The sequence below is a fragment of the Cyprinodon tularosa genome, unplaced genomic scaffold (genome assembly GCF_016077235.1).
Source record: "Cyprinodon tularosa strain WSP-4 unplaced genomic scaffold, ASM1607723v1 ctg203, whole genome shotgun sequence".
NCBI lineage: Eukaryota > Metazoa > Chordata > Actinopteri > Cyprinodontiformes > Cyprinodontidae > Cyprinodon > Cyprinodon tularosa.
In genome coordinates, this window is record NW_024038748.1 from 739,774 (window position 1) to 811,862 (window position 72,089).

The window sequence follows — 72,089 nt, forward strand, 5'->3', positions numbered from 1 at the left end:
TCTCACTTTCAAGCATTTTTAAAAATTCTTTCCTTCCATGGAGGTCAGCTGTAAAAAGAAATTCATTATATATGGTTTAATCTTGGTAATTTAACCTCCGACAAAGTTAGAGGTAGTTAAACAATGTTGAAATAAACACAGGTAGAGAGGTTAGGATCATTCCCTGTTTTCTTAAGTTGAAGGCACACCGCGGACGTTTTGACCTAAATAGTTGATGCATATGAGTTATTTTAAATGATTTCTCAGGCCAATATACAGTGCTAGACGATATCAATGCTAAATGTGGCTCCCCCCTCTTGAAATACCGCCTATGTATGCTAGGAGAAGACGCAGCGTTGCTGGCCAGGTCATGTGACCTGGATGAACATATTGCTTTACAGCCATGGGCTGTTATTAGAGTCACAGAGCTAAGGCTTTTGCTCTACTATTTTTCTGCCTGCTTGACTACTGGTCACGGCTGAGGCAAGGAAAAAGTTTAAACCTTCTGAGGAGGCTAAAAAAAGAAAATGTGAAAGGCATTGTGCCTGAGCAAAAACAAGAATCGATCTTGGAAAATACTTTATTTGTTTATTCGTAAACTGAAACTTTACTATTAGATTGGTAGGTTTACATTTTGCTCCTGGTATACAGTCATATCTATTTATTATTTTTGATGTTTAGTAGAAGCCAAATACAGGCAGAGAAAGCTACCAGGCCACGTCTGACTGCTTGTTGACATTCGCGACAGTGCTGCGGCGCTTGTGGCCACTAGGGATGCTAGACATGAAAGTTACAGGTCTAGCATCCCTAGTGGCCAAAAGTTACACTGTATGCCTTTAAGAAAAAAGGATATGGTAAGATCTGAAAAAAATATGTCCACAAGAAAAACAAAACAAAAAAAACCTTAGGAGTTTGACCTAAGCAACGCTGGTGTCATTCGATCGATGTCTTCTCAAGTGAATATTTTGGAGCACCTTATCTAGGTTCCAACGAGTCCCTAAAAAGTAAAGTTTAAATTATTTATTAGTATACTTTAAAGAAGAGCGAACAGCAGTAAAGGTAAACTTAATGTTTCCATACTAGGTTTGTTCTTGTGCCTCTCTATGTCTCCAGGGTCTTCATCTCGCTCAATGCCAAGATTGGATCGCCATTTTTTCAAGTTTATTTCAGTCACTCTAAAGGAGACAAACAGTTAGTGCAACGCATCACCATCTACAAAATGTTACTGCTATTAAATCAGCATCCATAATCAGACAAAACACATTTAATTTTTAATATTGTATTTAAATGTCATTGTTATCAGAACATGAGAACTAGAAGTGAAATTATGGCTAAACTCTGTATTTACTTTCTGTCTTGGATGCTACTTTTTACTCTCACTTGGGCAGAGGTACCGCATGTTGGAGAGTGGTATTCTTACCTGATTGCAGTCTTAGGTGACTCTAACCTCTGTTGATATCATAAATTCATAACTAATTTAGAAAACAAGTTTACAAATGTTCAACTTCAGAGTCCAGTTCTCTCTTTGTAAATATGTTAAATCTACAATTACTTCATTTGCTTCTGCCATTAATTAGTTAATTAATTGATTTATCTATTTAGTGCAGCTTAGAAAAATCAATAACCTTCATTAAAACCAATGGCATTATTTAGTCTTGTTTAATTCTTGGCAATGCGTCCTGGACGTCTCCCTGGTGAGATGTTCCAGGCACGTCCCACCGTTAGGAGGCCCAGGGGGAGGCCCAGGGCACGATGGAGGGACTCTGTTTCTCGGCTGGCTTGGGAGCGCCTTGGGATTCCTCTGGAGGAGCTAGCCTAATTGGCTGGGGAGAGGGACGTCTGAGCCTCCCTACTGAAGCTGCTACCCCGCGACCCGACCCCAGATAAGCAGAAGACGATGGATGGATGGATGGATGGATTGATAATTCTTGTCGTTCTACTCCAATGATGTTGATTATCCGCCCCTCATCTGGCTGCCTTAACTCCTTCTTCCCCAGCTGTTTCATGAGCTCCTGAGTAGCTCACCTACATTTATTAATTGGCATTGCCAAAGAAAATGGGGTTCTGAAATAAATTTAATCAAATCAAATCAGATCCTCCACCTTTTCCTCAACTTGCATGTTCTATACTGGTTGCTTTTGTTATACGACGAAATCCTCTGTTCCTGCATCAGTTTGCCCTGTTTTCTGTCCATCTTGAATTTCCTGTTCTCCTAGTAAATTTTGATATTTTGTTCATTAATTTTATTTATTGTTATTTATTAATTTTATTTATTGTTTTGGCCTTACCTTCTAAATATTAAGAAATAAAAGAAAAAGACGCATGGCTGATTAAAGAAAAAGTGTAAATTAGCCATTTCCATTTAAGAATTTGGAAATCTGTCAGGATAATATTCTTTGAAAAAAAACATAAAAGGTGTAGTATTACTGTCATTCTTGGTTGACAAAGAATAAATTGATTAGTTTGGGGCCAATAAGAATCATCCTGTGGTAGGAGCTGATCTTTATGCCTCAGAAAGTCCAGTATGGAAGTGACCAAAACTAAACTACAGTACTTACCAGCCCAAATACATCCAGCAGCTCTTACCTGACAAAATTACGAGCCTTGTCCTGCTCGTTTTCGAAGGGCAACGTCTCTGTTGCTCCGGAGTACAGTTTACTTCTCAAGCACTGCGGCAAAGTGCGCTCCATGTCCAAAATTGTGGAAGCTCTCTGATAAAGGAAAAAATAGTTTTCGTAACTTCTTCAAACTAGAGAAGTGTTTTCTTTAACCCAATTTCCTATTATGTAAATATACATGTTTGAAATGGTTTCTTTTCATTGAACCGGGTTGCACATACTCAACATAAAGTAAATCTTGTCATTAGATAAATCTTCTCACCTGTAGGTTCCAAATAGTTTCACTTTGCCCTGAGAGTCTTTCCACTGTGAAGCCCATCAGAGCGATGAGCATGTTGAGCATCAGGATGTAAGTGAGGACGATGTAGCCGATGAGCAGGATTTGGAAAACTGCCATGTATTCAACATTGTCGGCGAACTGCAGGTCTCCCATTCCGATCGTGAACTTGAACATTTCCAGTATGGTGAAGCGGATGTCATTATAACTCGGCTTGCTGCATTCGGTCGCTTTGACATCTATGCTGCTTCCTAGTCCCAAATTCTTATTTCTTTCATCTTCTGGTGAGTCTTTCATTAGGGCACAAACAGCTACAGATGGAAAAAAAATAAGCCATGTTTGATAGAAGCCATAACCTGCATGAAACACAGTCACTGTAAGTTTGCAAATATTTGTACTTAGTAGTATTACCAGCGGAAAATCCAAAAAGCAGGATCATGTAGACGCTTAAAAAGCGTAGAAGGTCACCCAGGATCATCTAAAAAGGAACAAAATGTCAACTAGATGTCTCACCAAACAACTCAGTTACTGTATCTCCTTCTGATTTCTTACCCTTTGCATCATGACATTGTAGATCCCCAGCTCCTTCGAACCTCTTGTGTAATACAAAACATTCATCCAGGCAAGAGCTAAAGACAGAACAAGGAGCCCGACGTATTCCCTCCGTCCGCAGAAGTACAAGATTACACAGACCAGAAGAAGGATTGCCTGCAGGAAACTGCAAACATGAAGATGTTTTATAGGTGTCTTTTAAGGTCTAATAGTCATCAATATATGAAAGCGCTGCACCAAAGCTGATGAATAATAACAATGTTGGGAACATTACGTACGATTCAAAGCTAGCAACTTCATTTTACGCTAAAAATGCCAAAGAATTTGATAACCTTCATGTTAACTGAACTTTAAATACAAATGGAAGTTTAAGTTTCAGAAAACATTGCATACTAATTTGATCGTTTTTGGTGTATATGAGTTGAATAATTATGTTATGTATTTTTGTATTATGTTTTTTTTATAATAAAAGAACAAAAAAAGTGAATTAGATGTTTTTTAATTTTTACACATTGACAGCCTTCACTGGTTATGAAAAGGGCATGAAGTAAAAGATGATGCATTTAAGGCACCTTAAGAAAGATAAAATATACCAAACTATAGAATTTAACAGGGGTGACACAATTCCAGATTAAAACCGTCAGAAGGACCATTTATTATCAGTATATGTTCAGTATAAAAAACATAATTTTAAGTATAAATTCGATCATAAAATAGTCACATACTACAATCGATTTTCCAATTTCTGTTCTTTTTGTTGGAAGCTGCTGTAGATAAAATTATTATCATGTACATCTGGTGAATATTAAGGGACTGGATTATGTTGAAATCAATCCCCCTTCTTTTATTATTTAATCTTCTCTTGTTTTTATTTAAACACAATTTAATCTGCTTATTTTCAGCATGAGAATAACTGTTGTTAGTAATCTGACCATAAAACAGTTAGAAAAAGCAAGCAGCATCAATATTTTATATCTTCGAATGCATTAACACTATGTTTTTACATGGGTAAAGACATAGATTTATTACATAGATATATAGCTGAAAACTATTTTTGCTAAAAAGATTAATACATACACATGAGGAGTAATTCATACACTGTTTTAGTAATTTCTCTGTTAAAAATTTTAGAAAAAAACCAGAAGCCAATGCAACCTCACAAATGAGCAGAACCATGGTGACAGACAAGGTTTTATGGCTAAGAGGCAGTTTTGTTTTGACAGCCAGCTTACATTTAGTCGTAGTCTTTAGGACGAAAACTATTATTAGTCTTACCCAGACTTTAGTCATATGTGATAGTTTTAGTCGGTTTTAGTCGACTAAAATTCAAAAAGGTTTTAATCTAGTTTTAATCAGTTTTATATTGCAATTCATAAAAAGTTAACCTTTACAATTTTGAATAACACCAGATTCTTTACCAGACTTGCAGCTCTTCCCTAGATACTACAATTGTTGCTGTTGGACAGAAAACTGATTTCTAGAATGAAAATAAACTTTTTTATGACTTAATGCCCTACTTTATGAAAACGTGTCACACAAAAGTTGTGAAAAAGGCAGATGTAGTTCAACGCTTGGCAGAGGACAATCAGCCACATATTGTTTATTAAGTAGCGAGGGCGAGTGAATCACCATTGTGGAGCGTAAAGCAAAGAGTCATGGCTAAATAAGCAAAGGAAAAGACGCATTCTGGAAGAGCAGAGTTTGTCAGTGTTGAGCACACAGTACCAGACCATTCAGGATTTATTTCACCCTTGCCGCTGCTGCCACGGTTTATCTGTGGTCCTGCAGAATGTGCACTGCTGCACACCAGGTGGCTAGCCTGCCTAGCCTGTCTATGGCTGCCATGGTGGTATAGCGGTGAGCATAACTGACTTCCAAACAGTCGATTTGAGTTCTATTCCCAGCCATCACATTATCTTATAGCTTGAGTAAGCCCAAAAGAAAAATCTTTAAAAGAAAAAGTCTTTACTGATTTCCAATTCTTAACTAAGTATTTACATTGTGATCTTGCCTGTTCATTGTTATGGTCAGTAAATATTGGGGAGTGGCAGCCTAGTGGATAGGGGTTCTGAGTTCAAGCCCCACTCCAACTGAATCCCCCTCTGGGTCTCTGAGCAAGACCCTTAACCCCACACTGCTCCTCAGGCGCCGCACAATGGCACCCCCCTGCTCCCCAAGGAGATGGTTTAAATGCAAAGAGTGGATTTTGTTGCTTTTTATTTGTGACTATGTAATGACAATAAAAGTTGAATTGTATTCTAACAGATCACAGTCATCCAGGTCATAGTCATTCCGTAAAAGTTCAAAAAATCCACTGGACTTGGTTTCCAAAGTTTGAGGCTGTTTCGCCACGTCTCCAGGAAGCTTTCTTTCGCATTTGAATTGAGAAAGCTTCCTGGAGACGTGGCGAAACAGCCTCAAACTTTGGAAACCAAGTCCAGTGGATTTTTTGAACTTTTACGGAATAACAGCATAATGACAGACCTCCCACTAATGTTTTTATTTAGTCTCGTCTTGTTAACAACGCCCACACCCATAACTCTTCAATGAAATAATTTAGTCATCTTTGATAAACACAACACTGCTAAGAGGGGTCATGGGCTTCTTCATGAGTTCAGAACCAGGAATCTGGAATTTTGATGCCGTAACCTACTACCCCCCCCCCCCCCACGTCTGGTGTTTCTGTTACCTATTTTTAGTTATGATTTTCACTTTTATTATTTCTTTATCATATAATAGTGTACTTTTTTCTTTGTTTTACTTTTGAAAGCATTTAAAAAAACAATCCACTGGACTTTCCTTTCCTTTAAAGATTAATTTCTTGATATATGTTCATTTCTGTATCTGTTTAAATAGACATTCTTATGTTAACATATAAGAACTACGCTCCAGCATCACTTTATATGGTAATGCTGTATGCTGTGTGAGAAGGGCTGGATGCTGACTGGGGGCTTTGGGAGAGGAAACCCCTGGCTAACCTTTGGATACATTGAAAAGCATGTAGAAGCTCTCCGCCGCTCTGTTGGCTCCTCAGCTTAATGGTCAAAATAGAACCCAGTCTCTGTGTTTTTCAACAGATGTTTCATCAGCTGTTTTTTGACTGTCTTTTCAAAGCAGAATAATATAATAGTTTATGTGTTTAACCTCCCTGTTAAGGTGAGATCAGTAATAGTACGGTATTTAAGAGTTTAATCTATGAAAATTTCAATGCAGTTCAAGTCAATACAGTAAGTATAGAAATAAAACTTGATAATTTTCAGATCAGACAATGTGTTTAGCTTAATCAGATTGCTATGGTATATAAAATTAATAATCTCTGCATTTTTTCCAGAGTTTACTGCACTATAACACTGATAGCACATTCCTTTCAACAACAGAAAATCATGTGAAGTGGCAAATATATATTTTTTACATCTTTTAATCAGAGGTCTTGTGCCACCCCAGAAAGATTGAAGCCCTGGGAATGAGCCATAAAACATATCCCCCCCCCCTCTTTAATATTGTATGTAACGTTGAAATGAAGAAGTTATTATACTCACAACAGAATTTCACTGAATCCATCAGTAAATAGATTACTTAGATTTGGGGGGTTCTTCTTGAAAGTAGTTATCTAAAGATTTTAAAAAAAGGAGATGTCATTGCTGGTAATGCGTACTGTTTTATATGATACAGTATGTTAGAAAACTTTCTATTTCCTTACATTTTTATAGAGAAACCACACAGCTCCAAGGACACTGATAATTTCACCCATACAGCGGAGGTGATCTTCTGGGGTGTTCTCCACTGCAAAGGGTGGCTGTAGGTGAACCAGAATATTAGCATCATAGAAATGGCAAAAGAGTTTGTCACCTAAAATTCATCACTACATTACCAGCGTTAATTTTTTTTGCGTACCTTTCCATCTTTTCTGTAGAAGGTCACAATGGTGAAGATGGCCAGATACATTAGATAAAATATGAACCTCACCAAGAAAAACCTGGAACCAAATCCATTCCATTTATCCTGAAGAAGGCTGTGTAGAGGTTCGATCTTCAGCATCTCTGGGCGATTCTGCAACAGAAGTTCAGTCAGATTTATGTTTACCCAAACAGCTGTCCCTCTTCAAGTGCTTTTGACTTCCAACGTGTAGGATTTGTGTTTTTACAATTAGACATTAAATATTAACACCAACAGGCATGACTTTGTATGATACAATAATCCGCTCCTCTCTGAATGAGGGGAAGCTCAGTAGTGTCAATTAAATCCTGGGTTTTTCTATTAAATGTGTTCCAATATCCCTAAAGTTGTAGCTCAAACCTTTAGCGGATTTAAAGGACCTTAAGTTGCATACATTTTTTTTTTTTTTGTAACTTATTATAATATATTTCTTACCCAGTTTTTAATAACTATGTGGCAATCACCATGCCTTCTCTGCCTCAGTTACATGTAGAAATTATTCACATGTTTGAAACTTGTTTTTCCTGATTGTGCTGAAAGTAACCTGCCACGGTTATTAGTTTAAGAACGCCGCACCTTTGTGAATCATCAAAACATCCCTGCCATGCCAATTGTGGTTTGAGTGATAGTGGGCATTTGCTGTATAAGTTGTCCTACTCCAGACTAGTGAAAAGAATATAAACAAAATGCCTGTTTGTAGATTTTGGGAGAGGTTTATCCACCCAGCAGAGACACAAAGGGCTTTTTTTAATGCATTGTTTTCCAACCATGAATAAACATTCTAAAACTGTAATCATATTTTTATCAATAATAAATAAGTCTACACAATTTCTGATTGGTTTTCTTATCATGCAGGGTTTAGAAATCCAACATACAAACAGGCTCAACTTGCTAATATTTGGTTGAATCAATATTTCAATTTGTGTGGGACTCGGTGAATGACTAAATGTAGAGTAAATCACTTTGCACTTTTCTGACTTGAGTTAACCACTATCTAAGCACAGGCCACTAATATTTGTTTGAATAAGCATCTTGTAGTTGTTGTTGCATTTATGGCTGCAAATAAACAGACTTAAGGAAATTTTGCCCTTGTAACCATAGCAGTAACCTAATGTTAGACTTTGTGGGGAGGATTAAGATGTGAATGTAGTCTTTTTCCTTCATTAATTTCCTCCTCCCTCTAGTTCACCAGTGCTGAAGCAAAACATTCCCATGATGCTAGCATTACTCGTCTTTACAAAAAATGTTTTTACTTACTCTGTGTCACTTTTTAATAATCATTTGCACGGCATTCTCTAAAAAAACATGGTTGCTCTGTTACCTTTTGTTTGCAGAACTGATCTGTGGTTGTGAAGAAGTCACAACTTCCTAGAATATTACTTTACTTCTTCTTTAAAATTGTCTACTAATAATTATTTGCATGACATGGATGGGTATTTATTTGTCAGTCCTATATAAACTACCTTGTAGTTTTGTCTTTTCTTTGTCTTTTTAAATTCCGTCAGCTCACACAACTTTAGGGTTCCTCTATCCCAGTCCTTGAGATCCAGTGTCTGGCATCCCTCAGGTGTGTTACTGCTCTAACACATCTGAGTTAGATAATTAGTTAATTAGCAAAACTTAGGAGAACTTGACTGCATACTAGGAAACCAGCCATTTTATTATGGTGTGTGGAAACAGAAACACATCTAAACAGGATGCTGCACAACCTAGACTGATCTATATTTGGAGAACTGCTTTTTTAAGCAGCAAAGAGACCATCTTCCTAAGAATATTCATAACTCAGATGGAAATAAAAAATCCATCCATCATTCTACCTGGATTGTTAGAGTCCTTCGCTTATTATGGGTTTTGTGTTTGGCTGTTTGAATCATGAAGATTGTGGTAGTATAACCTAATTGGAATGAATTTCCAGGACCAAATTATAGAAGCTTGGAAGATTAAACTGCATGCATACCCCTCTGTTCAGTAATGGCTTTTCTCATTTAGCAAAGATGGCTTCCGTCACCTCTCTCTCCCACCATCTGTCCTCTCTGTCTTTCTGTTCTAAAGCGTGTGTCCTTTGTTCTTAAAGTACAAGTATCCAGCTGGATCTTGCCCAGAGCTACTGGCTATCTTGTGCTGTGCCACGCAGTTTGGAGATTGTTGTTTGGTTTCTCAAATGTATGAATCCGAACAGTCTTCATCGCAGTTGACTGGATAAACAAAGCTGCTCAGCTTAGGTGCTCTGTCTCTGGGATGAAGCAATTTTTGTTTGAGTGTGTTGTTCAGTCTGAAACTCACCGGTATGTGATAAGCATATGTTTAGAGGGATTTCTCTGCCTGTTTCTTTTAATTTCTCCTCTGCAATTGAGATTTTTAATCCTATAACCCAGAGTTCTGATAACAGGAAGGTGAGGATTGTGGAAGTACAGTAAGGGTCCCTAGTTCCAGATAGGAACATCAGGAGGTCCCTACACTATATGAACCATTGATAGGAAGCATCCTTCCTCCATCGTTCATGTCAGCACTATTCAGACAGCACATATAGCAATGCAGTTCTGCTAATCCTTAACAATTACAGTTAGCTTTGAAGGCCAGGGTGTCAGAATTGCAGGCCAAGCTCCATTCTGTGAAAGTACTGCAGACAACTAAGGCCCCTTAGCTAGTGTGGAGCCAACATGGGTAACTCCCTTTAGCAGTTCTTCACAGGGCCCTCTCAACACACCAGCTGACTTAGAGATGGTATAGATTTAGATCCCTGCCTTTGGATTACTACCAACCAATTTGCATTTCTGATAGGCTTTCCCTGCTCACCATCCCATCTGCTCTGAAGGTAACTCTGCTATTTGGCAGCTCATACACGAAACATGTGATTAGAGTAATCAGCAACCATAGAGAAATGCTTAAGGGCCGTGAATGGACAACATCAAATCCTACCAAAACAAATGGGTAAGGCTATGTGTAAATGTGACAACCACAAAAGTGTCACATTTTGTGTTTTTGAAAAAGAAAGAGAAAATTGTATTTTATTTTGAATACAAACTGTTATGTTTTATTTTGGTTTGCATTTCTTTACATGGTGATTTGATTTCACATTCAATGTGTGTGTTGCAATGTTTACTCCCTGCCAGCAGGGGGGGGGGGGGGGAGGGCAGGGTCCCGTTATAGTGTCTCGCATCGCGGTTTCCTGCATTACTGCTTGATATTCTAAACTGACAAGCCGTCTCCTCATCTCTCTCCTGTTTGTCAGGTGGGTAAATGTACATATATGATTTGAAGTTAGGGATGACCCATGATGAAATGTGTCAGGGATGCTGGTTGACCAGTCTATGTTGTGGTTTTAGACGGGGAGTTTGTGTGATTTGGTTTGAAGTGGGTTTAGAGTGTCGAGGATGGGTCTGGCCGTTGGGCGGTACAGCGGTCGCGCGCGGTCGCGCGCGGCCGCGGTGCGGCGGTTGCGCGCGCGGTCGCGGTGCGGCAGTTGCGCGTGCGACCTGCCCGTTGGTAGAGACCAGCTTGGGGTAATGAGCGCGCCTCCCCTACGTGAATGTGCGCCTCGGTGATGTTAAAGAAACTCACAACCAGGGGCGCAGATAGGTTTTTGAAACTGTGGGGGACAGTTACTATAGGGCTTGGTCATCGTGACGTAAGCACTTCGCGTCGCCGCCATGTTGAATGCGTCTTTTACAGCAGCTCAGACTACTGCCTATGACTACCGCGTACTGTACTCCCTCTCAGCCGTGTTTTAATTTGATTAATTTCACCTTAACTTGATTTCAACCATGGTAAACCGTTGCTGTATTGTGGGCTGTAACAGCTCAACACATGATCGCCATGGAAACATAGAAAATGGGTTAACTTTCCACCGCTTTCCTGACTGGAGGCGTAACCATGGAGACCAAGCGTCAGAGATAAAGAGTCGTCGGCTAGCTTGGATCGCGGCTGTAAGACGACCGAACATAACTTTCCAAAGTATTCCGATGTCAATGAGAGTGTGTTCCCTGCATTTTCATTCTGGTAAGTTAAAGATGCACGGTTTTATTTTATAGCCTACAGTGTTTCTTTCCTTCAAAGTTGGGATCTTTTACGGGAAAATAATAAAAACGGCAGCGGGAAAAGGCTCAAATACGCGAGAAACCCGGAGGGTTGGCAGTTAACGTTACTAAATACACCTTTGAAACACATAGCAGCTAGTTAAAAGTACATTACATGCGTGAGTGGTTGTTAGCCTTAGCGGTTAGCAGTTGCTAAACTAGCAGGTTCCAGAGCCCCTCTGATCACAGCTTACCTTCTTACGGATTACTGTGTTCCCACTGTTTGCTGGCTTTATGATCTGCAGCTCCTGAACCCATCCATTCATGAACTGCACATGAGACTCCAGGGACTTGTAGCTTGGGAACTGTTTTGAAGTATAGGCGCTCACTCATTGGTGCTCCACTCATTGTTTGGAACTTTATATGGATCCAAATGATTAACAATGCTGATTTTGTCACCATACCGGTCCCTGGCTTCTCTATTTAATGTGTCCCGGTAAATTCCAGATCCTTTTCGGGATTTTAACATCTTTTTTCTCTCTACTTCTGTCTCTTCTTTCAACAACAACGTTGTGTCAGAGCTATGCTTACGTTTGCGTAGCAGTCAATATGGCTGCGACGTCCCACAATGCAACGTGGATCCTGAGCCCTATTACTGGCTATTACTCAGCTATGACAACCCATCAATCTTAATTGCCCATCATTGCAAGAAAATAACATGTATTGGTACCAAGTACTCACCAAACATGCCACATGACGTGTGAAAAAAAAAAGGTTTTATTTAAACATGGACTGACTTTAAGTGCAGGCTGTAAACACACAGAAACACGAACAGCAAAGCCTACATATATACAAAAACAAATTTGTAAATAAGTACTTTACATGGCTTTTCAATAAATGGCCTCAAATGAAGAAAGTTGTGTGTCTACTTTGTCAAGAACTCTGTAGAACTCCACTTTGTGGTACTCCACAGCAGATTCTGGCCTGTGTGCAGGTGCTGGCCCAGAATATCTCTTTGGGGGCCTATGTGTTAGAGACAGCTTCTCAGCCATATCCACTGCTTCCTTAAAGACTGCCTCAAAGTGGGCTGGCTTTCTTTTGTCCCGTAATCTCTCTTGGACAACTGAGACTGCAGAGACCATGCCCTCCAATGTCTGGGTGCTTTTTTGGAGCGATGTATTCAGCACTTCCAGTTCGCTCATTACATCTAAGGCCAGTGAGCCCCAGTAGCCCCAATTTCAGTAAAATCTCAGGCTTTTAAATGTTGTAAAATCACCCATAAGTTTTAGGTGTTTTAGTCCTTTATAATTAAATTTATACATTCAAAAAACATAAGGAAGTTATTATCAACGTCTCACTCTACTTTACAGCTTTGTATTAACATTGCTTTAATGTGTGTTATTGTGTACAGCTGGGGATGTTAAGGGCCATGTTAATTATAGATTAAATAATTTACTGTTCTGTAGTTTAAGCAATTGTCATATTTGTAACATCACTAGTCTTTCCTGTGACATGCACCTTTTATTTATTTATATATACACACACACACATTATATATATATATATATATATATATATATATATATATATATACATTAGGGCTGCAACAACGAATCGATAAAATCGATAAAAATCGACTTTTAAAAGCGTTGGCAACGAATTTAATCATCGATTAGTTGTGTCGCGCGATTAATGCGTCATCCGCCGCCGCCGTCATCCCGGGGAAGAAAAAAAAATATGGCGGAGCGAGTCAGCGCCGCAGTTGCAGTGTTGCCAACTCAGCGACTTTTCAGACCCCTCCAGCGACTATTTTTTTAAAAAGCGACTAGCGACAAATCTGGCGACTTTTTACGGTGTCACTGGCGGCTTTTGGAGACTCTTACGTGAAAGCATGTATCGTTCCTACTCTTGTCCTCCAGCGGCAGCTGCTGCCGTGGGGCGCCTCCCCCATCCCAACGCCTTTCTCCCTCTCCCACAAGAATCCCTCTCAGCGCTGCAGTCCGAGCCGCAGGATTTTAGTGAGGAGTTTACCCTCAGCGTCCAGACTGCAAATGAAGCGCGCATGCCCCGGGATTGACGGCGCAAATTGATCACAATAATTAAAATAGCCTTTGTAAAGTGAAAAAAGTCGTAACATGCAACTTTTGTAAAGACAAATAAACATGGCACGGAAGCACCACTGTTATGACGCAGCACCTGAAAAGAAAACATGTTGGAGCCTTCGATGGCAGTGAAGAGAGCTGATCAGCAGGATGAGTAACCATGTTTGTTTCATTTTAAAGTGGGGAAACGTAAGTTAGTTTCTCAGGTAGCTCATCTGATGCTTTCCTTAGCTTGTTAGTAGGTTACAGACAGTGATAAGGTTGGCTACTTATTTTACTTTTAATTTCATTTGAATTAGCTTAAGCAGCGTTTATATTTTCTTTATAAATAAATTAACTTGCAAATTATGAGGGCAAGGCTTTTAAAGTTTAAATCTTCTGGCAAAGATAAAGTAAAGAAGATCCTGCAATTTATGGAAGTAAAGCAGAATAAAATCCAGCAAGATCAGTAATATGTCAATTAATTATCTGCCACATTCCCATGTAAATATCTGTCTTTGGAGGATGTGTTTTTTAGCACCCCTACTTCTCTCATTTTTATTCCAAATACAATTTATAATTTGAATCACAGGGCTATTTTTATCTCTATGGTTCAGTATTTTCTCAAGTAGTAACTTTAACTGCTATACTTTCCTGTCTTAAAAGGCAGAACTCTTCTAGTCTAAAAAAACCTAATTTGTTGAAATGGGGGGGGCCTATTGTTTGAACCCCTTAGGGGCTTTAAAAAACAAAAATGTCTCTTTTTGCGCTTTATGAAACAAAGTACCCTATATTTTGTGGATGTACAGCTACATTTCTCATGTAAGTTTGCGTAGTTTTAACGCAAACATTTAATTTTTCATATAGCACCAGTACAGTTAATGAGCAACCTGTACTTGTGTGCTTGTTTGTTCTGTCTAAAATGTTTATTTTGGAATAAAGAGGTTAATATAAAAAAAATATTTTGTGTCCGATTAATCGATTAATCGAAAAAATAATCGGCCGATTCATCGATTTTCAAAATAATCGTTAGTTGCAGCCCTAATATACATATATATATATATATATATATATATATATATATATATATATATATATATATATATGAGAGAGATATTATTTCCTCCGAGTTACAGTGACATAGACAAACTTGAAGATACATGACATCCTCAAATTTCTATTCTATTAAAATTTCTGTATCTGTATAATGGGTCTGTTCTATATGTTGTCTTCTCAATTCAGAAGGCCCCATGCCTGTCTTTGCCTAGGGCCCAAAATTTCCAAAATCCGCCCCTGTGTAGTGGAATTTGTCTAGCTTTGAAGTTCGTTTTTCTCATGATTCAACCTGTAACAACCTAAACCATTTGGCTTGGCATAAATACGGATTCAAGTAGCCTACTGTAGCCTACATATTTCTGAAAGACCCCCAACAACTACAGAAAAAGTCGGAACAGTCGATTTAATTATAAATAAATAAATGCCAGTCGATTCCCCCTGCCTCCCGCCTTATGACATTGGCACCTCTCTTCACGCTATTCTCACTGACCGTCTCCACTCTTTTTTCCACGGCGACATCGAACAGACAACCAAAAAAATGCAAGGTGATATGATACCGCAATGAACAGTTTACTTACAGTTGGTGCTTTTCGAAAAAAGGATGCAATTGTTTTCTGTTTTTTCGGTTTGGCTGGCCTCATGTTGATGTCCGGACTCCGGAATTGGGAACTGTCCCGCCACTACTGTCTGTCTGAGTAACCATGGAAACCAGGCTCGAGACTTAAATGCCAGAGACAGGATAACTTTTAGATTTGAATCTCTACGACGCAGGCAGCCTGCAGTTAAACAAAACGATTGCCCGTCTATGATCTGACTGTTTTATGTTGTTGTTGCAAAGCAGTAAATTAGAAAAAGCTTTTTGATTTTCTGTGAGTTTCGCCATATGTTTTTTTTTTTTTTTTATAAAAGTGGGGGGGACGGATTGAGGGTCATTCGAATCTGTGTACGTCAGAACACCCCTGACGTACACGCTATCTGCGCCCTTGCTCACAACGTCCATGTCTATTGTTTATTTTGCCGGCTGTAAGGTCCCAACCATTAGTTTTGTTAAATGAGTTCATGAAGGGAAAAGGGTGACTGTTTAAAATGAGTTTTGTTTATATTAAGCACTGAAGGTTTATGAGGTTAAAATGCAGTAATGTCTTGATTCAAAACTAAGTAAAATAGATATATGAGGAGTTAAAAATTAACGTTAACATTAAGCTGGTTATTATACCATTGTCTATGTATTTAATTTGTGGTAAATAGGTTAAAATACTAAACTGAAAAGTAAGTGAATATGTATTTTTGGAAGAGATGTATTTTGTTATGTGTTGAGATGAATACTGAAATTCAGTGAGAATGTTTAGAGGACATTGAACTTTGAATATGTTGAACATAAACAAAGAAATTTAACACATGAGTGTATTTAAAAATGAAACTTGAATAAATTACTGCTTGATATTCTAAACTGACAAGCCGTCTCCTCATCTCTCTCCTGTTTATCAGGAGTACATCTGTCAGCCAAGGTGCCGTTGCTACGGTACCCGTTACATAAATATAATAAGACTGTCATCACAGGAGATCAAAATTAGTTTTACTTGATATGAAATTATGCCAAAACAATGTTGAGTTTTATTTTTTTTTGAACATCTGTATAATTTGACAAGGGACCATATATGTAGCCACATGTGGTCTTTCAAACACTTTTATGGTGGTATCCTGACAATTTTGTGGTCTGTACTGATAACTTGAGGAAAGTTTGTTTAAAACCTGGTCCGATCAACAGAGACTTCACTTATTCTACTTTGTATATAGCAGCTGTGCTCTCTCGAAACCTGGTAGGATTTATTTGTTTTCAAAGCGCCAGACCATAGTTTAACAACCTCTCAGCAGGTTTTCTGCTGTTACCAACCCATTAACCGATTCAGACTGTGTCTCAATCACTGTCAAAATCGGTGAGACACTAAAACTAATTTAACATAAGATCATATAAAAACCTGTTACACACTTGAATAAACAGCTTCAAATAATTTAATTTAATTCATGGGACATCAGATACCCCCTATAAAATACTTTGTTAATTAATTATTTAACTCATTACAATGGCATTCATTTATGCACGAGGAGAACTTCTCGTAATTTCAATTATTTAATGAGTCACCTGTTCTTTAACAATTAGAAAGGAGGAATTAAAGATCAATTTTTAGGTATAGATTATGTGTGACAAACACCAGATTTCAGCATTGGGACAGCCAATACCGCACGGTGACGTCACAAACCGGTAGGTGGCAGTAGTGTTCTTTGACAAACATGGATGCCTCCAGTAAAGCTCATTCAAATAAAAATTACTCTTAATTAAAAACACTTATAATTTATATACAAACTGTCAGCACTGAACGGTAACACAATGTGCACTTAAGTGAGTTCAGTGGGATGAATAAGGATAGGGAGACATTGTGAAATCTGCTAAGCCTGAGCCTCCTATAAATTCCAGAGCAGTTGGTGTGCTGTGTCACACCACGTTTTTTTAACATATTTGCTAACAACCGCTTTAACCTTCACTGACTGGTGAATGATGGATGGATGAATCAAGTTATCTACTGCAGAATATATAATGGCAGCTAATAACTTCCACAGGTTTATAATATTTATCCATTTACGTCCTTGATAGTCAAAGTTCTTGACACAAAAAAATCAATTCAGTGACTAACTTCATTAATAGGAAATAAGAAAAACAATTGACAAAACAGATGAAAGTAAATATGACATACTGACCGGAACTTCTTTCCCATAGATGATAATCTCCAGCACAGAGTTGTCTTCATTGGTGTCAATGAAAGTTGTGTCATAAAGAGAAGAGTGAACGGGTCCATAGACCCATTCAATGAACTTTCTTGATAGTCGCCATGTCTCCTTGTCCGTAAATTCTCTGTTCAATATGTGCCTGAAAAGCTGGCCAAAGCAATATGAAAAAGGAGATTAATACACTTGCACTAACATTGCAAAAATTAACAAAGGTACTTATTTACCCCCTTTTCCACTGGTGCTAACTCAAAATGGTTCATTCCATGGCTCTACTTACTTTTTAGGTTTATACTCCAATATTATTAACAAAAAACATTAGTACTTTGGAGTTTAAGTCAACCTTGCGATTTATTCTCCTATCCACATTTTGAGGGTACAAAGTTATTTCAGTAAAATTAACAAAAAAGTAGAAAAGAGCCAATTTGAGTCAAGCATAATTGAATAAGCACTAATGAAAAAAGGAGAACATGCGGCAGAAAAAAGACTCACCCCGATCTTGCCGAGTTTGGCAGCTAACTTCAGCGGGGTCAGACCGTTATTGTTCTCAATCGATTCCAGCTGTATGTTGCTGTCTTTGTTGAGCTTGTAGTGCTGAACAAGGATTTTGTCATACATACTTGCAACAATTTCTGTGTTTTCTTGTGTGTTGTCTGCTATCACCACCAGAGTGTGCAAAACTGTGTTCCCTTGGGCGTCTTTGTCAGTAGGATCGGCTTTGCTATAAGGGTTCTCCATGAGAAATGAAACTATTTCTGGCTGATTGGTGCAGGCAGCCAGGGACAGAGGCAGCTCACCTGTTGGAAAACAAAGTCTTAATATTAGATAGAGAACTGGACCAAAAACTTGAAGTTGCTCATGATAAACCTCTGAGGAAAATTACCCACCAAAATAGAAGCCGAGCTTTAAGTTACGCTGGAAAAATGTCCCACTGGCCTTTGCTTGGACATCAGCCCCTTTTTCCACCAGCAGCTTTACGTAGTCAAACGCCCTTCTTTCAATGGCGACATGTAAGGCCGTCTGGCCTGTAGATGGAGATTTGAAAAAACAGCTTTTGATGTAATAGAAGCCAACTGTCTAGTGTTAAAATAACTATAAAATAATGTATAAACGTTTTCTGACCTTTATAACAGTCATCTGTGTAAGCTGCATTGATAAAACTGTCTACGTCTTCGGTCTTCTCTGCTATGTCAATCAATACTTCAATGGTGTCGTTTTTGCCATCTTTCAGTTTCAGCAAAGCTTTTATGAGAGCTGTTTTCCCATTAGATTCATCTGAAAGAAAAATGAAACAAATCTTATCTGTTAGATAACACAACATGATATTCTCCTATGGATCGTCCATATGCTCACTCCGGCAAACTTCAGGCAGCCAGGATATGAACAGGCTTTATCAGTGATGCACACCTGTATCTGCAAGATTTAATCCCTCACTGCATGAAAAGTGGGATTTTCGTCAATATGCGGCACTGTAGATTGTCGTGGAACTTCAGGTTAGCGGCAGTTTACGACAATTTGCAGGCTTTGCCGAAAACTCCCGTAAATTGTCAGAAATTGACGTGGAATTTCTTAGGCAGTGTTCCCCCCATGCCTCCCCCTCATGGAATTCTAGGGGAGGCTTTAACATGTAAATGAACATGCTGTGAGCTATACAAATGCAAATCAGGGTTGCAGGGGGGTTTTACTCCAAGTGACATCTTTCTGGGTAAGAAATTCTCTGATACAAAGAGATCAGGCTTAGTATAGCCTCTTACATTTTAGCTTGAATTGATTTATTTAATTAAAGCATAGAGACCAAAACAGATCTTTAGCTGACAAAGCAATACATTTAGAGCAGTAATTATAAAAAAAAAAATTGCATTTAAGATAAAAAATAAAATGTTGTCTGTCAATATGCTCAATTCACAATTACTTAAGTGGAAAAGTTTCAAGAAATGAGTCTGAGATAGGGATGGGAATCGAAAACCGGTTCCTGTTAAGAACCGGTTCCGTATTTTCCGATTCCATGGCATCGTTTGGCAGCTCGCTGAACGATTCTTTTTTCGATTCCCGCAGCACCAGAGCCTAGTGCGCCGGCTCTAGGGAGCACGACTTACGTCACGTTTTTTTACGTAAGTTACGCAACTTACGCAAGTTACGCAAGTTAGAAGAACTATTCGAGGAGGAAGACAACGAGCTGCGGTCACTTTGTGAATCAAAGCCCCGTCTTTCCTTAGCCCAGAGGGTAGATCAGGAAATCCAGCTCTATAAAAGCTTGCCCTCCATCCCCTGCAGGGATAGCGCCACACTGTGGTGGTGGTGGAACAAGCAAGATGTGCTGCCCTTGCTATCTGGACAGGCTGAAAACTACCTCTGTGTGCAGGCTTCCTCCACCCCATCTGAGAGGGTGTTCTCCACGGCTGGAGACACCATAAGCCCTGAAAGATCCCGTATCCTTCCAGAAAAAGCAGATATGCTCATCTTTCTGCAAAATAACTTAATTTTCCCTACTACTGTTTTATAATTAGTATTTTTTGTTATTTAAAATAGGTTATTATCCCATCATTTGTTATTAGACATTGTTGGTTATTAAGTTTGTTCTTGTATTCATTTTTCATTTAAACACAGATGTTACTCCAGTTTCACATTTCCTGTGGACATCTTGATCTTGTTGAGTTTGTAAGATTGTGCAATAGTTAAGTAAACAAAGTTGATTCTGATAATCAAACTGTTTGTTCTCCTTTTTCCCCCAAATTGGAATCGAAAAAAGAATCGATAAAGAATCGAATCGTTTCATAGAATCGAAAAGGGAATCGGAATCGTGAAAATCTTTTCAATTCCCAACCCTAGTCTGAGATGATTTACTTTATAACATGGCGCATTATCCTGTTGGAAGTAGCCATGAGAAGATTGGTACACTGTGGTCATAAGGTCCGGCCAGGTCAAGATCCGCAATTGCAATCGCACCAAACAGGAAAAAGAACATCGACAAATTCCGGTTCGTCAAATTAAAATATAGCAGCAACAGATCGGTGACTAGAAATTATAGCACAATTCTTATATATATATATAAAAAAAAAAAACTAACACCGTTTATTTAAATGATTGGATCCAAACTATTGGTTATTCACCAACAAGGAAGCAGATTTCTCATCTCCATCAAAATATTTATTTTATACCGAGGGACCAAAACTTTAATCAAATCCATTCGAAAGAAACTTCTTATTACAGGAATGAAAAGAGATGCTGAGTTTGGAAGTAGTGAACAAGTTCATTAAAAAAAAAGCAGTTTTGAATTATCCTTATCCCCGTTACAAAAATCTACAAAAATATATATATATATATTTGGGCAGAAACTGAACATGTGCTGGATGATGGTGGGATTTTTTTAATATGTCATATTAAATTAAGCGCTCACAGGGTTCATACAGGAATGAGTGACTCTAATTTAATGCTATTTTAATGCTATTTGAAATGATTTTAATGCCATCATCAAGAACCATGTACACAAGTTATTAGTGTACATGAAATATGAAGGAGCTGCAAGCAGAGTTCCATGACTCCTGTATGTATGTAAACACACACACATACACACACACACACACACACACACACACACATATATACGTACATATATATCCTCTAGCTTTTTCTCCGCCTGGAGCGATATAATATATCTGACGAAATTGTTTTTATAAGCATTTTTTATTAAAGAATTATAAATACTTCGATAAACATATTTAAATAATTTTAGTGCAAATTAAGGCCTTGATTTAAAAAAAAAAAAAGAATGATTTTTTAATTATTTTTATTGATCCGCGGAAACCCTGGTTCATCTCGCGCATGCGCTCTACGATCTCCAAGAAACTCAGAGTGGCGGGGTGTGCAGCCACAGTGGAGGATGTATGCTTTGCTTTGTGCAGGCGGTCTGGAGCGTCTGGATTTCGGGGTAAAACTCCTCTTGGACGCGATGGCGACTCTGCATCGAACAAGACGAACTCAAAGAAGAGATGCTAGCGGTAAATATATGTTCGATTACTGCCTGCTAAGCTAAAAGCGGCCTAGCCTGAGCTACGGCTAATAGCGGCTAATAGTAGCCTTGCTAGAACAAGCTTTATTAAAGTGTATTTTTTGTGATTTACAGGTAGCAGTACGCCGTCTTAACAACTCGGAGACTAATTGCAGGCGCTATGAACCGGAGCAAGGGTAAGATTTAAAGAATATGCTTTCATTCTGCGCTAAAAGAAAATGGATACGGATGGATACCGATCATAGCTCTACATTTTGTTTTCACAGACCTCCCATCTCGGCAAGTCCAGATTTGCACGATGTTGATAAAGACGACATTGTGTGTAAGTGACTTGTTTTAATGTTTTCTCCTTCCTTGTTACTGTGACTTGCGTTTGATTTTTTATTCATACCACTCTCATTTAATTGTTTTCCAGCTGCCTGTAAGACGTATTTTCAGACGGTACGCAGGAGCTTCAGATATACGCTGCCAGCCAACACGCTGCGTGCGGAGGCAATCTGCTCGGAGTCGGGCCAGAAGAAAGAGGGTAAGACTTTATTTGGTGACTATTTTTCAGGTGCATTGATAGATGTGTTGTGTCCATACGCAGTGCGCTGATTCATTTTTTTTTTTCAGCTGCTGAAAGCGAGGCAGAGTGTGCTAGCAGATGAGGAAGTGGAACTCTGGAAGTCCGCCGTCGTCGCGGTGTCTCTGGATGGATTGTACGGTCGCAGCCATTTCGTAGGCCGGATCTCACTGAACTCTGTGTTAAGCTGCAGTCCCGGTTAGAAGCGATGCCGAAGTACAGAGCCACGCACAGTAGGCGTCTGCACATCGGACCTGCCTCGGAGGGAATGCTGCCAGTTACCTCCAACCCCGAGGAAGCAAACGGACCGTTCACGGAGTTTTAATTTTTAGAAACGCATGTGTTTGGATACGCGTTGTATATAGTTGTGTGTGTTTTAATAAAGCTCTTTCTTTGCATAATCAGCTTCCCGGCAAATCTTCATTTCCTGTATAAATTCATTCATGTCCTTGATGGTAGCATAATAATTGTGTAGTAGTGTAGGATAACATAAATACACACCATATGAATGAATAAATATATGAATGAATAAATATATGAATGAATAAATAAATATATATATATATATGAATAAATATATATATGTAAATATATATATATGCCAACCAATCACGAGCGACTTTACTTGTTTAAAAAGAAGTGGTTCCGTCCAATACTCAGTAAGAAAATTAAAGCCTGGCGTGGCCACGTGTGGTTTTGCTGCCAATCACGAGCGATTTTACTTGTTTGAGAATAGTGGTTTCAGCCAATACTGAGAAGGTTATTCAAGCCAGACCTGGCCAGCCGCGCGGGTTTGCTGCATTCATATGCTAATTAGGGCCATTAGTACAGCTGATCGCTCTCCACATACGTCACGGTACGTTTTCGACAATTTGTGGCACGACAAACGCGGACAAGCACGGGTTGCAAATTGTCGGAAACTGACGAAAATCAGGCAGATCTGCGGGAGTTTACGGGGGTTTACGGGGACGAAAATCTCACTTTTCATGCAGTGCCTCTCAGTGTGGTTTGTTACTGATGGTAGCTTTTGTTACTTTGTTCGCAACTGTCTGCAACTCATTCCCTCCTTAAAGTTCTGAGATTTTGACCCATGGGATAAATCTCGCATGGGGCCCCAGATGGAGAGAAATTATCAATAGTTTTGTATGACTTCTGCTTTCTTACATTTGCTTCCACGGATCATTTATTCCTCCAACCTGCTCACCTATTCTAGATTCACTCTCCCCAGCCTCTTCCCAGTATAACATTTTCTTCCTGGTGTTCTTCGAAAACTCTTTGGTCTTGGCCATGCTAAGTTTGGATTTTCACTGTTTGAGGTAATGGACAAGTATCTTTTCTTGAGCAATAAAGCTTGATATTAATTTAGCACATGCTGAAATTGACATAATTATTGGGGTAGGAGGATGCAGGTTTGCCACCTTAGTTTTGCAACCCTCCCTTCTCCCGCACGATTTCTATGACACATCCACAGGGCATGAAACCCTGCTCCCCATGGTGTTTGAGGAGAGAACCTGCAAATCACAGGAATTTGCTATATGTCCAACTCAACAACTTCCGTAACTTCAGCCAGCTCCTTTGTTTTCTGTCTTTTATAATGGCAAAACTGATTATTCAGGTGTGTATCACCTCAGTAGCCATGATGAGAATGGCCAGACACACCTGGATTAATCAGGTGGGGTGCATTTAGTATATCTTATTTGTACAACAACAGTTATTGAGTTCAAACATGTGACATTAATTCAGATAATGAGTGGAGGACAGAGGAGCTTCTCAAAGTAACAAGTCTGTGAAGGACAGAAATTATGTCGTGTTCATTCTTGGGTGACAGATACTTATTTTCCACCATATTTACAAATAAATTCTTTAAAAATATTTCAGTGGGATTTCCTGGATTTTCCCCTCGTTTAGCTTCTCATATTGTACCTGTGATGAAATTTACAGACCTCTCTCATATTTCTAAGTAGGAGACCTCTGACAATCAGTGATTGACCAACTTTATTTCCCACTGTAAAATGCAAATAAATCATTTTGGTAAGAATGGCACAATGCAGTTGCTTCCCGTCGTCTTACCTATAAAATCTGGGCTCGTAAGTCGCTTCTTATTGACTTGCAGGTATTGAAGCAGGCCGTCAAGTTGTGCAGCATCCCCCTCAGATGCTGCTCTGAAAACTTTGTACCTTGTAAACACCGTATTGTCGGTGTTATCAGTAAAGGGAACTGGCAGACTGAAGTGTGAAGATGAAACATATAGGTGATGAAAAAGGGTCCTATATACACTTCACTTATAAATCATGACAGAAGGATATTTAGCATTTTAAGACAGCCATCTAAAAGTCTGACAAATGCAAACATTCAATGATCTAACTTTGGTTTACATTAAATATAACAGCATTAGCTACACCTGATATATACATGCGAGCTATGACATAAACCTAGAAACAACATTTATTTGTTGGTAGGGCTACTTAACTGTAAGAAGTTATTGTCCATTTGCATCGGCACTGAGTCAGCATAAAGCAAAGGATAGCTCCCTTCCTTGTCTTCTGGCTCCATTTTTGGCTCTTCCTGGACCTTTCCTACCTTACTTGTTGTGACTGTAAAAACTAAGGGTATTTATATGTGATAGTTTCTTATTAGACAGCAGGTAAAAGAAGATATACCTCTAAGGTGAGTTACTAAATCAATTGTGAAGCACTCATGAGGTAGTGGAGTTTTTCAGTGGGTGTGCTCCACTTTACATGACGGCACACCTTCGTTTGACAAGTTTTTTTTTTGTCTAACTTGTCAGATAGGAAAGCAACAGGGAATGGAATTTTTTAACCAGCAACAGATGTGAAATTAGTTTTTTAAGAAGAGATGTTGAAAGCCAAAACATTTAAGAAAATTGCTGTCTTCAGAGTGCAATACTGTTCATGTCACTAATGACACCTCTCTAAAACACAATGGTTTCAGCAACACTGGTTAGAGTAATGATTAACCTTCTCCTTTACACCCAAAATATTCTTTTATTATTTATTAAAGGCCAAACTGAATGTTTTACTACTATTACTCTCCAATATGATTATTTTCAAACAAGGTTTATTTTTGCAAAAAGTAACGAAAGTTATTATTTTCTCTGAAATGTCATCTTTGTATCAGCAAGTGTGACCTGCAGGTGGAGCCAGTGCAAATGGCCTAGCCCTCCCTACAGGTGCCAAACATTGCTAGATCTTCAACACTTTGCTGGTTTCCAGCACTGGAGTCAGTGCTGGTTTAATTGTGTTTCCACTGAGCAGAGTGGAAACACAATTGAACCAATCAGAGCTGCTCTTCTTTGTAGTGTTATGATCTAACTGTGGCTGTCTAACCAATGAGAAAGCTGTTTACATCTGAAGAGCAGCCATGATTGGTCTGAATGTGTTTCCAGTGTGCTGAGCGAGAACAGTCATGGTAAAGGTACATGGAGTGGGTAAAGCAAAAAAGAAAATGTAATTTCAAAAGGATTTGAAAATGCAAGTTGAAAAAGGAAACAGAATAAGGAATAACAATTGAAATGTGTGATTTGGAAAGATATTTTTATTCAGTGCTGTGAATTATGGTATTTAAATCTCTATTTAGATATAGGATTTTAAAACACATTTTCAAATTCCAGTATCAAATAATGGAGTGATAAACAAATTCCTGTTCATTTCAATTCAATTAGAAAAGGCCTTTCAAATTAGATTTCAAATTGCATGATTTGAATGTTAAATTTGAAAGGGTTGGTTTTCTTTTTCAGTGACTCTCGAAGTCCTCCATAGAGTATATAGAGCCACTACAGCCAGGGGGGGGGGTTTACCATTAGGCAATACTAGGCAGTTGCCTAGGGCCCCAAGTTCCTGGGGGCCCCATAAAACTCTGTTTACATGTATAGTTAATACAACTATTCCTTATTTGTGCACAATAATTATGTTTTTGATAAAAATCCTTTGGCTAAAATGCCATCAGAACGCTGATAAATAGAGAGGAAAAAGGGACAAGAAGAGAGGGACAAAACCTAGAACAAATAATGGATGTCTATTCTATTAACATTTCTCAATCTGTAGAATGGGTCTGTTTTATGGGTTTTCTTCTCAGGGGGCCCCCTGCCTGTCTTTGCCTAGGGCCCCAAATTTCCTAAATCCGCCCCTGACTACAGCAAGCGAATGCAGGAGCTGAGGATGGCAGACAAGGCTGAGCCAACTATGTGCCAATGCTGGCCTGCATGTTTGATGACATACTTGACAGCAGTAGGGATTCTTACATGACAAGACGAGGTGCAGCTTCATTAAATTCTGACTGAATAAAGAATATGAATCCCTCCTAATCAATTACAAATCTATTATGACCATGAAGACGCTTTTGACTGAATGTGCTTAAACTGGGTCTCTGTAACATAGTACTCGGGACTAAAGGCCTTCGAAACACAAGGACTACTTAAATGCCTTTTATAATCTTTTGACCAAAATTAAGCCAAATATAATCCCACTCTTATTCTAGGGGCTTAAATATTCGTTATGTCTAAATACACCTGCGAAAAAGTACTTTTTAAATTAATTAATTAATTTAATCTTGTGTGTACAGAAAATGAGGGAGTAAACCGGATCTTGTTTTAACTCATGTTGAACCTGTGTTTACCCTATAGCTCAGGAATGTGGTTTTCCCGTTTAAGGTTTCTTTTCTCTTAAACAGAGTCAATCCGGCTTTTTTAGTGGTAGGTGAAACCCTCCCACTGCTACTGTAGTCAGCCGTCTTTAGCTTTATTGCTGACACACATGAGCTCAGTTCCTGGTTGAAGTAAACAAGTCAAACAGCTTTAGACTGTGTTAATTTAAGATCCAGCAAGTTAAAGCTAAATCTGTCTGAATGAAACTGCCCATGCTGTCAGAGGAAGATGGATAAACTTATCATAAGTGGCATATCACCATGAAATTTTAAAATGCTGCTGGAGTTCTTATCTCTAAACATTCAAAAAGGATAACTTGTCTGCTTTTACTCAGTCTAAAACCCAATGTTTTAATTAAAACAATAAAGATGGTGCTTTATACTCTATAGACTGTTTATGACAAGCCAACTCAAGAAGTCTATGGGAGATTCCTGATCTCATTCATTGATAAAATACACATGAATTATTGCTATGCTCGTATCCGGCGGCTGTGTCCTCCAAAGGCCAGATTCGTCAGGTGATTACTTATTATTATGCAGCGGTCAAAAGCAGCCTTCTTTTTGCCCGTTTGAAAGGACAAGTTGGGTGTATCCTCTTTAGCCATGGGTATCCCATGATTCATTGAACGTTCAGGAAGCCGGTAGCTCTGTGATCAAAGGAAGAGGGGAAATGGCATAGATATCCATAATAAAGGCTAGATGTCTCGTCCGCGCTGCTGGCCAATGGGGGTCGACGTCCGCACGTGGCGGCCATCTTACCACAGGCAGCTCGCTCATTCGTAGCATTGTGTTTCAATGGCGCATGTACTGAAATAACCATAACTTCCTCAATTATCTAACTATTCTCAAACTGTTTGGTTTGTTAAACAAAAGTCAGACATGTAGTTGTGATACTGCGCACTTAGGAATAATTATAACCATGGAACTTCATATGAAAAGAACACTGAATAGAACATACAGGTGCAATAAATATACACATGCACAAGGTATTTATGTTAAATCAATATATGCTATTAAAACTCAGTGTACAGAATGGCAACCATATATATATATGGTCCCAGAAATATATATATATATATATATATATATATATATATATATATATATATATATATATATATATATATATATAATATATATATATATATATATATATATATATATATATATATATATATATAATATATATATATATATATATATATATATATATATATATATATATATATATATATATATATATATTTTATATATAATGTATATATATAATATATATTTAATGTATATATATATTGTATATATAATATATATATACAATATATATATATGTATATAATATATATAATATATATATATATATTGTATATAAAATATATATATATATAATATATATATATATATTATAATACATATATATATATATATATATATATAAAAACACTTATTTGAGTGTGATTAATTATTTCACAGTCCTAATTTATTTATATTTACATAAATACTTTTATAATATAAATATTACTGTTATAATAAATTTGAAATACTGACAAAAAAGGCTTATTGTGTGGCAACCTCTTGGTGTAGAATCATAATCCAGGTTTCAAATTAAAGGTTACACTGTGAAGTTTCATGTAGACTATTCGGATTATATATCAGGGGTAATTACACAAAAGTTCCTATTTTTAAACCATTATAAAAGTGACATTTATTTGCTATTAAAATTGGTACAATAGTCCCCTTCACAAGTATATATAGATGTAGCATGTTGAAATCCCCACCTACACTACTGTGATGGTATACACATGGAAGACAGAGATGAAAAAATTACCCAAAAAACATAGCTTGGTTAATGCCCTTTGAAAAGGACGGTTTTATTGTGTTTCTGTCGCATGTTGTTGCTCTGTAAGCCAAGGTTGGTTATTTTGGCAATGTGGTGCAGCCTTAACTTAAAAAACAAGGACACAACCAATGTTAACAGCGTATGGTGGTGGCTGTCTATGCCATACTGCGTTTCTCCGATGTGCTCTCCAAGCACAAACACATCCTCTGACCCTATCCTCTTCCGTACAATGTACACGACCTCTAGCACTTTGATGGGCTGTGATCGTCTGGTACATGAGGTCTGACGAAGAACCCACTCTGCTGCCCTGACTACCATCACTGTGCCTTCTGATGGAATCACCAGACCTCCATTGTTTTTTAACTTCAGCAGGTGGTAGCTCTGGTCCTTGATGGCAGATGCAGCATCTGTTACCAAGCTGGCACGGCAGACATCACAGGACAGCTTTTTCAGAGCCCGTCGCACAACAAATCCTGAAATAAGAGTTGGTATATTAAAATAATTTATAATAACCATGGGGAAATGAAGGGAACATTTATCTTTTTGGGCCATTGGGATATTGATTTCACTCAGGTTTTGACTATTTGCACCATTGGTTTTAGGCAAAATCAACTTTTAGTCAGCCTTTACCTGAAATGTACACGAGAGCGTTGTCCACAAGACCATCAAAGCGGACAGGAAGGTAGCTGTGGACATGAGCTGTTAGATCAGTAAGTTTAACCATTCATGATATTATTGTCTGTAGTGCTTAATGTAATTCAATATAAAATTAGACATCATGAAGAATACCTTTGCAATGAACTGGGGTGTGGCAGGTGAATATGCAGGGTATCTCTCAGGTAGTGATATGCCTTTGGACCATGCAGATGGAGCGTGAGGGCAAAATCTTTCTGGTCCTTGGTGTACTCTACACCCTGCCTAGACAAGAGATGAACTGGAAGATCTGTAATTGAATTAGCAAAGTGATTCAGTAAGTATCTTTTTAATAGTAACTAGGGACTCAACAAAGAACATAAAATACACAAAATATTCAATGTAATATTTTTATTTCACCTGAATAGCATTCAGGTGATTAGATTTTTCTCCTTCAATTCCTCCAGAAGAGCCCGCATGTTCATCTTGGCCCTCTTTTCTCTCCTCAAGGTATTACTCTTCTCCCGCTGCAGTTTCCTCACAGTTGCTGAGGCCTTTTCAAGTTTGGCTTTTATAGCCTTAGGGCAAGCAGGCAATGCATACAAGTGGTCAGTGGCCTGCCGCTTGCAGCTCAAACCCCTCTCTCCAGTGGCTCCCTGTTGTTTTGCAGAAATATAAAAAAATATATATAAATAATAGTGGTATAGAAATTACTTATTTTTTTAAGAAATTAAATGTTAACTTTTCAATTCCGTGAGCCTAAATACAAGATACTCCAATTGTCCAACAGAAAACACAACAGCATACATTTAAGTAATTGTATAGGCTTGTCCACTTATAAGGCAAAAATATGTTTTGTGGCTCTGAAAAAAAAATTTCTCTTTTGATTGTAAAGGCTGCCTACCCTTGGGTTTAGTTTCAATGTTCACACATGTTTATAAATTCAAGTTTATGAGCGACAGAGTCAAACTTTTTATAAGATAAAGGATTTAATATAACAAACTGTTTTTAACAAGCCACATGAAAACACTCACAACATCAGGTTGAGGTACATCCTGGGACACGTCCATTGGCAGGTTGTCTTCCACTCTTCTAGAGGTGGTTGTGTTTCTTGTGGCTACTAGCTAAAATTAAGTAAAGAGGTTTTGAGTGTCTAAAAGGTGCTACTAAACAACACATTATATATCTTGCAGAAACAAAAGTGACCAGCAACAATTCACGGTGTATAAGAGTGTTATATCAATATGTGATTAAATTGCAATGATACACATACCCTTTCAAGATGAGCTGGAAAATTGAAAATTTTGGGCACAACACCATCTTTAATTCGGACTGTCTGCCCTGTTCAGTCAAAATCCTCACTCCTGAAGTGCTCACTGCAAAGCAGAGTCCTGTCAGTCGCAACAAAACTGTCCCTTCTTAGGGCAAGTTCCCACAGCCTCCTCATCTTTCCATTTTTGGGAAACCTTAAAAACGTGAGAAATGTTCCAAGAAGTATAAATTATTGTCAGCATTTCCAAAGCTTTTTCCTTCTGTCAACATTAAGGGTTAGCACAAAAATACACACCTAAATGAAATATGTTTGGGGTAATTGTATGTATGTATGCACTTGAGAATAACACAACCACACTAAACTACTTAGAAAAAGTTGTCCAAACGAAGCTAATACAAACTTATAAAAACTTTGAGTCAACAGCAATCTTGTTATACTATTAAGTCATAGCCCCACTGTTCCTGTGTACCAGAGCCTGTATTGTACATACATCCACTAATTAACTAACGATTATCCCAAAAACCAATCATAATTTCATATCTTACATGTGAAAGGTGATCCCACTGGCTCTCGTTTTGACACTACGGCGATTGGAGCATACGTAGGCTGCACAAAAGTCTGGCATCTTCCTATTAATAGACCCAGCAAATTCCTGTAACATAATGTAAGATGTTTTGACAAACCAAATCGATTGGAAATCATGCATTAATCATGTATAAATTCTGCCTCTTCCACTGATGCAAAGTTGCTGGTTAACGTTAGCAGCTAGCTAAACTGTAACGTTAGCTGCTAACTTACTAACTTTAGGTCTCACTTCGCAGCTTCTTGTTATTAGCCAGCTAACGTTAGGCTAATAATGAAAATACACCAACACTCAGATTATTGTTATTAGCCAACTAATAACTACAACCACATCCACAAAGATTGTAATTTACACCAAAGATTAATTGTCATACAATCGTTATTGATAACTTGCGCAAGTAACCGTGATGCACAACTATGCTGCACGATCAAGTCATTTTTCGACAAGAAAATCTGCAATTTCGACATGTTCAAGCATCAAGAATTATAGCCAGGTTCATAACGTTTGTAAGAAACCAAACTGTTTGTAAATCCGTCAAGAATTCAATGAGATAAGAGTATTTGTGTTCGTGCTGATCACTCACCTTACATTAAGTACCACAGAGCACAACAGAAAGCCTGCCTGTGGTAAGATGGCCGCCCGGTGATGACGTTTGAAACTCCGCCGTAAGACATCTAGCCTTTATTATGGATATCTATGGGAAATGGTGCCAAACAGTGTTGAACATACCAACTGCAGTTAAGTATGTGAATAGTTTCATCTTAGATTAATGAAAACAGTCAATTTAAATGGTTAGTGAGTCAGATATGTTGCACGAAATGTTTGGTCTATTGAAATATTTTATTTGTCCCTTAGCAAATTAGTTTGGCTGAGATTATAAGCACAGATTTTAAAATCTATGAAGTGTGGGCAATGCTAGATTAATATTTGCGATGGTACTGCCGTTGAAGCGCCGCGAAAGTTAATTTAGCACGCAGAGCGGTAGTGAGAAATTCGGTATCCATTCTTTACCAACTTTGTGAGCCAACTACTACGGTTATTAGGCTGGGTGATGCCACTGTACTCTTGAGGGCTCCTTATTACATAGCCAAGTCCAGGTTGGCTAGGGTGACCATATTTTCATTTGGGAAAACCAGGACACCTTGGAGCGGGGGGGATCTCTGTTCCCATGCATAGAGATGTCTGTGGCATGCACAGAGATGTCTGTGGCATGCACTCACTTAACATAGGCCTACGTAATCCTACAATAACATGATATTTGCAGTTGATTTATTAAAAATGCTTTTCAGTAAAAGTCAACAGCAATAACTCCAATAGCAAACGATAATTTTATTCAAAATGTATTTATTAAAAACGCTTAACAATTCCTTATCTAAAGGTTTTTATCTGTTACTGTGTAAATGGGTTTGGCTGTAGTTTAAGGGCAGATTCTAATAGATCTGCAGAGTGGGGACTATAAATCTGATAGGAGTTTAATTTTTTATTGCTGTTTTGCACAATATGCTTAACTAAGTATTTTTTGTTGTTGAATATTAGAGATTTGGCAGATATATTTTGTAGATACATTGTTTAGATTTACTTATATATTTCTAACCCTTTTATAGAATAGAATAGAAAATCCCTTTATTGTCCCAGAATGGGCAAATTTACAGCAGCAGAAAGATTATTAAAAATGGTCACACAAATGTGGACCTTAGAAAAATGTATAAGAATAACATAATAGGGAAGAGTTAAAATATAAAAAATACAATTCTGTAAAGTGTTTTAACAATATAAAACTGGAGAATTAATAACCAATATGCAGCTATGGACATTTTTACAGTGATGGATATTTGAAAACAGGAGCAACATCAGAGATGTGCAGAATGACAGCAGCATGTTATTTAACTGACTAAGGTTTCTATCATTACATTTGATTTTATTTATTCCTGCTCCCGGTGGTTGGAACCTTTATTCCACTCTGGATTCTTGTGAGTGTAGTCTTTGTTCACTTTAACTTTTAAATAAATAAATAAATAAACAGTTTTGAAACCTTGGTATTCCTTCTTTTCCTGCTTTGTGTGTTAACTTCCACGGTTGCTAGGCAACAGAGCATACGGCGGTAAGACCCGCCGAAGGGTAGACCTGTTTGAATTCACAGCCAAAACTCTTCCGGTCTCCTTATTTTCAAGGACTTGGAAGGATCCAGTCGAGGTAGACCGCGTCCTTGGAGGATGCAGCTCAGGTTTTCGAACGTCACACGCAGCGTCGTGCACAGTGCTCTAGTGCCTGTAAATTTAATGGTCCAATTAAGGTAATTAAAAAAATCAGGACATTTCCTCACTTTCTAAAAAAAACCCGGGACACCCGGGACAGGACCTGAAATACGGATATGTCCCGGGAAATACGGACGTTTGGTCACCTTAAGGTTGGCTTGATCCTTCAGTGGATGCAGCTGCTGAAATCCAACACAGCAGAGGACTGATTTGTCAATAGCAGAGGATAGGTATAATCCTCTTTGCTTCTTTGTTTCTTTGCTTTCCGTACAGGAGATTGTTTACACTCAGGCTCTCCTTGTGATTATCTGGGTCCTTTAAGTCGTAGGTAAATGGCTGCTCCAACCGAATTTTCCCAAGTGGTGACGGATTTTACAGGAGTGAAAAAAGTGAATGTGATCGGTGGTTTATCAAGGGTTAAAAGGTTCGCAAGCAAGTTTGGCTTTGGCCGGTTTCTCGGAAGCACCTTGCTAACCAGTGAGAAACTTGGTGTTAGTAGGTTCCCAATGGGAAATTCCATTGGGACCAAGTAGCACTAAACTGGTGACTTAGAAACAACACTGTCAAGGAACGCTATGGACAGAGGAAACATGAAAGAGGAGGAGAGTTTTGTGTCGGAGGTCGTGGATGAGTCTTCTCCATCAAAAAATTTTTATTTAGAGGAGGAAAGCGGGGACGAAGATGTTGTGGAAGAGGACGCCAGGGCGGCAGAAGCTTGGTTTGGTGTAGAAGGCTTCCAGCCGTACATGTTTGAGCCCTTGCCTCGCAACGCTGCCAGTTCTGTGAGCTCTATGCCTGCTGAAGACACAGACGTCCATCCCCGTGAACACTGGGATGGAACTCAATGGGAAAGGAAAGAATTCTTATTTCTTATTTCAACCGTTGCGTATATTAGCTGCAACAAATGAATCAAGGTGTTATGACCGAAAAAATTTGATTGACAGATGACCGTTGATATATAAATGGCCAAATTTAGGTGCACAGGCTGACGTATAACTAACTGGCCTGCATAAGATAGGCTAACAGAAAATGAAACCCCTACAGATTTTAAGACAGGATTTGTTTTAAAATAGAGATTTTCAGATTTTGGGACAATATAGTGTGATAAAGAGTACATTTATATCCATGTTTAAGCTAGAATGATTTGAGATTTAAATATGACTTCCCTATGACTGTAACAGGAGCAGGCCAGCAATTATTCTCCGCTAAAGTTTTATTTGGATTGTAACTCTCAAGCCCTCCTGTGCTCCTTGAACCTCTGTGTAAATAGCTTCTCTCTAAAAGACCCTCCTGCGAAGCTGAATAGACTGGAACCACACCTCCTTGCACAATCTATCCACCCAGCAGCTGTTGGCGACCTCACTAAAAGCCTCCACTTGAAGGACTCGTTGTTAATACCTTGGATCACATTCACCTCTGCGTAGCGGAGGAATCCCACTCACACAAAATTTAGCCCACTGCCTCCTGCAATCATTCCCCGGTCAGGTTCTGTTTTAACCCTGTGTCCAGAACTCCAGATCAGCTGTTTTTTGAATCTACCCGCATCTGAGTTGCATTTTCAGTCAAAATCCTGCAAATTTTAAAAAGTTAATTCATGTGTAAATATGAGCGAAATAAAGTGGAATAAATTATTTAAAGCTTCGCTAACCTTACATAGACCTTGGAATTTTAACCTGAAGGACTTCACTGCAAGTCAGACATACTCCCGATGTTTGCGTTTGTGTCAGAGAGCTCTTTCTTCAACTTCACCTGGAATATTAACATTGTGTTTTGTTAAACAAATGGGAAACAGGTATAAAGCTCTGGGCCTAGGACTAAAAGTAGCTCATATAGAGAAGTCGGGACAAAATCCTGAACTTTCTTAAATTTCAAGATTTTCTCAGGATTTTACCTTGGTAATGTGAAAATTTGGAATGATAGGAATCATGAGGGACACTTTAGCAAACCCACGAGTGCCTCAACTAGAGCTGAGGAAACAGAGGGCACTGCCTGGTTGATCCACCACCTAAACAGCAAAATAAACTAAGGCAAACATCTTCAACAATCACATAAATATTAATATGGACACAAGATACGACAACACAGACAGCTTCCATCTCCAGAAGTTCCCTTATGACATTGTTGGCTGTGTTTCTGAGGGGACCGAGCTGGAGTATTGATCGACCAAAGAGATGGTGATCGGTTTCAGAAGAAGACCCCCACCTCAATAACTTGTGAACATTCAGGGGCAGGACATAGACTGTGGAGAGCTTCTAATACCCGAGTGTTTATCAGTAATAAACTGGACTGGACTTATAACACTGACACCCTGTACAAGAAGGGCCAGAGGCTCCTCCACCTCCTGAGGAGGCTGAGGTCCTCTGGAGTGAGCAGGCCCCTGCTTAAAACCTTCTATGACTCTGTGATGGCATCAGCCCTCCTCTACGCTGTTGTCTGCCTGGCCCCTGGCAGCGCAGAGCAGGGCAGAAATAGACTGACCAAACTGGTGAGAAAGGCTGTTTCTGTCCTAGGCTGCATTCTGGACTCAGTGGAGGAAGTGGCTGAGAGGAGGGTATATTCCAAGCTTCCATCCATCATGGAAAACACCTTCCACCCTCTGCACCAGACTGTAGAGGAGCCAAACAGCTCCTTTAGTCAGAGTTTTACACCCTGTTTGGAAAAAGCAGCGCTACCGCAGGTTATTCTTCCCTGCTGCCATCAGATTCTACAATACGACACTACAATGGTAATAATTTATTATTTCATACCCTGTGCAATAACTATATACATATTTATAAATATCCATCTATATAAATATGTAAACATCCTGTGAAATAACCCTATGTAATGATTAAACTGTTAGAAAAAATAAGGCTGTCATATGTGGACACACTGTATATACTGTATATATCCTATGCACCTTTTTCTTCCTTTGGACCATTCTTCTTATTTGACAATTTGAGCTGATGTAACGAGTACATTTCTCCGCTGTGAGATCAATAAAGTCAATCAATCAATCAATCAATCAATCAAGATAAACTTGATCATATCAATAAGGAAGAAACTGGGCGGTTTAATGGTGGAGCATATAATTATTAAAAATTAGAAAATGTAAAACTAATATAGTCAGAATTTTAAAATAATTACAGACTGTACAATGCTCTGAATGATAAAGATTGTAAATGAATTGGCAAAAGTAGTAGAGAAATCTATACACAAACACAAGAAATTACACTTTATTCAGGCAAGACTTCTCAACTTCCAAACTATTGTGTAAAAAGAGATTTAAAAGAAAGCCTTAAAATTCACATCATCACATCATGATCGCAGAACCAATTTATCTTTGAATACAAAATTACAAGCAGGATATCACAGGAAAATGCTGATGAGTACACATCATGGCGATTGATAAACAATTACCAAATTAATATAATGATGAATAAAGGGTACGTTGTCTCTCCATTGCTCACTAGGGATGTATTTGTGGTTTGTTTTCTGTTCTATTTTTCTATCAAATAATCACAAATGTTAAAGAATGGAGAATTACACCAAGGAATGTTGGTCTAACACATCTCCTCTTTAAGACAGAATTTTTTGTTGCCTCTGTCCTCAAAGTAGGTCTCACTGATGATCTGACTCACTCTAGCTGGGACTCCTTGGCAGGAATATTTAGAACCATATAGGAAGTCTCTCTGAGGGCATTCACGATTAAAGACCCAGATTATTGTGCTCTGCTCAGTGCACAGCAGCTTATATTGTACAGTCATTTAATAAACTACAATAATAATTTAATAGTATTCTTTTGTCAGATTAGAATACTTAAAAAATTTAAACAGGTACTAAAGATACTTTTCATTAACTGCACAATTCATAAAATTTAGTTTTTTTCATCATAATTCACTGAAATGTGTAGTTAATATAGACCAGTCAAACAGTGGCGCAAATCTCACGGGTGGTGTACGAGCTCCCCCTGGTGGCATATTTAATAAGAGCAAAATATCTGACATCTAGGATTGCGTTTAGTTAAAATACACAGTATAATTTTGCTAAGATTTCCTCATTCTTTCAAATAACTGGATTTATTAATTTTTGTGCTAAGATCTCTTAGAATGTTTGTATAAATAAATATATTGGTATCTTTTTCAGGCCCCTACAGTGACACTGTTCTTTCAAAAGCCAGAGACTAAATTCAAGCCACCATTTTTTGTGCTGTTTAATCCTTTGTTGACATGAGAAATCAGAAATTTCACATGTTGTTCTGGAGTTTCTGTCTTCATTTCAAAGTGCATTTTACAACGGCGCTCGCCATAAACTGGGAGCAGACAAGCACTTAACCTTCTAGCTGGAGACAGAAGTGAAACCCTGCTCTTTCTACATCTGCATGCATTCTGTGCATTTTACCAAAATGCATGTGACTGAGACAGGGCTCTCATCCCTCACTTGAATATAAAAAGAGCAGCAGGCTGGATGCAAAAAACTGAATCTGTTCTCTATTGACTCTGCAAAGACAAACACACCTCATCTCATTAGCTTCTAATAAATGAAAATACTCCAATCTCCAACATGACTATTATGATGGTTATACTGAGCTGTTAATATTGTTCTTATAAATGTTAATGACTCTGCCCAGTTGTTTTACTTTGTGCATTGCATTTAATATCACTACAGTGATTAATAATTTTTAACTGAATCATTTTCCACTAGAAAAATTTTATTCTTTCTGCAGTGCATTTGTAAATGGTCCCAATGTGTTTCTTTGAAAAACTATTCTGATTTTCAGTTATATATTTATCTATATATACGTTATTCATAAAATACATGTAGCTGTGGAAGTAAAAACAAATTATATAAATTATTGATATATGTATATATATTTAACAGTTGTGTCTTCATCACTAACTATTTCTTTTCCAAAATTGTTTTTTTTTTTGCAGTATTTTAGTGTTTCAATATAATGGTGGTACTTGAAGACCCCACAGAAGCTTAAGGTGTTATTCTGAAAACCACTTCGGTGCTTTTGTAGTTTCAGATGTTTTCACTGAACTTTATCATATATTTTTATATATATATATAGGATGTATGTGTTATGATATAACATTTTAATTAACCCCTTCTAATCCATAAACTTTTCTTGAATTAAGAGGAAATGCAAACTGGTAAGCGGTAGATCTCTCAGTGATGTTTTATGGGTATAAAATAATTGTAAAAATGGCCACAACAATGAGATGAACAATAACTACTGTCAGGAATGAGCCATTTTAGCTGTCCTCGTCTTTAAATAAGGAGCGTCAGATGAACCTCTGTTTGGATGAAGCAACTCACAACTCAGTTTCTCTGTTATTGTGTTTTTTCTTGGAAATATTTAGCAATCAACAGTGAAAGCAAAACTTTTCAGTTTCTTGCAATCAAACGATGGTTAAATATAGCAAGAAAAGAAATGCCTTTGAGGGGCCAGGACTGGCTTGTAGACACAGTAGCTCTGTTTGAATTTATGGACTGCGTCCTCTCAAGGCCAGATTCGAAGGTGTCATAGCGTGGCGCCGAGGTCTGGTCAGATTGCAAGACTCCTCGTTATGCGGCCTCTAAATGCGTCCTTCTTTTTGCCCGATTTGAAGGACGGGTCTGATGTATCCTATCTATCCTTGGATATCCCAGGATTCATTGGGAATCCAAGCAAGCAGGCTGCCCTGTGATCAGAGGAAAAGGGCGCCTAACAGTGGTGAATATTGGAAGTTCGGTTTAATATAATACAAGTATGTGAATAGTTCTGTCTGAAATGAATGAAAATAGTGGTTATTGAGTCAGATATGTGGCGTTAATTTTTGATTTATCTAAAGGTTTTTATCTGTTACTGTGTAAATGGGTGTGGCTGTAATTTAAGGACCGATTCTTATATATTTGCAGTGTGGGGACTATAAATCTGATTAAAAAAATTTTTTTATTGTTATTTTGCAAAATTTGCTCAATTAAGTGTATTTTGTTGTTGAATATATTTTTTTTTAGAATATAACAGAATAGAAAATGCCTTTATTTTCTCACAATGGGGAAATTCTGATGTTTACAGAAGCAAAAAAAAAATAATTAGAAAAAATGGTCGCACAAATACGGACCTAAGAAAAATCTATAAGAATAACATAATAGTGAAGAGTTAAATAATAACAATAAGACACTATACTGTAAAGTGTTTTAACAATATTAAACTGGAGAATAAATAACCAATATCCAGCTATGGAAATTATTACAGTAACGGATATTTGAAAATAGCAGCAACATCAGAGGTGCAAGAAATGACAGCAGCATATTATTTAACTGACTAAGGTTTATATTTTAGATGTTCTTTTTTTTTGTTTATGCTCCCGGTGGTTGGCACATTTATTCCACTCTGGATTTTCATGATTGTAGTCTTTGTTCACTTTACAATAAAAAACTCTAATAAAGACAGAAAACAGAAAACTGGCCCTTCAACCCAATTCAAATATCCATTTAATACATTGCTGTGTGTTTTCCCCCCATGATTTCAGTGATTGAGGATAACCTCTATAACAAAGCTCCTCAGTCAGAGTGTTGGTTGTCAGCTAATGGATGTCAGTTAATCTTCTGGAATTTGAAATCAATTCTGGTTTAACTGTTTACAGTCTGGATGTCTGCTGGTGCCTTTTTTTTTATTTGTTTTACAGCAGGTATGAGCTATAGAGAGACAGAACCCCTGTCTTGCCATCACTAACAAGAACAGTAAAAGGATGATAGCAAATGTTATTTGAATTTAAAGCTTTAATCTTTAAAATGAAAAATAAAAATAAACAATCAAAATTTTATTTGATTATTTATGAATGTATTGTTTAAATAAAGTGCTCAAATAAGAGAAATGTAACTATATTGAAAGTGAAAGAAGACTTTTAGGCTGTCATGATTGGTTCAGGTTGGCCCAATATGCAGAACACCACGGAGACGGAAACTGGAGTAAAAGTTTAACAATGTTTATTGAACATTGGTATAGAGATTGTATCAGGTACTGGTTCACGTCTGGGGATCTGGTTCACAGGTAACTGGAAGGGAGACAGTTCAGTTAGCCACGTAGCTGGTGAATGTGGAAATGTTATCTTCAGAGATATACCATGAAGAATCCGGGTTTGGCTTTGAGAGAGGCACTGTTGGTTCCAGAGACTGTTTGATTCAGCAGAGTTCAGTTTCAGCTTCAGCTGAAGCTGAAGCTGAAACTTCTTGCATCTAACGTTAGGACAGACCTTGGTTTTCCAGCTCTTAGTCCAGAGCAGCATGGGAATCCAGAGAAGGGTCTTCGGGTTTGGCTCAGAGGGCAGGCTCGACAGGTTAAGCTCATCCAGAGCTTACAGGACAAAAAACAGGTTTCCTGTAGGCAGAAACAAAAGGTAATTAGTTTCCAGCTAGGAGACTAGAGGCAACAAAGATTTCACAGAGGAAGTGAGGCTCAGGTGCTAACCAAACTGGATAAACATTGCGGCGTTGATGCGAGGTCTGAAGACTGCTTATATAGTGGAGGATCCTCCTGATGATGAGATGGGCTTCAGGTGTGTCGAAGGCTCAGCTCAGGAGGATCCACAGCGAACTCTGCTGGAGACAGGTGGTACAGCTCCAGATCGCAACATAGGCAAAGAGAAAACAAGTTCCACCTATGTAAAATCTTTTTCTCTCAATTGATTTGGGTGTAAACAGAAACTGCAAGTGTTTTTATTTCTTCAAACTTTCCCTTTTCCCCGTGCTTCAGTGGTTCTATAAATTTTTACGGAGCTAAAGAGTTTCCTGGGGGGCAACAGAACTGCCTGTATGTTAATGGTGGTTCACCAGAGGACAAGTAAGGGGACCTAATTAAATTAACCCAGTGATATTTAAGAGAGACTTGGAATAATTGCAGAACTTTTTTTCTCCCAAATACACTAAGATAATTGGGCCTACAAACCAACCATTTATTTACATAATAAACCAAAATTATCTGCTAATTGCCTATAAAGCTTAAACATAACTACATGGTACAGATTTTACACAATATGTCATCTATTGCAGCCAGCACCATCCCTGAGATGGCTGCAACTTTTCATAAATAAAACCAATTTCACAAATTTACTTTTTTTCATATAGAGCCCTAGAGGCTTTGGAGAATAAAACCACATCCAGTCTAACAGCCTTCTTCTCTTACAGGCACTGGTACACAGGCACAGGTTTCTATGGCTACTCCCTTTAATACTGGATCAACTCTTTAGAGTTATAAAATAAATACACCCAGTTAAGCAGGATTTATTTTTTTGAAAAATAAAAATTTCTCTGTAACTAACCTTCCACGGACTGAATAGCTGCCACCATCTCTGAGCCCAAAAGGAGGACAGGGCTTTGAGACGCTAATGTTGAGATTTTTAACACTAAGATAAGAATAGCCATCATATTCTTTGACATCTCCCATTATATCAGGGGATTTCAGAAAAACACTTAGTTTAGGTTGTTTAAAATATCACCTTATTGATTTTGTTATTGCTTAATGGGTAGTTTTTCTTTCTTCAAATACTTACTGACTCCTTCTCACATGTGTATTATGTGAAGCGCTTCATTTGGACACCAGATATGTGGATAAGCACTGCCACCTCTTCACAGAGCTCCAGGCCTTCTCAGTTTTGGAGAAGTCCTTGTTTTTTTGTTGTTGTATTTTTTCATCAGATAGATCATAAAATCTTTAATGTTCACTTCTTCCCTAAGGTGTCATTTTAAACCACTTTTGTCAAGAGATAGAAGTATATAGATTTTATACCAGGACACTCGAGATCTGTGAGAAGCTTTCAACATATTAGGAGAAAAGATCCTCGACTATCCAGAATGCAAAAAAACTTACAAGTCACTTAATGTATAAAACTCTCTTAGTTCCTGACGTTTCTGTCATGACACTGGCTTGGTTATTTATAGGGGAACACTGTTTTTTTTTTTTTACATTAGCCCCTTGATTTTACGTTGTTACATCATGTTCTACTAACCCATATGAGTTTTGTGTCATTTGGAGCCCTTCTGAAGATATTCCGTTAGGTTATATCCAAGTAACGTCTTCCTATGGGCAACGACTTGAAGGCACAAACTGAACTGTTCATAATTTATTCTTTATGGTACGCCAGCATTCATAACATGTAGGCGAATAACTGTCCCCCAGACATCCGTGGTTATATTTTTTATATTTATATTTTTTTTAAGCAATGCTCGGTGTGTATGACATCATCCGTGCGCCAGACTGGAGCTGTGACAGGCAGCCCAGGCCACAGGCGGCTACGCTCTACCCCTTCTATTCATTCGGCTAGCTAATCTGAATCATTCAATTCCATTTGGAGAGCAAGACCATCTGTGGTAGTAGCACTAGACATCTTCCAGGCATTCTCCTCACACACCCTAGCCGCTGCAGCTGCCGCCACTGCAGATCAGTTTTCCCCATTGTTTAAATAAACGCTTTTTAAGTATTCCACTGTCTGTCTTGCCGGAATTCTGGGTCCTACTTTCTGAGCTATTACAACTGGTCAGTATTTGCATTATTTTGACTATAAAGAAATATATTTCAGATATCATAAATATATATACTGTCAAGCTGAAAATTGTCAGCATGGCCACTTCAATGTGTAAACATTTCTAGATATATAAAAATTAACTGTTGCTAGTAAAATTTTGTTCTTTTTTTACTTTGGCAAATTCAGTTGCTGCTGCAAAAACATAACTTAGAATATCTATTATTATAGTTCCAACTAACAATGTGATTTTGAAAAGGAATAATTATTTTAGTGATCTACAAATGGAACAACACAGAGGCAATTACTTTTAATAAATGTTAAAATCACCTGGCATAGTGCATTTCATATAAGCCTAGGTTTTATTTTGAGGAGCAATTTCCTCTGTCATTTTCTTCTCCTTTGCAGTGGTAGTGCTGTTGCTTTGTCTTTTAAACACATTCTACTTTTTTTTACTGCATTAAAATCTGTAGTTGAACCAGGAGAGACTCTCACAGAGAACATCTGCTATTAGAAGAATTTTTCAATTATTTATACAGGTAAGACAATCATATTCTTCAACGCATTTCTATATGATGAACAATATTTCAACATATATCCCCAATACATTTCCCTCAGAATATGATCATTGTATGTCTCCAGTATTATAATCCTATAATTGTCACCTGGCAACACTGGACACCCATTTCCTGAATCTCCCCAACTGTCATTGCGAGAGGAAGCCAGTAGTATGTTGCATTTCACGCTGTTTTTAGTAAAAAGGAGATCCGAAAAGCAAATTTTGCAAACATGGCTTTTTAAAATTGTTGCTATACAGTAATAAAGCACCACAATGAGCTAATTATAATAAAGTGCCCATTGCAGAGGTCACAAACATTTTGCCAGCAGGCATCAAGGGGCCCTCAGGGGCCACATGGAGTGCCAACAACATCTTCTGGAAACAGCACAACTCACCAATGGGCCATTTATTTTATTCTGTTGCCCTTGTTTTTAATCATTTATCGAACATCTTATCATTTTAATCACACAGAGCATTTAAGCATTTTTTGAGTTTCAAAATTATATCATCAAAGAAAATGGAAGTTAAAGAAACAATAAAAATATGTTTATTATGTAAAAAGTTAAGGGTAACGCTGATCCCTCCAGTTGATTGGTCTGTATTGGTAGCCCTTCCTATGATACAGTACCCATGAAACAATTGAAGATCAAAAGTCGGGGTGTGGGAAAAGCACAAAACGGTAATATTTACCAATATATGAGGCTGAAAAAAGTTGAAAAAGTCACCACAGACTACTAAAACAAATGTCCTACAACAGTTTCATTTTAAAGATAACTATAAAGGTGTGAAATGTCCCTTTTTTAAATTTTTTCATGAAATATGATCAAAGGACATAAAAGTGCCCGTAGTTAAAGAAACATACATAAATGCACCTTCTCTGTTATAGTCTCAGAGGTCTATCTAAAGCGCAGAGGGCATCATGAAGAGCAAGGAACACATCAAATAGGTCCGATATACTTTTGTGGAGAAGTTTTAAGCCAGATCTGAATAAATATATTAATTTTTATAATCGAACTTTATTGATGTCACATTGGAGATATTTACCTCTGCATTTAACTCATCCCCTTGGGGAGCCATTGTGTGACTCATGGGAGAAGTGTGGGGTTAAGGGTTTTTCTCAGAGACCTAGAATGGCAGTCTGTGGGAGTGGAGCTCGAACTCAGAACCTCAGGATTCTTTTATTTATTCATGTATTTATTTTTCTATTTTGTATTATTATTTTTTTTTTCAAATTATTTCAATCCAACTTTTTAATTTCAACTTCTGAGGATGAGGGAATGCAGCTTGCTACATGGACATTTCAGCTCACAAATATGTCTTTCAGCGGTGTTCCAATTGAACTGCGACTTTTAAGTCAATTTTGACTTCTGAGAACAAGGTTTTATGACAGATAAAGCGAAGCCAAAACACAAAGGACTAAAAACTCAGAAGTTTTGCGTGTATTAAAACATGTGAAACTCACACAGGGCAGATCATCATAAATGTTAAAAAGGGTATGTGCAGTTCAGCGGGAAGAGCAAACAACTATTTTTAGATCATGATCTTAAAAAGATTATTGCCCAAGGACAAAATAAATTTTTTTTTTCAAGAAATAGCTCATTGAAGCATGAACAAGACAGGTTAAAAGCAGAAGTCTCACTTTTACATACAAAAGATTCAAATAGACTTGTTTAGGGCATGAGTTCACGCCTTATGTTAAGGCCACAGGGTTTGAGAATCAGTTAAACCTGCTTTATAAACGGCCTAATGAGCCAAAGATATTCTGAAGAACATGCCTCAAAGGCTTTTGGAGGTGCTGCTCCTCCAGGAGAAAGCCCCGTTTTATTTATGTATTTCCCCGGCTTCTTCTCTCTCTCTCATCATGTAAAAAATCAGATTAGATCTACATTTTTTTCTTTTTTGATATGGAGAACAGTTGTTATTGTGTTTTTGACAAGCACAATAGCTCAAAATGTGAGCAATGAAATAACTTTCAGATGCTTTGTACTCTAAATGCTAAACTTTTTCTTTGTTTTAATGTTTGATTGTGTTTTATGATCCAGTGTGTTAGTTATTGTTGGTAAACTTCCTCCCTATAAAAAAGAAAATGGGTTGAGGAAAATATCAACATGATCGGTATGTGTATGACGGGTGTTTCTGTTGCTCTACAGGTCAGACAGCATGTTACAGGATGGGGCTGTGACATATCCTGTGTTGAAACTATCAGCGTCTGGGAACACAAGTACAGGTTTTACAGGTCTGCTTAGTTTTTTTTTTGTTTTTTTGTTTTGTTAATATATTATTCCCATCAACCTATAATCTTTGTGGAGGAAACAATGACTTCTTTTTTTAAAAGTTTTCAGTAGCCTCCAGATACACGTGCAGGAATAGCTTCGTTTCAGTGTATTTTGACCCCTGTGCTGATCAGTATGTGACTATGAAAATTTTCTAATTTGCAAGGCACTGAATAGATTTATTGAATGCTACCACTTTAGCCATTCTTTGTCAAATAGACCAAAGTCATTAACCAACTTATTTACATGTGGGGCCAGTTTTCATGAGTTTGAACTTTGCCTTCTGTTTTTTATAGATTTTACATACTGACTATAGATAATATTCTATTCTATTCTATTCAGTTTATTTATATAGCGCCAAATTCACAACACATGTCATCTCAAGGCACTTTACAGTTCAACCAGATCATACAGTCAAATTGATACAAAGTTTTCTATCTAAGGAAAACCAGTTGATTGCATTGACTCATTGACTCAAATACAATCCCCCACACTAAGCATGCTTGTAGCGACAGTGGAGAGGAAAAACTCCCTTTTAACAGGAAGAAACCTCCAGCAGAACCAGGCTCAGTGTGAGCGGCCATCTGCCGAGGCCGACTGGGGTTCAAGGAGACAGAAGCAGTGATACAAAAAGCAGCTGTAAAAGGCGGCCCCGTCCAGGAAACACGCAGCCAGGCAGACGAGCTCCAAGGCAGCTCCCATGCCAGAGGACGAAGAGAGCACATCCACTCAGTCACAATAATCACAATAGTCATAATAAGAGAATAGATTAGAATAGAACAGAACAGAATAGAATCCTTTATTGTCCCACAGTGGGTAAAGTAAGGTGTTTCTAGCGGCCAGTGAGGAAAAAGGTTTAAAACAATAGTACAGGTATACTTTATCTAGAACTGCATAATTGCATTAAATTAAATGTGTTATTTGGTACTGTGACTACCAAAAAAAAAAAACTGAAAAAAGTGAAAAAAAAGAATAACTACATTTGAAGATAGGGGTGTTAAATGCTTATTGATATTGTTGGGAGCAGTGAAGGTTATCTACTGTAACCGCTGCTGGCAGGAAGGATATGTGATAATGCCTCTTTAAAGTCGTAGGGAAATCGCATTTAAATGCCAAATCATTCTGGCTTAAACATGTACATAAATGTAGTCTTTATCAGATTATCATATTGTCCCAAAATTGGGAAAATTTCTAGTTTAAAAAAATTGCTATCTTAAAATGTGTGTGTTTTTTTTTCCTTATCCTATGCAGGCCAGTTAGTTATATGTCAGCCTGTACACCTAGATGCAGCAAATCATATATCAACGCTCATCTGTCAATCATAGCATCCTGATTCATGTGTTCTAGCTAATATACGCAACGGTTGAAATAAGAATAATTTACTTCACCATTTACATCCCAGTGTTCACGGGGATGGACGTCTGTGTCTTCTGCAGGCGTAGAGCTAACAGAACTGGCAGCTTTGCGAGGCAAGGGCTCAAACATGTACGGCTGTAAGCCTTCTACACCAAACCAAGTTTTGCCGCCCAGGCGTCCTCTTCCACACCAACTTCGTCCCCACTTTCCTCCTTTAAATAAAAAATATATGACGGAGGAGAGTCATCCATGACCTCTGACACAAAACTCTTCTCCTCTTGCGTGTTTCCGGTGTCCATAGCGTTCCTTGACAGTGTCATTTCTAAGTCACCAATTGAGTGCTACTTGGTCCCAACAACCCCGCCCTCTTTACATACAACAAATCACATTCACTTTATTCACTCGTGTACAGTCAGGGACCACTCAGTAGAATTCGGAAATGCAATGGTTGGAAGGGCAGTTTCCCTACGACTTTAAGGACTTCTGTTACTGAAATGAGCCCTCTAGTTCTGCAACAGCTTCATCCATGCGGGGAGAGTTGTGATGTTATCTTTACTATATGAATCTAGCTATTTATATAATATAAAAATGTGTTTACTTAATTCGTACTGTTTCATTCTTACAGTTCTCAAAGGGGAACCAGCATCTCTGGTGAGAGTCAATGGCTCCAAAACCCTGCTGATATCTGCTTATTTGGAGCATCGAACAAAGATAAAAAATGTAAGATTCTTTCATGTAAAGACTGCTTTAAAGCAAAATGGAGAGAACCGGAGTGCCAACTACGAAAATAGTGTCTGTTTACGCATTCCAGCAACCCTTTCCTCACATGCAAAGAAATCAAACCATAGATGTCCAGAAATTAAGTTATGTTTATTAAGCTGAAATGGCAGAGGGAAAAAGCATTGAACACGTGAAGGGAGGTGCAAAAAGGCACGGAAAGCCAGGACACAAGCAGAAATCTCTCACTAATTAGACAGCAATCCGGCCTCTTGTCAGTGCAAATTAATATCAGCATTATATCAGCAGTCCCAAATGATGGCCTATAAAAAGGTGTCTCTGGTATCACACAAGTAACATCTCATGATTGGTAAAGGTAAAGAGCTTTCTCAAGAGCTTCGTAGCTTTTATGATGGCACTGGTTTAAGAAGGATTTGTAATTTTCTGAATGATCCAGTGAAGTGGAAAGAACATCATTTCACAATAAGCCCACCAAGACCAAGTGCTCCTTACAAAGTTTCTGACAGAAGAGTGAAAAGATTTATCAGAAGACTTGTCCAAGAGCAAAAAAGACCACTTGAGAGCTTCAGAAAGACCTGGATTGAGCAGGTACAATTGTTTCAAAGAAAACAATAAGTAATGCACTCAACCACCATGGCCTGTATGTATGCTCAGCAGGCATGTTGGAGCTCATTTAAAATTTGCTGCATTTTGACAAGCTGTGAAATACAGGGAGAATATAGTCTGGTCAGATGAGACCAAAATTTAACTCTTTGGATGTCATAATACACATCATGTTTGGTGGTCAAATGGCATTGAAAATCACCCCAAAAACACCATACCAGCAATTAAGTTTGGCGGTGAGAACATCATGGATAGGGGGTGTTTTTCAGCAAATGGTACTGGTGAAATTTGAATAATTAAAGGGAGAATGAATGTAAATATTGAACAAAGACATTCTTAATACAAATCTGACATCTACCATGATGATGAAGATGGAACATAGGTGAACATTTGAGGAAGACAATGACCCTAGATACACAGCCAAGGAAACTCTCAATTGCTTTCAAAGAAAGAAAATAAAGCTTCTAGAATGGCCCAGCCAATCACCTGACTTGAATCCAACAGAAACTCTATGGAAAGAACCAAAGATCAGAGTTTGTATAAGAGACCCACAAAACCCTCAAGATTTGAAGATGGTTTGTGTGGAAGAATGGGCCAAAATCACACCTGCAATGCATGGGACTAATTTCTCCATACAGGAGGCATCTTGAAGCTGTCATTGCCAACAAAGGCTTTTGTACAAAGTATTAAATACATTTCAGTAGGCATGTTCAATACTTTTTTCAATGTGCCAGTGCCCTTTATTACACATTAGTTAATATCTAGACATCAACGGTTTGATTTCTTTGTATCTGTGGATTGCATGGATTGTTACTGACATCTGGTGAAAATGTCATGTAAATAGTACCTTGAAATATATTTACCAAAACAAATGGTGGCATGGACTGCTGGAGATAGGCACCAGCACCCCTCGCGACCCCACTCGGGACAAGTGTGTAAAGAAAATGGATGGATGAAATGGTGGCATGTTCAATATTTATTTCATCTGCTGTATAAAAACATTCCTAGACCTTATTTCTTGTTATTTTGATGGTCTTTCTTACACTATTGAAATACAACAGAAAGCCATTGCTAAAAAAAAGCTGGTAGTCCATTAATAGCTGTATCCAAACATACTCAAAAGAATGTGTGGTAAAAAAATGCACACTATCAGGAAAGATTTGCATTTAGTTTGGAAATCAAAGTCCCACATTCTGGAGTAAGAGGGGAGAAACTGAGAATCCATAATACTTCATGTTCAGTTTGAATTTTCCATTGACAGTGATGATCTGTGGTATCATACCATCTGCTGGAAGTCAACTGTCAATGCAGCTGTCTACCAGGAGATTTTCAGGGCACCTTATGTTTCCTTCAGCTGCAAAGCTTTATGGAGACGCTCATCAGAACCATATAAGATATCTACAGAGTAAAGTCAAAAAACAAACAAAAAAACACAGTAGATTACCTAAAGGCCTGCTTCAATTGGACCTTAGCATAACCATAGCCTGCGTAATACTCACATTTTATGACACACTGAATGGTGTTTTATTTTTTTTTTTGACAAAAAGGGCTTGAAATTTTATCCTCAATAAGTAATGAAATACATTTTAGAACAATATTGTATTTCACTGATGCTGTATCTTTCACTGATGCCCTGCTGTTTTCAAATATCCAAGCAAGAAGCTGAAAACAGTTAAAAAGCAAATGAATTATCTAACCCCATTTTTTAAAGCTTTTGTTTAAAACCTTCTTCCATGACAGGTCATCGTTATTGCAATGATGCTTCGTAAAGAGAAAGTCGCCCTTCAGTGCCACTTATATTGCCATGAGCAGCTTTATTCCTCTAAAGCTAAGATTGACATCCACTGGGATCACTTTGGCTTTCCATATGGGACAGCTGACATCTTGTGTCCCCTCCCTTCAGGCTGTGGGACACCAACCCGTGTAGCCATCACCACAGGAGCCATTAGGAACAAAGGTACAGAAGTTTCATGTTGATATACAGTGGGGCAAAAAAGTATTTAGTCAGCCACCAATAGTGCAAGTTCTCCCACTTAAAAAGATGAGAGAGGCCGGTAATTTTCATCATAGATATAACTCAACTATGAGAGACAAAATGAGAAAAAAAAATCCAGAAAATCACATTGTCTGATTTTTAAAGAATTTATTTGCAAAATATGGTGAAAATAAGTATTTGGTCAGTTACAAACAAGCAAGATTTCTCGCTCTCACAGACCTGTAACTTCTTCTGTAAGAGGCTCCTCTGTCCTCCACTTGTTACCTTCATTAATGGCACCTGTTTGAACCAGTTATCAGTATAAAAGACACCTGTCCACAACCTCAAACAGACACACTCTAAACTCCACCATGGCCAAAACTAGAGAGCTGTCAAAGGACACCCGAAACAAAATTATAGACCTGCACCAGGGTGGGAAGTCTGAATCTGCAATAGGTAAACAGCTTGGTGTGAAGAAATCAACTGTGGGATCAATTATTAGAAAATGGAAAACATACAAGACCACTGATAATCTTCCTCGATCTGGGGCTCCACACAAGATCTCACCCCGTGGGGTCAAAATGATCACAAGAACGGTGAGTAAAAATCCCAGAACCACACGGGGGGACCTAGTTAATGACCTGCAGAGAGCTGGGACCAAAGTAACAAAGGCTACCATCAGTAACGCACTACGCCGCCAGGGACTCAAATCCTGCAGTGCCAGACGTGTCCCCCTGCTTAAGCCAGTACATGTCAAGGCCCGTCTCAAGTTTGCTAGAGAGCATTTGGATGATCCAGACGATGACTGGGAGAATATCATATGGTCAGATGAAACCAAAATAGAACTTTTTGGTAAAAACTCTACTCGTCGTGTTAGGAGGAGAGAGAATGCTGAGTTGCATCCAAAGAGCACCATACCTACAGTGAAGCATGGGGGTGGAAACATCATGCTTTGGGGCTGTTTTTCTGCTAAGGGACCAGGACGACTGATCCGTGTGAAGGAAAGAATGAATGGGGCCATGTATCGTCAAATTTTGAGTGAAAACCTCCTTCCATTAGCAAGGGCATTGAAGATGAAACGTGGCTGGGTCTTTCAGCATGACAATGATCCCAAACACACCGCCCGGGTAACGAAGGAGTGGCTTCGTAAGAAGCATTTCAAGGTCCTGGAGTGGCCTAGCCAGTCTCCAGATCTCAACCCCATAGAAAATCTTTGGAGGGAGTTGAAAGTCCGTGTTGCCCAGCAACAGCCCCAGAACATCACTGCTCTAGAGGAGATCTGCATGGAGGAATGGGCCAAAATACCAGCAACAGTGTGTGAAAACCTTGTGAAGACTTACAGAAAACGTTTGATCTCTGTCATTGCCAACAAAGGGTATATAACAAAGTATTGAGATGAACTTTTGTTATTGACCAAATATTTATTTTCCACCATATTTTGCAAATAAATTCTTTAAAAATCAGACAATGTGATTTTCTGGATTTTTTTTTCTCATTTTGTCTCTCTATGTTGAGTTATATCTATGATGAAAATTACCGGCCTCTCTCATCTTTTTAAATGGGAGAACTTGCACTATTGGTGGCTGACTAAATACTTTTTTGCCCCACTGTATATAAATATATATATATATATATATATATATAAATGAATAAATAAATACGTATGTATGTACGTATGAATGTATGTATATATGTATGTATCTATGTATGTATGTATGTATGTATGTATGGACGGACAGACGGTTAGATAGATATTTATTAGTGTGGATCATATATATCTTTTTTTTTCTTTTTTAATCTAGATTAATCTCACTGTAACCTTGCAATTAATCTTGATTAATCTAGATTAAAATAGCTCAATAACAGGTTTACTTTTTATGTTTACAAAATCACACGTAATTTATTCTTCTTACTTAAAATTTTGACAAAGTTATAAATATTTATTGTTCTCATTTGTTACTGTGTTTTCACTGCAAAACAATAGTGTCCCACCTCTGTGTCCCAATTATAGGTTTCCCCCTTTAATAATATTGCATGGTATCTTAAAAAATGCACCTTTGGGGCAACAGCGTTTGAGTTTAATGCTAAAATCTGTGTTTAGAATGTCTCTTGTGATATGAAGATCCCGAGGTTTTTAAAAATTTATCGAAACTCTAGCTCTAGAGAGAAATAGGCTAAATAAATACCACAGAAGCTACATTTTCAAAAAGTGTCCCACTTTACCCTTATTCACCCAAGCAATCATCAAGAAGCAAGATAATGTTGTGGTAATCATTTGTGGTGTCGTCATAAAATTAAATTTTAAATTACATAACATAGTCCTAACGCGAATGAGTGAAGTTCCCAGCTGACATCAGTAAGGTGAAAATACAGTTTTTGGCAGATGTCCAGTGGTCTGGTCCACCTCTATCAACTTCTCATCTTTCTCTGCTTTTTCGGCGGCGTGTCTGTCATGTGTTCTCATGATACTTTGCTTTGCAAGTAGTTTGTAAGATGGGTCACTTTTGGCTGCCTGGAGAACAAGCTCCAGCCCATCATCTCTAACCACGCTGATGGGCCGGCAACTTGTGGCAATCCGCTGAGCGAGGAGATTTGTTAGCTTGGCTGATAGAGCTGTGCTGACGGGGTTGCCTTGGTTGCACTCAAGCATTGTAGTTTGATGAACATAAATCTTCCTCTATGCTACATCAGTGCTTGGCCTGTCATCATTGGTAAAGGGATGCTTTGTGTTTAGGGGGTACTTGAGACAGAGAGCTCCTACAGAAAAATAACTCTGTATTTAGTCTGCTTTAGTTTTGTTGAGGTTTCCATTAGGAAGCTCCTTTAATATAAATTTTCCTTAAAGCAAATCCGACAGCTTTATAGTTGCATCCTTGTAAGTGCCTCAAATTGTCGTAAGTTCACAGCCTACTCTGGCTCCTGGCCTGGCCTACATCCCGCCAGATATGCTTCCACATTAATATATCAAGGTGAAAGTCGTTATAGCTTATTTAGTATAGACCCAGCTCCCAATCTAACTGTGAGAATAGATTAATGGCGATATTTTTTTTATTGCCACAAACACCATCCCCTCTGCCAACTCTCCCCTCTCTTGATTTGGTCTTCCTTATCGACCTTACCTCACGTGATTTCTACATTATCACCAATTTCCACATGAAAATATTTAACGTTAGTCATTGCTGTTTTGGCTGGATGAAGCTAGTGCTACAGGGCATGTGAGTTACTCAAAATGCACATGTCTGAGCGATTGTATTTTATTTAAATGTATCTCAATCTGAAAAACTCACACAAAGAGAAAAGACAATTAGGAGAAATTTATTGATACAATTACTTTGTCTTTGGCGCTCCTACCTCGGAAGGAAACATAGCGCTTAATTTTGATAGATATGGATGAAAAAGAGCAAATAGGGTTGTTTCCCCCAGTTCTGAAACTGGTGGTAGAGTGGAGATAGATGAAGTTGGTCAGTCTGTAGACTGCTGGTTAGCGAGATGGTCTGCTGAGCTTCATGGGTAGATCCAGTGGACTGCATGAGCTGATACTAGAGCTTCACTCAGGGACCTGGAAGATGGAAGTCCAGTTTGGATAACACAGGTTAAGAGAATCTGTCCATGATGAGCAAGCATGAAGCGACAGTGGAGAGGAAAAACTCCCCGTTGGGAAGAAACCCGTGGCAGAAGCAGGCTCAACATGGCGGTCTTCTACCGGATCGTTTGAGCTGAGACATGGAACGCAGTAAAAGTCCAGGAGGAATGACACTCTAATCAAGGTTTAGCTACGATGGTGGAGGAGGGGCAGGTGAGTTGAAACGGGGTCATCTGAATGAAGTCACAGCGCATCCACCACCTGCGCACAGGAGCAGACAGTGCGTATCGGAGGCCTTTTAAGATAAACTTTGGATGCTATTTGGCTTTCGTGGAGGCGTGGTTCAAAGCTGATTGGCTGTTTCGCAGGTGGATGAAGTAGAGCAATCAGTTTCTTCAGTTCAGCTTCTGCCTAGGCTCCATTAAAGCAAAACAGCTTACAGTATTTTTTTTTTACTATATTCTGTTTACATCCAAATAAATATTTCTCAAATAAAGTCTATTGTTACATCTAATTGTGAATTAATTTAAAAGTTGAACTGCTGTTTAAGACTTTGCTCTAGTTTTGTTAAACTTGTTCATATTTTGATTTATGTATTTTATATTTGTTTTTTCACTTAAATCCAGATTCAAGTGAAACAATTTTTCTTTGTTGTATAAAACCGAACCAATTGATAAAAACAATACCTACATGCAATTTGTTGATTTTGGATTATGTTTAAAGGAATAGTACACCCAAAACATGATTAGCCTTCATTTTCTACTCACCCCCATGATGAACAACACTCTGGAGTACTTTTTTGATATCTCAAATGCATCTGGAGATCTGGGAGGCTTCTTGCTGTCTGCTGACATTCAAATAATGGAGGTCTATGGCGCCCGAGACAGAAAGGTCCATAAAAGTCCACAAAAAACGTGTCAATATTCCTCCATGCTGCTCGTCCAATGTATTCCAAGTGTCCTGAGTGGGTAGCATCCAGAATTTACTCGAAACGAAGTCATTTAGAATGTTTTTAGAGCATAAACAGTAGTGTATAGGATTTCCTGAAAGCGCGCACATGCGCGTTCACGACGCTACGGAAGCCGGCAGACCAAACCAGCGCAAAACATTCTAAATGACTTCGTTTCGAGTAAATTCTGGATGCTACCCACTCAGGACACTTGGAATACATTGGACGAGCAGCATGGAGGAATATTGACACGTTTTTTGTGGACTTTTATGGACCTTTCTGCCTCGGGCGCCATAGACCTCCATTATTTGAATGTCAGCAGACAGCAAGAAGCCTCCCAGATCTCCAGATGCATTTGAGATATCAAAAAAGTACTCCAGACTGTTGTTCAGCATGGGGGTGAGTAGAAAATGAAGGCTAATCATGTTTTGGGTCTACTATTCCTTTAAGGTAAAATAAAAAAAATGTGTATAAGTAAACTGCTTTTATTGAAACTGATATTAATAAAACCTTGTAATAAATAAAGTTTGACCAAAATTTTTGATAAACGGCGATGAAGGGCCTGAAAGGGCCCAAATGCAGTTTCGATGCAGTTACCGCATCAAAGTTACTAGAGGTTTCAAACCCCCCCCCCCAAAACATGCAGTTACTAGAGGTTGTAAACCTCTAGTAAGTGAACAAACATTCAATAAGTATTTGATTAAAGGGTAGATTGCTTGCAATGAAATATGTCAAATAGCACAGCTGTAACACATGCTGCCTTTCAGGGAGGTACTAAGTGTTGGTATTGAATAGGTTCAAGGACAGAAATAATATGAACATAATATTTGATCATTTTTTGTTCAAACTTCGCCGTTCTCTTTGTTGTCAATCAGATCAAACTGGGGTTAAGTTCCTGGAAGTTAGGAACCAAAAGGTGTTGACCAACTTTTCTTACACCTTCACCACCTGCTTCTCCACCATGTATAACTTCACCAATGTGCTTCAGGTAACCTTTGGTAAAGATTGGTTGACTAACTTTTCTTGCCTTTCATTACTGCTTTTGTGAATATCAGATTCCTTAAGTGAATTTTCCAAAAAATATGGTTTGAAAACTAATTTTTTAAACTTTTTTCTCTTTTTTTTCATTAAAGGGATGTTAATTGTAACAGCATATTTTGGTAAAAGTTTTTTTCAGTTTTTAAAAAAAAAACTTTATAAATGAGTTTAGTCACAATTTATTGAATCGTACTTAGGTAAGGTCTAATCTTTTTCGACAAATTTTAGAATAGAATAAAATACAATAGAATAGAATAGAATAGAAGCAAGGACTCTTTTACTATGCAAAAAAAAAAAACTTCTCCTTTGATCAAACTGTTTCCATTTTACATTTTAAACAGAGGTTAACATGAGCGAAACATTTTGATTTTAAATTTCAGATTTTTTTAGAATAACAAAAAAGGAAATGAGTTGCATGTTTAGATCTAGCCTTATTTACCTCTTCTTACCATTTCTCTTTGACTGATATTAGATCAGACTGGTTTATATCTCCCTCCATTATTTTCATCGGTTTTGAATAGTTGAGGGATATTTATGTTATTTCTTTCACAATTGTACCTACTCTCTTTAAAGTTACATTTATTTTTAACTTTACTTAATTAAAAAGTTAATGATTTTGACCAAATGTATGACTTTTTTCCCCACGAAAATGAAATGCATGCTTTGTGTTTCAGCTGGTGCAGAGTCTAGAGCTGCTCCAGTACCTGGGGGTAAACAGAGTTGTTGTTTACAAGACAAACTGCAGCGCTGATACGCAGCGTGTGTTGGACTACTACACTAAAAAAGGTTGAGCATGCACACCCATATTTGTCTTTGTCTTTATAAAAAGCCTGTGTTAATGCCTCACAACCCATACCCATATGCTTGCAGGATTTTGTTGCTATGATTGATGTCTATTTCCAGCAGTGATTGGAGGAGTTTAGCCTAGACAGGCACCAGTTCAGTTTCAGGGCAGCATGTATTAAACTATAGAAATATATCAGAGTAGCTCATCCAGCTTGTTGGGGGAGTTGAAGTTTTTTAGGGTCTTGTGGTGTGTTAGATTTACCTTGGAACTTGGGTCAGATGTGGCAATAACGTTCCAATTTTCAATTTCTTATATGTCCACTACTGCCACTCTTACAACAATGTCATGAACACTGATGTACACAGCACTGTCAAAGCATAAACAGCATTGAAACATCTTGTCATAAAAGAACTTATTTATAACATTGCTGACAAAGGGCTGAAGTCATGTGGTGCTTTCGTTATAAATGCAAAAAAGGTTGCAGTAAGGCTATCAAACTGAATAACACTGCACCAACTATCAAGGATGGTGGTGGCATGGTAGTGGCATCATCGTGTTGTGTGGTTACTACCCCACCACTCCCCCTTGCCGAATTCCACTTCTCCAATTAGAACCACAAAAAAACACAAAGGCAATCAGAACAGTACATAGCACATAATGAGAATAAAGTGCAAAAAAAAAGAAAAAAGTACAACACACAAAAACTAAATACAATCAGATTTCAAATACACAGGAAAGCAATACACAACCATGCCTTCCAAATGTAGAAATGTCTCTGGGCAAGTCCAAGTGTTTATGACGTTTTTGACAATGAACTAAATTCATATGGTACTTTCCTTATTCCTGAAAAAAAGGTAGCAATAAAGTTATCAAACTGAATAACACTGCACCAACTTTCAAGGATGGTTGTGGCATCACCGTGTTTTGGGTTTACTTCCCCACCGGGGTGAATTACCTAAAGTGGTGAAAACAGTCGCCGTAGATCAACTGTGTTAAATCTTGATGTGGGGCTGCTTGGATATTCATCTACCAAACTAGCAGTTTTTGGTTCCTTGCTATATGTGGATGTAGGGCTTGGTTCCAGCTTGAATGGAAATTTGCTAATGAAATGGACCAACAACCTAACAATCCAATCTTCCTTTGTCTTCCCAGGTTTAGTTGAGGTGATTCCTTGGTCGTTGTCTAACTATCTAACTGTATCTCGAAAAGCTCTCCCTAAACAAGATCCTGCTGACATCCACTACTTTGGCCAGATCCCTGCTCTCAATGACTGCCTTTACAGATACATGTACCAGTCCAAATATGTGGCCCTTCATGACCCTGATGAGTACATCTTGCCTCAGTCAGTCAACAGGTGAGACGTCTGTTTTAAAGGGCAATCTTTTGACACATTCTAAGATCTACAACAGAGAGAGGGACAAGTAGAAAGGGTTGGGAAAGGAGGAGAGGACTGTCAAGGGGGCAATTTGATGAAAGTGCAGCTGCAAGAGAAGTATCCTGATAAGGCCTGCTGCAAAGTAATGGGAAAACAGTTTGGAGACATTTGGAACTTAGTTTGTGGGTAGGATAAGAGACGGATTTTAAGGATAAAGTTTACATTTCACTGAGAAGGTGGATGGATGCAATGATTGGGGATATGTGGAGGGATGTGTATGCAGGGGGAATCTGATGATCAGTCACAAAAAGAAACGCTCTGATTAAACTTTCCCCCCCCAAAAAACATATTATATTGTGTGTATATTGTTTAAACGTTTGCTCTGATTTGTGTCTTTGCTCCAAAATATTTTGATTAACATTTCTTTGATTGATTGGCCTCCATCTTATTGCACCTTTCAGAATACCAGCTTCTGGTCGGGAGGGGAGGGGGGCTTTAATATGGTTTGACTCCATGAAACTGATAGAAGAGGAACAAAGGAAAGGACAGACCAACAATTAGCATCTAATGCATTGTGGAAGTTGTCTATTGACCAGTCGTTGATTGATATCTTGCGTGTGATCAGTACTCGAGTTGAGAGGGGGGATGAGGGGAGGTGGCATCCCCCTTCTTAAAAGAATCTTAAAAACCTTTTTAAATGACCATCCCTCCATACCATCCCCTTTGACATTTTATCACTGAATGTGTAAATTTCTATTATATATTAACCGTAACCCTTTCAACATGTGGCAGGCTTTGTGCTACTCATAAGCGCACAGCCTGCACTGTTCTGAACAGCATCACAGCCAAGCGGCAAAGACAATGTGAATTAAGCTGTATGCTAAGGTGCTAGCTTCACGTTTAAAATGTCATATGCAATATCCAGTACAACATGACCAAACTGGGTTTATTAAATCCAGACTGGTATCCAACATTGTCTGCCGCTTGGTACATATAATCGTTTCAGTTAAAGGCAAACAGGTCAGGCAGGAACAAGACGGTGCAGTGGTTGAGAGGTAGAACCGATCAGGATCAGGAAACAAGAAACTAAAAACACTCTCACCACTGGCTAGAGAGAACAAGAAAATCTGGCGCTGATAACTGGATGCAAGCACCTTAAATGGAGGCAGGAGTAGGTGGATCAGATAAGCAGTGATTAGAAACCGGGCACAGTTTGACAGGTGAATGGAATGAATAATTAAGTCAGTCATCAGCGCTGAGATCATGAGAGCTGGTTATTGTAAAATAAAAAACTGACTGTTTTCCTGTCATTTTGTTTACAGTTGGGTGGAGCTGTTGCCAATCCTGGAGAAAAGATATGGAGCTGGCAAGTGTTATATATTTGAAAATAACTGGGTACCAGTTGAATTCGCATTGACACCTCCACCCCCGCACACCCTGCCACAACAGAAGCAGTGGCAGAACATCTCAGGGGTGAACATCCTGACTCACATCTACAATGAGCCCATTGCACCCAAGCCTGCGTTTAACAACTACAAAATCATTACCAACCCTCGAGCTGTGTTTGCTGTTAGTGTCCACGGAGTTCTTAAACCATGGAAAACCTGCACTTGGACAGACAGGAAGATTGCCCGGATGTACCACATCAAGTAAGCTAACTCTTCCCTTCACAGAGATCAATCCATTCTGTTTCTATTAACAGCCAGAAGTGGTTTAATGTAAAATCGTTGAAAAAAATCTCATCAGAATGTCAAAATTGAAGATTACATCTGCAATGAAAGCGAAAGCCTATTTTATTGAAAAGTGTATTAAAATGACAACCAGCATTATTTGTATTATTTACATTATTTGTATTCATGCATGTTGGTAAATATGTATTTGTAAACATCAACTAAGGGTGAAGGGTTGTTAGAGGTTTGAGTAGATCAGAAACCTGGCAACACTTTGCCCAACCACAGCAAAATACCGCAAGCCTCAGCCTCTGAAATATAGAGGCATAGGGATTGCGGACGGCCCTACAAAACAACCATACATAGGTATATCCAAAGCAAAGCACAGGGTTAGCAGTCCAGAGGAGACCAACATTTTTGCAGCCACCAAAAGATTGGTGGGAGGGAGATGATAACTGGGGGGTGATATCTTGTGGTTCATTGATTATCTGATCCAAAGTCACATCAATTCATAATGTCAATGCCTTCAACGTGCGCTATCATGTCAGTCAAACTGCCCTTGACCATAATTAACTTTTTGAAGAGTTTCAGTCTTGCTTTCGAGCTCATCATAGCACTGAATCAGCTCTGGTGAAGGTTGCTAATGATATTCTCAGAGCCTCATATAGTGGACTTTTGTTTGTTCTTTCCAGTTAGATCTAGTGCTAAATTTGATACAGTTTATCATCATATTCTTTTAGAAAGACATGGTAGCAATTAAGGGAGCAGCACTTGCTTTAAATCTTATTTGAAAGATTTCAGTTTGCTCACGTTAATGATGAATCTTCTTAATGGTCCAGGGTTAATGGAGTACCATAGGGCTCAGTGCTTGGACCAATTCTCACTCTATTTGTATGGGATTAATATGATCTCAGATAATACAGTAAAAAATCTTGGTGGTTATTTTTGATCAGGAGGTTTGATCCCATATCAAAGAGGTTTCAAGAATTTCCTTCTTTCATCTGCGGAATATTGCAAAAATTAGAAATATCTTTTACAGGAGTGAAAAACTAGGCCATGCATATCAGTAAATCCACAAACTGTTGTTAAAAAGCCTTCAGCTGATCCAAAATGCTGCAGCCAAAGTTATGCAAATAAAAATAAAAAAAGAGATCATATCTCTCCTATCCTAGCTTTTCTTCATTGACTTACTAATAAATCCGGAATGTCATTTAAAATCCTACTCACATCTTAAGCTTTAAAAGACCAAGCTCCGGTTTATATCAGAAATCTGATTGTTCATTGTGTTCCAAATAGAAAAATTGTTCTCAATCTTCAGCGGTTTCTAGAATTTCTAAAAGTAGAATGGGAGGCAGATCTTTTAGTTATCAGGCTCCTCTCCTGTGGAACCAACTACCAGTTTTAGTCCGTGAGGCAGACACCCTGTCTACTTTTAAGGCTAGGCCTAAAACTTTCCTTTTTGATAAAGCTTATGATCAGAGTTGCTCAGGTTATCATGAGCTATCTCTATAGTTATGCTGCTATAGGCTTAGAGGACATATGGACCCCTTTTCTTAATTCTGCTTCATTCTCTCTATTCTCCCATTCTGTAGTATTTATTAGTTCAATCTCTTACATGCTCTCACTGCTTTATCTCACCATACTGTAGTAGCTTCATCTGGTCATTTTCCTGTTTGTATTTGACACCATGGGCCACCTGTGGAGCTGGTTGATAGTTGCCTTTTGTAACTCTATTTCTTTCTGTATGTCCATCTGTATGTCTCCTTAACCCCAGTCAGCCTCGGCAGATGACGGTTTACACTGAGTTAACTGTTCAGAACCGAGTTCTGCTGGAGGTTTGTTCCTGTTAAAAGAGACTTTTCCTCTCCACTGTCACTGCAAGCATGCTTGGTGTGAGGGATTGCTTTCGAGTCAGTGAGTCAATGCAATCAGCTGGTCTTTCTTAGATAGAAAACTTAGAATAGAGAGCAGAGAGACTTTTATCTGAGCTAAGAAAAATAATTTAAAGTAGCTAACACATTAAAAGGTCCTTTAGATCAGTGATTTGATCTGTTTTGTGATGACCCAACTACAAAATAAAAAAGCTTTATTCAACTAAAAAGTGTTTCTTATATGTTTAGTTCACCTTTAGCTTTGTTATAAATCAAAACCAAGCAGAGAAAATGTCTGGATTTAGAAAACAGCCTGGTATCAGCTGTTTTTCAAAGCAAGCTCAGGTGTCATGAATGTTGAAAACAATAGAAAAAAAGTTTTTGCTTAATAAATTGGTAATATATAACACACCTACACCTACTTAGTCTTTTTCATAGTTTATGTTGTGATTCTACAAACATAGCTGTGAGTTGTTTATTCTATTGTGGGTTGCAGTATTCAAAAGAAATTAACCACAGCAATTATTCACTAATGTACCTGTCATGGAATTACACAAACCAGTCAGAAAAGCACTGAGCAATTTCAAAAAGATTCCTAATTTATTACAAAAAATGATAAATTGGGCCCAAATTAAGGTTAAAAAAACAGGCTTCGGCTCAGGTAATAAACACAATGAACAGAAAATGAAATAACGAACAAGGAATGTTTAACTCTTTATTTACTGAACAACATGTGTTACATGTGATACTATTTATATTAACTAATTAAATACAGATACATTTTTTTAGCAAAATAAAACACAAATACACATTTTTGTGTATCAGGGTATTAATAACTACATTATTTATACTAATAAAAAGACAGGATTTAAGGATCTAAGAAAGTTTCAGGAGAATGCTCTTTGTCATATTTTCAACTCTTGAAGAGATTTTCCCTACAATTGCTACAATTAAGTTTTGGCTTCTTTGGTTTAATGGTTGTTAATTCATGAAATAAATATGCTGTTTATTTAAATGGTAAGAATTTAGTAACATACATTTTACAATATTTACAATTACAGCCTTGGAACAATAAATACTTTGTATCTATGTCACTAATATTCGCAGTGTTTATTCTTCTCATAGGATGAGGTGTCATGATCTGGCCTGTTTGCTCTCCCTTAATAAGTCATTCCTTTCACCTGTCGTTTTCCCTCCCTGCCTCAATTATAATTTATTCCTCTCACCTGTTCCTCTGGGTTATATTCAGTTCAGCCTGAGCATTCAGTGCCAGATCATTACTTGTCTTTCTGTTAGTCTGTCCATTCAGTTTTTGCCTTGGTTCGTGTCCTGGATCCTGGTAGCCAGTGGAAAGAGGGTTTTAGTGTTTGTCTCGTCTCCTGATCGTCCACTGTTCCTCCCCCGCGGAGTCCTCTGTTTTTGGCTCATTATGGGCGGAGGTTCAGTTTTTATCACAGTAAGCCTGGCTCCAGGGAGGAGACCAGTTTAAAGTCCTGCATCAAGTTCTGGTTCCACATCCTGTCTCGGCTACCCTCTTCCACTGAGCCTGTTCATCTGCACCTGATACTGTCTGCTCCTGTGTGTGACCGCCTGGTCACGCTTTCGGACCCTGTCAGACTCTGAACCCTCCTGGGAGCCTGTGGATGCCTGGAAGCCTGGATCCTGCCACCTGTTCTGTTCCAGTCTGATCTGGATCCTGTTCCTGTCTGTTCTGGATCCCTGACCAGGATCGGCTTCCAGCATGTCCTCTGAGACGGCAGCACTTGGGGACAGTCTTGGACTGGACTGTTAAACCAGGTAAGTGGCCAACTCAGATAATCATCTTCTGTTGATCGTGGTCACTTACCTGTGTTTCTCCTGCAGAGTGTCTGTGATTGGGCGGTGCCCCGCTCCCCATCCTGCAGTGTCCACGAGCCAAAGATCCACTTAAGTTTTTCTTTTATTCAATAAACGTTTTGAACTTTCCTACTGGCTGTCTCTCCTTGAATACTGGGTCCATCTGTCCTCGGTTCATGACATGAGGCTGGATTTATTGATGCAGCAAATCCACTTAGCCGTAGATGAGCAGAAGCAGTCTGTTATAAAAAAAAAATGAAAACAGACTTCAAATTATGTTCCACATAAGCTGTCAATAGCAAACTGACTTTTAAAGCTTTTTTCCGCCCTTATCTGCCGCTACTAAGCTTAGGTGATAAGATTTGCCAATCAAACTGCTTTGAAATTAAAACAATTTCTCCCTTTCCTGTTTCAGACTTCGAGGAAAAACAGAGCTAAAGCCCGAGCAGCTGATTTATGACAACAGACTTCTAAACTACGGTGCCCGGCTCTCATCTGCTGTCAATATTGTGCTCAGAGATACTGGACTGCTATCTGAGGACAATTTAAACTAGACTCAGTGTCTTTCTGCTCTTTCGTTGTTCCATCAAACCCTTTCCTTCGTCCATCACCGTCTGGGGTGGTTGGTGCCCCACTCCAGCAGTCTTTGGGGGAACAGTGGGGTACACTCTGGAGAAGATGCCATTCCTTTGCAGGGCATTTCATTCACTGAAGTCAAGCACCATATTTTTCTGCCTATTTTGGTTACACGATTATTATGGTTTAAATTAAACACTCAGCCTCATATTTTTATTGAATTAACGCAGTGCAGATAAATCAACATAAGCATTAATGTTAAATATGAAGCAATAGCACAAAAATTGTGTTTCCTATTGATTTCCCTAACAGGTGCTAAACCTGTAAACATGCAAACATTTACCTCACATTTTATATCAAAACGGTGTCTTTAAAACCTCTCTTATGCTGTTTACTTTTATGCTGATGAATAGTCTAATTTGCACTTTGCCAACTTTCATTTTTCTGAATGAAAAGTCAAACACATCAACGTTGGGTATTTGTTTTGTACAAATTTCTGTTTCAGGACTTTGAATTTGTTTTGCCTGATACATAAATACATCTTAAACTTTTTCTTTTTTTATTCTGTCTTTGGTTTTATTAAATGAGACATTTCACTAACACCTACATTTTTAAATGTACTCAAAGAAATAAACAATAGTTTGCCAAGATTTGCTAGAGGAGCTGCAGCTGAATGATTGCTTCCAGCAGTAATTCTGTCTGTCCAGGGCCCAGTTTCAGGAGCTACTGCACAGGGGTTTATTGCAGGGGGATCAATAAACTTCCACTGAGTTTTTGAATAAAAAAACTTTGTCTCTGCTGGGCTCTATCACCAGACAATACAACCTCATCCAGTCAATCATTGGTTAACCAGACACGAACCAACAGAAAAATGTTTAATTTATGAACTTCCTTTCTTGGAACCATCTCGTCGTTCAGCTGGATTTGTCTACTTCATACTGAGCAGCCTGCACCACACACAGCTGCTGTGGCCACAGTGCTGGGTCATCTTCCAAAGGTTCACTGCTTACTAGCTGACTGGATGATGCTGTACTCTCGCCATCTGGTGGCACAACATAATTATCACAGCCTGGCTGGATAATTTTGAAACTTTCTGTCACACCCCATCCCTGTCCCTTTCTGCAAACAAACACACATCAAACACAGCATAAGGCTTTTCCGTTGTGGTTAATTATATTTAATAGCTAAAGTAGAAATCTGAGGATTTTGTGCAACTGTAACTCAGAGGAAAATACTGCAATTACTACTAAACCTATTCATATTTACAGGTGCTGGTCATAAAATTAGAATATCATGAAAAAGTAGATTGATTTCAGTAATTCCATTTAAAAAGTGAAACTTGTATATTATATTCATACATTACATACAAACTCATATATTTCAGATGTTTATTTTGTTTAATTTTGATGATTACAAATGACAACAAATGAAAATCTCAAATTCATCATATCAGAAAATTAGAATATTGTGAAAAGGTTCAAAATTGATGGCCCCTGGTGCCACACTCTAATCAGCTAATTAACTCAAACCACCTGCAAAAGCCTTTAAATGGTCTTTCAGTCTAGTTCTATAGGCTACACAATCATGGGGAAGACTGCTGACTTGACAGTTGTCCAAAAGACGACCATCGACACCTTGCACAAGGAGGGCAAGACACAAAAGGTCATCGCTAAAGAGGCTGGCTGTTCACAGAGCTCAGTGTCCAAGCACATTAATAGAGAGGCGAAGGGAAGGAAAAGATGTGGTCGAAAAAAGTGTACAAGCAAGAGAGATAACCGCACCCTGGAGAGGATTGTGAAACAAAACCCCTTCAAAAATGTGGGGGAGATTCACAAAGAGTGGACTGCAGCTGGAGTGAGTGCTTCAAGAACCACCACACACAGACGTATGAAAGACATGGGTTTCTGCTGTCGCATTCCTTGTGTCAAGCCACTCTTGAACCACAGACAGCGTCAGAAGCGTCTTGCCTGGGCTAAAGAGAAACAGGACTGGACTGCTGGTGAGTGGTCCAAAGTCATGTTCTCTGATGAAAGTAAATTTTGCATTTCCTTTGGAAATCAAGGTCCCAGAGTCTGGAGGAAAAGAAGAGAGGCACTTCATCCACGTTGCTTGAAGTCCAGTGTAAAGTTTCCACAGTCAGTGATGGTTTGGGGTGCCATGTCATCTGCTGGTGTTGGTCCATTGTGTTTTCTGAGGTCCAGGGTCAACGCAGCCACATACCAGGAAGTTTTAGAGCACTTCATGCTTCCTGCAGCTGACCAACTTTTTGGAGATGCAGATTTCATTTTCCAACAGGACTTGGCACCTGCACACAGTGCCAAAGCTACCAGTACCTGGTTGAAGGACCATGGTATCCCTGTTCTTAATTGGCCAGCAAACTCTCCTGACCTTAACCCCATAGAAAATCTATGGGGTATTGTGAAGAAGAAGATGCAATACACCAGACCCAACAATTCAGAAGAGCTAAAAGCCACTATTAGAGCAACCTGAGCTATCATAACACCTGAGCAGTGCCACAGACTGATCGACTCCATGCCACGCCGCATTGCTGCAGTAATACAGGCCAAAGGAGGCCCAACTAAATACTGAGTGCTGTACATGCTCATACTTTTCATGTTCATACTTTTCAGTTGGCCAACATTTCTATAAATCCTTTGTTTTTATTAGTCTTCAGTAATATTCTAATTTTCTGATATGATGAATTTGAGATTTTCATTTGTTGTCATTTGTAATCATCAAAATTAAACAAAATAAACATCTGAAATATATGAGTTTGTATGTAATGTATGAATATAATATACAAGTTTCACTTTTTAAATGGAATTACTGAAATCAATCTACTTTTTCATGATATTCTAATTTTATGACCAGCACCTCTATATTGCAGGTAACATATTTCAACACTTTCATCCTCATTAAAAACTTCTACCCCTAAAATGACGATTTAATCTTTATCAATTGTGGTAAACTGAAAAATTCTTTAGCAAGAACTCTTTCAAAAAAATCATCTTTGGCTGGAAAATGAATTATGACAAAACAAAAATCACAGGAAAGACCAGCAATGCTACAAATATGACAATTGTTAAACTAATATACATAAAATTACTTCATTTAAAATCAACTAGACCCTTAACATCCACAGCTGTACACAATAACTCACATTAAAGCAATGTTAATACAAAACTACAATGCAGAGAAGTTGGCAATAACTTCCTTATGTCTAATAATTTAAGGACAAAAAGACAGACTAGAACTATCTGTAAAACCTATCGGTGATTTTAGAAAGGACACCTAAAAGCCTGAGCATTTCCTGAAATTCAACTTAAAAAAACAAAACAAAAGACCTACAGAACCTATAGCCCTATTTCCACTACTTTTTTGAAACTGTAACCGAAAAAACTGTGTAAATGGCACGCAAAACCAGACCATGCTAGACACAACAGAACCGCGCTAAACTGGTGCTAGCTCATCAGCAGGGCTCAGTTGTGCCAAACAGCCAGCTAACAGCTGTTTCTGCATCAAACACGCTCACACTGTCTTTGTCAAGCAATGCACAACTGTTCATAACGGTGGCTGGGAACATCATGAGGTCCCTATGCTAATTGAATTGGTTCTAGGAAATGTTCTGTTTCCTTGCCCTATCTCTTTCCTAAATGCCAGCATTATTCGAACAGCACTTATTTTGGGGATCATGGACACACTTCCTTCATAGCTTCAGTGCACCAACCAATTTGAGGTATTCAAATCAGGCCTTAGATTGCTGTTCCAGATAGCCAACCTGTAATGATTCCTGTCTGTTTCTGCCTTAGATGCCACTGTGTGGAGTCCCATGACATCATGGTCCAGTGGTCCGAATCATTCCTAAAGTGCCACTAGGATCATTTATCAGAGCCAGCTCAACCCTCAGTTTCTAAAAAGATTGATTACATTCATTCATTGCACCTTCAACACTAACTCTGTTTTGCTCCCAAAAAATTCAGTTCCAGTCAGTTTACCTATTAAAAAACCTTTTAAAGGTTACTTCCTGAGTTGTATGAATTTTGACTCTCCCGATTCTGTGCAGGTATTAGACAATGTGCAAAAGTTACAGGATCAGTGCCTTCCTACTTTAGAACCTGCTTAACATTAAATGTGTGTGTGTAGAATTCCAACTGAAACCACCAAACATATTGATGTATGGCATCTTTTTCTGTATCCCAGTTCTTTTGTTTGCTGTATACGAAAATAGGGTCGATTCAGTCTAACGGTGAGGAAAATAAGTATTTTGCTATTTTGCAACCTCTCTATAGAGTCAGAAAGGAGTCAAGGTATTTGTAAACCTCTAAATCTTAGTTGAAACTGAGAAAATAAAAGTTGAAACTGAAAAATGATATTTAATGTCAATTTTTTACATTATAATGTGAGAAACTAAAAAAGCCAACATACAATAATACGAATTGAATCTAAAGTCAGATTAGTATTTTGATTACACCTTTTCCTTTTTTTTCCTTTTCTTTATTGCAGTTTTAAATTTTTCTTTTCTTTCAGTTTCTTTTTTTTTTTTTTGGGGTCTCAAATTCCTTTTTCAGTTTCAGGATGTCTTTTTTACACTATCAAATCAGTTTTTTTTCAGATTTTCACCCCAGTCTGACAGGAGTGGGCAGGAAACATGATTGAAAGCTTACAGCAGCACTGGAGAGATGTCCCTTTCCATGTTGCATGTTTAAAAACTGATTTGAAAGTGTAAAAAAAATAAATAAATCCTGAAACTGAAAAGGGAATTTGAAACTAAAAAGAAAGGGGTCTGAATATGAAAATATAAAATCTAAAACTGCAAGAAAGAAAAAGAAAAAAGAAAAGAGTGTAAATAAAATACTAAACTAAAATATGAGCTTTTCAAGCTGAGGGGAAGAATTTAGTTTAATTATTATTATTTTATGTTTGCTTTTTTTGAGTTTCTCATATTTTAAGGTAAAAGTTTGATGTTCAGTATCAACTTATATTTTTTCAGCTTCAACTAAGATTCATAGGTTTACAAACATTTTGACCCCTTTCTGACTCCATACCTCTCTCACTTAGAAATCATGGAGCGATCTAAAATTGTCATCATAGGTGCATGTCTAATGTGAGAGTCAGAATCTAAAAAAGAATCCAGAAATCATAATGTATGATTTTTCTTTTTATTATTATTATTTGTATGATACAGCTGCAAATAAGTATTTAAACACCAAAGAAAATCAATGTTAGGCAAACTTAACCAAGTGGTGACACAAAATAGCCGTTAGTGCAAGAAGATATGAATGAAAAAACAAATGTTAGAAAAAAAGAGCGGACAGAGATAGGGTACTGAACCCTGGGACACAGTCAGTACTCAGTGCTGTCTTAGGTGGTGGAGAAGAATGATAAAGGTCCATGAATTTTATTTGTTTATTTTTCCTCTGTCTCCTTTTGACATCCTAAATTTTTACTATTCTGTATTTCTTTTTCTCCTGTGTAATGTCCTCGTACACCAATGGAATTCACTTTTTTTTTCTTGTATTATTGATATATGAGGTTAGGTAAAGAATATATGATGAAAATGAATGTGCAAATTGTGAGAAGCCCCTGTGGATCACTGTGACAATAACTTATATAAATGATACAGGTATTCGTGGGCTGGACTCCCGTATATGCCGGATCCTGGAACAGTGTGTCAGCTGTACCACCTGCAGACATGTGTTCCTCACTGTATCACAGACTGGACGGATGGCCGTGAGACATTAGGACACTGGCAAATTCAAATTGGGCAGCATGTTGTGTAAATGATGCCATCTTGTGGACAAACACTGATCTGGAGGAAACCATGACATTTATATTTGTATGTGGATGCATCTAGAAAAAAACATTGGATAGCTTTTAGAAATAAACTTTTAAAATGATTAATAAAGTAATTTTGGGATAAAAAGGTCTCATCATTTCTGAATGAGGGAAATAGTTTTCACATGAACAGGAACTTTTATATAAGAATAGTAGCTAAATGAAATCATATACGGTACATATGCATATACCGTAGGTATATTGAGAAGGTAAATAGCTTTTAAGGGTGAGGTTAAAACAAAAGATTCAACCTTAAAAGCAGGGAAAGCATTAAAACAGGAATTGCAGGTTTGCTGAAAGATCTTGTGGCTGGAAAAACAAACTGTTCAGCGACAATTAAGTGTGGGAATCTAGTGAGATACAAGAAATGGCCACTTAAAGAAAGTTCAGCATGAGAAATGAAACCTGAAATGAGACTTTGGACCAAACATTAATCTAACAATGAACAAACTACCACAATAGAGATACTGTGTGTTTAATTAGCAAAAGGAAGGAACCAGGTTGTTTTTTCTTTGTGATTTTAATGTAAAACTCAGTTTCAAAAGATGCATCTGCAGTCTAATTTTTATTTTCATCATGATCTAAAATCTCCACATCCAACAACAAAATATTTTATTTAGATTTAGCCAGGTTTCCTGTTAATGGTTACTGATTATTCAGGAGAGAAGGCAACATTATACTTCACACAGATGCAGCTTATCATTTGCCATAAGCATTGCTCTTATGTTTTAAAAGTCTATAAAAATTTTAAGAATTTCTAAAACACCCCGTTTTTGAGCTAAATCTGCCCTTCTCTGTCTTGTGACCCTTTCTTTCCTTCTCTACAGCAGGTGCTTCTTAATAAAGTAGATTACCATGAATTACTTACTGAATAACTGTATGTAGTTACATTACACATGGAATTAAATATTTCAAATGTGTATTGCGCCTATTGATGTTGGTTGCAGTTGTAAAGCTCATGAAAACCCAGAAATCACGTCCCTATTACACAAAAAAAAAATCCAATAAAAGATTTCCAATGAGAACTCTAGCTATTTCTTATCTGCCATTTCTTAAGAGTATCATTTAATGTGGAAAATGATGATGGGGAGGAATAATAATTAGAGTTTTGTCATAAAAAAAACTGCAGCCAGATTTTGCTCTTTTCTTTGTCTAAAGTAATTTTGCATTCCAGAGTCACCAGGCTATAACCTGAAGTTGCATGCCAACCTGTCCCCATTGGATGAGTAGGACATTAGGACTGCACAATAACTAAATGGTCATATTTGTGAATACTGCAATAACAATACGACTTGTACTAAATAAACACATAAAGAAAAAGTGTCCATATGTTATTGCTTTGGGTTTATTACAAACAGAAAGTATATATTTAGTATTAAACCCGCAGCTGTTGGAGAAAAATAACTTTATATTCCAACTTTAACTGGAACAAAGTTGCTTCTGATTGATTAGTGCTTTGTTGACATTAAAACTTAGCTTTACAAAGGTGCAATGTGTCCTTAATTAAATTTGCTCTCCAAATTTGCCAACTATAGTTTTAATGACAGAGAAGATATTTTTTTCTTTTTAATCAGATATTTTAAAACTTCTTTTCAATAATTGCAATGGACATTTATGCTGTCATAATCCTATAAATAGTCTCTGAAACCTGTAACCTTCAGAAATAACTTTAGGTGGTCACACTTGTAAATCTAATTTGTTTTCAATGAAAAAAATCACTCTGCATCTGTTCTGTTTGATGCTTCAGGGTTATTTTTGGGGGAAAACTAGAGAAAAACATTATAAAGACAAAAAAAACAAAACAATAAGACAGGTCAGGGGGAAGTTCTGGTTCAGTCTAAAGTGGGATTAGGTTCTAAAACATTGTACCGAGCTTAGAACATTCTACTAAGCATCATTTGTAGAATGTCAACCAACTTCAGACCAACAAAAACATGGGGATCGTCCTTAACTGACCAGACACGAGATCTAGGAATGTCATGGGACAACCTTTTTTTTTAAATTTCTGATATGAAACTAATATAGCAGCTTTGAGATTTGATCAAAACCGATACTGACCTGATATAATGTCAACAAGAGAGGAGCAGAAAAGTCACCTGCTTTAGCTTTGGAGAGATTGGTGAAGGAGGTCACTCAGTGATTTGCCTACCTCCTCTGCAATCTATTTGCACATAGGCAACTCTCTATCAGTTGCCAGGTCCAAAATCACATTTGCAAGCTGCAGTCACGCATTACCAGTGACAGCCTGTCATTAATCAAATCAGTAGCTTGATTACAAGGAATAGGGCAAGGAAGTAGGCACGGCTGGGTGCTGCTCATACAGTGTCAGATCTGCACTGCTTGCATGAAACTTTCAGAAACAGAGGGAAGAGGGTGAAAGGGTGCCTGTTTTCATTCTGGGATTTTCAGAAACCAACAAACTGATACAATAATCACAGTTTGAGCTACAAAAGACATCTGG

The 72,089-nt window shown here is 38.0% G+C and overlaps 2 protein-coding genes and 1 long non-coding RNA gene across 3 annotated transcripts; 1 reads left to right on the forward strand and 2 right to left on the reverse strand.

The window, feature by feature from the left end:
• Nucleotides 1–696: 696 nt before the first annotated feature.
• LOC119783372 (transient receptor potential cation channel subfamily V member 1-like) lies at nucleotides 697–24,597 on the reverse strand. The gene is made up of 15 exons (XM_038284862.1): nucleotides 24,344–24,597; nucleotides 23,944–24,098; nucleotides 18,422–18,574; nucleotides 18,187–18,324; nucleotides 17,792–18,096; nucleotides 17,273–17,449; nucleotides 7,321–7,476; nucleotides 7,127–7,222; nucleotides 6,966–7,036; nucleotides 3,427–3,592; nucleotides 3,286–3,352; nucleotides 2,860–3,185; nucleotides 2,566–2,690; nucleotides 1,060–1,154; nucleotides 697–976 (listed from the first exon to the last, which is right to left on the reverse strand). The coding sequence occupies exons 1-15, from the start codon at nucleotides 24,424–24,426 to the stop codon at nucleotides 897–899; spliced, it is 2,193 nt and encodes a 730-aa protein (XP_038140790.1). The 5' UTR covers nucleotides 24,427–24,597; the 3' UTR covers nucleotides 697–896.
• Nucleotides 24,598–28,735: 4,138 nt separating this feature from the next.
• On the reverse strand, nucleotides 28,736–29,064 carry LOC119783354. Its single transcript, XR_005280781.1, has 2 exons — nucleotides 29,003–29,064; nucleotides 28,736–28,845 (listed from the first exon to the last, which is right to left on the reverse strand). It is a non-coding gene; the product is annotated as an uncharacterized LOC119783354 (long non-coding RNA).
• A 16,252-nt stretch (nucleotides 29,065–45,316) lies between these two features.
• LOC119783386 lies at nucleotides 45,317–64,305 on the forward strand. The gene is made up of 8 exons (XM_038284886.1): nucleotides 45,317–45,399; nucleotides 47,418–47,512; nucleotides 49,874–50,090; nucleotides 55,516–55,628; nucleotides 56,353–56,464; nucleotides 57,618–57,819; nucleotides 59,163–59,489; nucleotides 63,633–64,305. The coding sequence occupies exons 1-8, from the start codon at nucleotides 45,324–45,326 to the stop codon at nucleotides 63,769–63,771; spliced, it is 1,281 nt and encodes a 426-aa protein (XP_038140814.1). The 5' UTR covers nucleotides 45,317–45,323; the 3' UTR covers nucleotides 63,772–64,305.
• Nucleotides 64,306–72,089: the final 7,784 nt, after the last annotated feature.

Coding starts and splice junctions, on each gene's coding strand:
- LOC119783372 (XM_038284862.1), bottom strand. CDS start 24,426: ATGGAGCCAGAAGACAAGGAAGGGAGCTATCCTTTGCTTTATGCTGAC. Junction 18,575..23,943: donor TACGAGCCCAGATTTTATAG/GTAAGACGACGG, acceptor TTTTTCTTTCAG/ATGAATCTAATGGGAAAACA. Junction 3,353..3,426: donor ACAATGTCATGATGCAAAGG/GTAAGAAATCAG, acceptor GTTCCTTTTTAG/ATGATCCTGGGTGACCTTCT.
- LOC119783386 (XM_038284886.1), top strand. CDS start 45,324: ATGTTACAGGATGGGGCTGTGACATATCCTGTGTTGAAACTATCAGCG. Junction 50,091..55,515: donor AGGAGCCATTAGGAACAAAG/GTACAGAAGTTT, acceptor GTTGTCAATCAG/ATCAAACTGGGGTTAAGTTC. Junction 55,629..56,352: donor ACTTCACCAATGTGCTTCAG/GTAACCTTTGGT, acceptor TTTGTGTTTCAG/CTGGTGCAGAGTCTAGAGCT.